This window comes from Strongylocentrotus purpuratus, unplaced genomic scaffold (genome assembly GCF_000002235.5).
Source record: "Strongylocentrotus purpuratus isolate Spur 01 unplaced genomic scaffold, Spur_5.0 spur5_scaffold_14, whole genome shotgun sequence".
Taxonomy (NCBI): domain Eukaryota; kingdom Metazoa; phylum Echinodermata; class Echinoidea; order Camarodonta; family Strongylocentrotidae; genus Strongylocentrotus; species Strongylocentrotus purpuratus.
The window spans coordinates 35,233,638-35,294,585 of record NW_022145599.1 but is presented as its reverse complement, the minus strand read 5'-3'; the positions used below and the strand labels follow the sequence as shown (position 1 = coordinate 35,294,585).

General features: G+C 39.5%; 2 protein-coding genes and 1 long non-coding RNA gene across 8 annotated transcripts; 1 reads left to right on the top strand and 2 right to left on the bottom strand.

Moving 5' to 3' along the window:
- Positions 1–14,782: 14,782 nt before the first annotated feature.
- LOC115923670 lies at positions 14,783–27,009 on the bottom strand. Of its 6 annotated transcripts, none has more exons than XM_030984834.1 (6): positions 20,515–26,419; positions 18,744–19,989; positions 18,358–18,557; positions 17,888–18,053; positions 17,207–17,325; positions 14,783–16,496 (listed from the first exon to the last, which is right to left on the bottom strand). In XM_030984834.1, the coding sequence occupies exons 3-6, from the start codon at positions 18,511–18,513 to the stop codon at positions 16,182–16,184; spliced, it is 756 nt and encodes a 251-aa protein (XP_030840694.1). In that variant the 5' UTR covers positions 18,514–18,557; positions 18,744–19,989; positions 20,515–26,419; the 3' UTR covers positions 14,783–16,181. The 6 variants fall into 6 exon arrangements, 3 of the variants coding, with proteins under 3 accessions (XP_030840694.1, XP_030840693.1, XP_030840692.1); XM_030984833.1 differs by having other exon boundaries at positions 18,358–19,989; positions 20,515–20,742; positions 24,062–26,419; XM_030984832.1 differs by having other exon boundaries at positions 18,358–19,989.
- A 15,628-nt stretch (positions 27,010–42,637) lies between these two features.
- LOC115923866 lies at positions 42,638–43,420 on the bottom strand. Its single transcript, XM_030985255.1, has 2 exons — positions 43,357–43,420; positions 42,638–43,194 (listed from the first exon to the last, which is right to left on the bottom strand). The coding sequence occupies exons 1-2, from the start codon at positions 43,418–43,420 to the stop codon at positions 42,638–42,640; spliced, it is 621 nt and encodes a 206-aa protein (XP_030841115.1).
- A 10-nt stretch (positions 43,421–43,430) lies between these two features.
- Positions 43,431–44,928, top strand: LOC115923669. The gene is made up of 2 exons (XR_004064040.1): positions 43,431–43,634; positions 44,525–44,928. It is a non-coding gene; the product is annotated as an uncharacterized LOC115923669 (long non-coding RNA).
- Positions 44,929–60,948: the final 16,020 nt, after the last annotated feature.

Sequence of the window (60,948 nt, the reverse complement as noted above, 5' to 3'; positions counted from 1 at the left end):
CCGAAACATTCCAGCCTAACCGCAGGCGGAGATCGGCCCTGTATAAGGGAGTTTACAGATAGCACATGGTACAAATATCCACAGATCTTTTACACATGGAGAAGTTCCACTTTGAGCATATAAGAATAATAACTGCCAAAGTCCTAGATGTGCTTCATGAATACCTTTTGTTTGCCCTCTTGAAAAGAATACTTCCACCTGCGTACCATAGAATGTACCGATGGTGCATAAATGAATAATGTTACATAACTTTCGGAGCGAATATCCAGTATTCATCTCTGTGGGTTTTACCTTTTTGGTACAAAATGACCTTTATCTGCCTATGCGCAGATTGTATCTGTAAACTCCCTTATTGTAAAGGGGATTTCATTCATAAGGTCCTCTAGCGTTCAAAAGTGGAAAGTCTTGTTGTTGTTTAATAGTTGAATATGCACGTCGTGTATTAAGTTCAAGTTCAAGTTCAAGTTTATTTGTCTTTCTTCCAACATGAATGTTATACGATTTAACAAATTTATAACATGTATATATATAAATGGAACAGTTATATGAGGATCAAGTTCATATAATGCATTTAATTGAGAGAAAAAACGAAGAAAAGACGAGGAGACATAATTAAAGCTCAGCTTGTAGAGATCAGGTCCCTCAAAATTAACATATACAAAAAAAAACAAAAACAAAACATGCCTGGTTATATAATAGATTAATACAAGAAATTTTCGCCAAAGCGCGCTAAAGTACTAAAAACAAATAACTATTAACTATAACCATATGATTATAAACAAGGCTAAACTAAGTAATAAAAAGGGTGGGGAGAAGATATGTACAAAAGGGGGCGATAAGAGTGATAATAGCGTGGGATATAGAAATGGAGAGAGAGGGCTGGAGAGGGAGAGAGAGCCTGAGAGCTCGAGAGATGGGGGGGGGGGGGAGAGAAAGAAAAATAGACACACTTTCACTGTAAGCTGAAAGCTGGCTACAGGCGAGAAAAGGGAAGTCAGCAGTTGCTATAATATTGAGAAATGGATTAAGATCAAATATAAATCACAACAGCATTATATATTAAGAATCAACTAAGTAATTATTCAATAAGTACAACTTCAGTTTACGTTCGAAGGCAGATATACTGACAGAATGGCTAATGCTTAAGTCAAGAGTGTTCCAAAACCTTGGTCCAGTGCAAACTAAAGTGTTGAGAGTAAACTTTGTCCTTGCATGGTATAAGTGGAATGCAGAAGCACCTCTCGTAGCTAATTGTGGATTTAATTGATTGTTTTCTTGAAAATCTTGGTTAATGCCAGTGGCGGTACACCCGAGTTCAGATCATGCATTAAGGAACCCAATCGCATATAATAAATATCTTCTACCTTTAAAGTCCTATGATAAAAAGAGGATTTGCATGAGCACGAAAGTCAGCATTACATATTGTTCTTATTACCCTCTTTGGAGCCAAGAATAGTTTATCTAATTGTGTTCTTAAAGATTTGCCCCAAGCAAGCACACCATAATTAATATAAGGTAGAATTAAAGTTGAATACAAGATAAGTAATAGATGCTGCTTGTAAGTATCGGCTTGCATGGTGATAGATATACAGTAGGCTTGCGGGTGCACCATAATATGTGAGAGAGAGAGAGGGAGGATTGAGGAGTCCTGAAAAGGACTCTTGGTAATCTTTCTTGAGGGTATATAGTCCTGAAAAGGACTGTTGGTTATATCTTTCTTAGCTTGTAGTTCTAAGGAGAACTATAGCGCTTGGAGAGGATGGGTGGCGGGAGGCACATATTTTTTTGTACACAACAGTGTTTAGCCAGTTCAGTCAAATATACTGTACGTGCAAACGACTAGAGACAGAGTCTAATATTACCCTTAGCAGTATTTTTGGATTGCTGGAGCTGTACATGTGTACATATACATACTCGTTATGTCTTTGTTTCTCGTTAAATCTATCCTCTTCTCTTTTGTTATGTATTTCTTTGTTTCCCCTTCAATCTATCCTCTTCTCTTTCGTCATGTATTTCTTTGTTTTTTCCTTCAATCTATCCTTTTCTCCTTCGGTATATATTTCTTCGTTTTTCCTTCAATCCATTCTTTTCTCCTTCTTTATGTATTTCCGTGTTTTTTCTTAGTCTAAACCCGAATCTATAATTCTATTAGCTGTTCCGTTATGTATTTTTATGTTCTTCCTTTGACTTATCCTCTTCTCTTTCCTTATGTATTTCCTTGTGTTTCCTTGTATCCTTGTTTTCCCTGTTCTATCATCTTCCCTTCCCTAGGTGTACGTGTTTGCACATGACGACTTAGACTCTTTTCATCTTTTCATGACCGGGGGGGGGGGACGAAATGCTAGGGACGGGGAGCAGTGTAGGGGGGGGGGATCCGCATCACCCCCACTTTCACATGGTACATGCAGGCCCCGCGGAACGTTTTTCAAAGGGGTGGGGGCTAATATGTTTTCGGTCAGGTAGAGCAAAGCGTAAGTGGAGCGTAAATTGGCTTGAGGTCAAGGGGCAAAGCCCCGGCGGGGGTCATATGGGGCGGGGTTTTAGGCATTTAATAACGGATAGATGAGCATCTGGGGCCCGCCTTAGGGCCTCTGTAGGGGTCCAGGGGGCAGAGCCCCCGGAAGCTCAGGGTTTTCAGGCATATAATAACGGTCAGATAAGCAACCAGGGGCTCGCCTCACATGCAGGGCCCCTGGTGGGGTCAAGGGGGCGGAGGCTCAGGGTTTTTAGGCATTTCATTACGGCAGGCGCGTACGCAGGGGGGGGGGGGGTGGGGGTTGAACCTCCCCTTTTGGTATTTTGTATGATTTTTTTTTTAGGAAACCCCCCCCCCCTTTGATTTTTTTTTAAAGGTGAAATTCAAAGAAGATCACAAATATGTCAACTAATGTATCACTAGAAACTGGTAAGCTCACAGATGGCCATCGTACAAGTTTTAGGTCAACTACATATCGGGTGATTTATAAAAATACACATACAACCACCTCAATAGCAGCTGGGATATACGAGAGATTCGCCAGAAAAATAACGATGTTTTAATGACGTCACTATATGGACCAACACTGCCGAAGCAGACGACATCCCATAGAGATTGAACATAATTGCAAAGCTATTATTTCTCAAATTATAATGAGTTTAGTGTATATCAATGTAATGGCATGTCAAACCATTCAAAAGGGGATATGACCCGATTCTGATAACTAAAATCTTTTGCTTGTAAATACACAGGATAGGGGTTAATTAACAATCAAAGAACCAGACTTTCAAATTGAAACCCCCCCCCCCCCGGAATGATATTAAGGACGGCAATTGTTCCCTCTTGAAACGCCGAACATACCCCGGCGTGTGCAGCTGAATATACAATGGCGTCTTATTTTGTTTACAAGCGACAGATTCCTTTATTTTTGTATCGCTGCATTTGTCATCAAAATAAAACCATGCGCGGGGTTTAGAGTGAGGCAATAGATTATACATTTAGCCTACGGTAGTGAAGTAAGAGAAAGATCTCAAGAGAAGATGAAAACACGTACAGGCACTGAAAATGTGTGAGATGTCATGGGACATCGTCTGCTTGTGCAAGTCATGTCCATATTTTCTGTCATCAGTGGCGTAATGAGCAAAAACGTTTTTTTTTTTTTTTTTTTGGGGGGGGGGGGGGGGGGGTGCTGAACGTTTGTCAAAGTGAGGTCTAGGGGTAAAGCCCCGGCGGGGGTCAAGGGGCGGAGCCCCGAAGCTTAAGGGGTATGGGAAAACAGTGGCGGTTCCAGGAATTTCTTACCGGGGAGGGGGCACAAAATGGCATGGGGTTAAATATATATATAACGACAAAGCGACAGAGCGAGGCTTTAGCGGCGAGGGAGCGGAGCGACCAAGCGGGGGTTGGTCTCGGAGGGGGTTCTGACCCCCTCCCTGAGTAGGAAGCATTTGCAATTTTAGAACCACATTAGACGCATTTTTAGGCACTTCCTGGAGTAATATGACGTAAAATTGCTTTCTCCTACCCCTACCCCTCCAAGAGATCTTTTGCAATTTGAGAACCATATTTGGCGCATAAATGTCCACCTGCACTTCCTGGAAAAAAGAGGCCTTCTGATTAGTTAGACGTTCAGGGGGGGGGGTTGTAGAGGCCACCGCTAACTGACAAAACTAGCCACCAATTACCGACAAATATATTAACACCAATGCCCCAATGTCTACTAATTTAAGCCTATAAACCCGGGGCCAGGAACTAAGTTATTTTTCAGTTTTTCCCCTCCCGCGCGAAGCGCGGAAGCTGTGACACTTCATTAAATTATTAGAGGAAGGAGACGATCGGTTATACCGTTCTCGACTCTTAATCCTTGCCTGAATTCAGTTCGCCCCCTCCCGCGCGAAACGTGGAAGCTTTGACGTTTCAATAAATTATTACTCTTAATCCTTGTCTGAATTCAATTTCGCTCATCCCGCGGGAAGCGCGGAATCTTTCACGTTTCATTAAATTATTATAGAAAGATGACGATTCGTTGTATCGTGCCCTTGTCTGAATTCAGTTCCCCCAACCCCCTACCGCGCGAAGCGCGGAAGCTTTGACGTTATTCTTAATCCTTGTCTGAATTTATTTTCGCCCATCCCGCGCGAAGCGCGGAAGCTATCACGTTTCATTAAATTATTAGAGAAAGATGGCGATTCGTTGTACCGTGGCCTTGTCTGAGTTCAGCCCCCCCCCCGTCCCCCGTTGACGTTTCATTTAAATATTACTCTTAATCCTTGTCTAAAATCATTTTCGCTCATATCGCGGAAGCCTTTACGTTTTATTTAATTATTACTCTTAATCCTTGTCTAAAATCGTTTTCGCTCATACCGCGCGTAGCGCGGAAGCTTTCACGTTTCATTAAATTATTAGAGAAAAAAGACGATTCATTGTATCGTGTCCTTGTCTGAATTCAGTTCCCCCCCCCCCCGCCCTTCCGCGCGAAAGCTTTGATGTTTCATTTAATTATTACTCAAATCATTTTCGCTCATACCGCGCGTAGCGCGGAAGCTTTGACGTTTCATTAAATTATTAGAGAAAGAAGGCGATTCGTTGGAACCGTTAATCCTTGTCTGGATTCAGTTTCCCCACTGAGCCTGACGATGTACATGTATGTATATGGAACGATCGTTCGCAAATCTGTGCATGCACAGCCCGAGTGGTGGGTAGCATGTTATCTCCCGGCAGTGTATGTTGCAGTATAGCTTCTGGAAAGGTTTCTACTAGTGTTACTGTTAGTATAGTATTAATGACTGCTTTGAGAGAAATAGTTGTTTTATTACGCTCAAGGGAAGGTTAGAATTGTGCTATTCCCCGAGGCTTGCCGAGGGGAATAGCCCAATTGTAACCTTCCCGAGAGCGTATGAAAACAACTATTTCTCGAATATTAAAGCAGTCATTAATACTTTTATATGCCGAAAAAAAATAGACTAAAAAATGAAAAATGGAAAATATTTATCATTTTTGTCGAAGACGGGATTCGAACTCTTGCGTACAACAAGAGGTGTACCGAAAACCAACGCTTAGACCACTCGGCTATGGCCCGCCGTTAACATGCTTGGCAGTTTTCTCCAATATATACATTAAAATGGATTGAAACCGGCTTCGCGTGTGATGAATGCTTCGCAAAAGCTCCATATACGGACTCTTCTTTTACTTTTGCAATGCATATTGGCACGAACTTAGATCAAGATCTATCGGCAGATGTTGTTTTTTTTGTTTTTGGAAGTTTATTTTCGTCTTCATGTCAACAATGCAAGATAAAATTGTCGGTAAGATCGATCGAGATTCAATTGTATTGAAATTACCGACCAATCCTTCGCACACATACGGCATCCTCCATCGCTCAAACCATTTTTTAACATGTAAACCTATGGGGTAACCATGGAGGCTGACCAACTATTTTTAATAACCATGGTTATTAAAAATATTGAAATGTTTTAAGCATGGTTACCGAGAATTTTACAGGAACAGTTGAAGTTTATGAATGCAATTCGACCAATCAGATGGCTGGATTTCTTAAGTGAGGTATATAATGGCCACTAATGCCCATTAGTGCCCCCCTCCCCCCAATCCGAGAACGGATGGCCCCATGCGTGTTACAAAAATTTCCTTTTCGCAACAAAAGAAAAAGGTCGACCCATATTGACTTTACACACCGGACTTTTGCTGAAAAGGGGGGGGGGGGGGGTCGCTTGGAACACGCATATGCGTACCCTAAATAACACTGAGTGGGGGGGGGGGGCAGGCATTAGTAACTATTAAAAACATTGCTCTTCCTGGCTATTTGCAAATATGTCAGTTTGCAACAGAAATGGAAAAACGCACATTTTGTTAAAAATTATGTTATTATCACGAACATTTATAAATCACCTGTATGGAATTAAAAATAAGTCATGGTTTCATTTTATTTGGGGGGGGGGGAGCTGGCGCCCCCCTAGCCCCCCCCCCCCCCCCACCAGTACGCCAGTGCATACTGTGATCTCACACATCTCAGCAGCGTTCGGAGAGCTCTTCATGTGCTATGCCGGGGCTGTATTTAAGCGTTTTGTAATTTATAATAATCATTAATTCGAATGTTTCCAAGCATTGAATTTTGATAACCTTGTCGAATCAAAGTTTCAACTTTGCAATAATGAAAATAAAGTTAGTTTTCTAAAATCAATGAATATCTACTTTAATAAAAAAAAATAAAAAAAATATATAAATATATATATACCAATGGCTGACCTAAAAAAGTTGACCTTACCCCCCCCCCCCCCCCCAACGAAAGCAAAATGTAAAAAAATTCAAATTTCAAGACAAAAAAAAAAATAGTGTCCTCTTACCTTTATTTGTCTAAACGTTGCACTCTTGGTCCTTCCATGCAGAGCCTTATAGTTTGTTGCAGTCTTTAGTCAGTATTTCCTATACACTTATTATTTTGCACTTTTTCAAATTTTCAGATCCCCCCCTAAAAAAAATAGAGGGGGGGGGGGACGTGTCCCCCCCCCCCCCCCGTCCCCCGGGATCGCCGCCCCTGTTCACCAGAGCACTTCTAGGATTTTTTTTTTTTGCGAAAATGGCTCAACAGTTGTGTAAAAAAAATATGCGTTGGCGGGAGTGGCTCTGAGAAAGAGTAGACTTCAACCTTCGAATAACACCAGTATTCCTTGACAATATTTTGCATAGATTATTTACATGAGTTTTCCACTTCAATTGTTCATCGATATAAAGACCTAGGAATTTAGTTGATGTTACCCTTTCTATCAGAACACTGTTGAAAATAATGCCACCGGGCAAGGCATCTTGAGCGAATTGCTATATATCATATAGTTGGTTTTTGTAAAATTTATTCGCATGAATCCATGTAATTATATTGCGCAACTCTGAATTAACTGTTTTCAAAAGGACTTGTGCATCTTTGTGTGAAAAAATATGCTTGAATCATGCAAACAAAATAAAGGATAATACATCAGAAGAATATTGAAAATCGTTTATATAAAGGATAAATAAAAGAGGACCAAGAAGTGATCCGTGTGGGACTACACAGCTTACAAGCTGTCTGTCAGCTAAATAGCTCACCTGAACCAATCCAGGGCAGCACCCCTGACCCCGTAATAGGATAATTTACGTAACAACATTTTATGATCTACTGTATCAAATGCCTTAAAGTAATCCAAGAATATTCCAAGTGTGTGCATGTGGTTGTCCATAGCATTTGAAACTTTATTGATAAAGTGTATAGCATATAGTATGTTTCTCACGGAAGCAAAATTGAAAGTTGGAAAAAATGACTTGTATTGAAAAACTTTACAGTTCTCACGTAGATAAGTTTTTCAAGAATTTTAGAGAAAGATGTTAATAGGGAAATGGGCCGGTAGTTCGTCAATAGTTTTGGGTCACCAGGCTTCTTAAAAATTGGGACAACCTTTGCAACTTTCATGTTCCTGGGTACAGTGCCATTTGTCATTGATAGATAACAATATGCGCTAATGGCTGTACGATTTCTGCTGCTACGTTTTTAACTAGACTGTTGGAGATATTATCACAACCTGCTTTTTCCAATCTTCAAAAAATGAACTGAGTACTTCTAATTCATTTGCTGGGAGCGGTTGGTTAGGTTCTTTTAAGAAGTCATGGAATGATTTATCACAATTTGGAATACCCTCAAACAAATTCAGACCAATACTACAAAAATAATTATTGAACTTTTCAACAATAGAATTTGTATCGTCTACTAATTCTCCATCACTTTGCAAAGATCTTATGCTGGATGTTTTACTGTTGCTTTTGATTACCTTCCATGTTCCTTTTACATCATTCAAGGTTGCCTGAAACTGAGTGGTATAGTAATTTTTCTATGAAGCACGTAATGGTGTTCCGATATCATAGTTCGAGCGTGACTGTTCTGATTTAGTTGTCTTGTATTTATAATATAGCTTTTGTTTCTTTTTGATCGATTTCAATAGCGATATTGTAATCCATGGAATTCGGGGGATCTTCCTGTGATTTCCGTTTTACTTTTTACATATAGATATATATTCTCATCATATTTTAGCTCAAGTAAAACATCACTCCAGTCAGTTGCAATTAGGGCTTCTTTAAGCTTTGCAATATTTTCGGGATTGCTCATACGGACATGTTTATTTTGCCAAGTAATAAAAGAGGGTTTGCTTAATGGCATCTTGGTATAAATAGAAAAATGGTCAGATAGATAAGAAATTATGATGCCATAGCATCTGGAAAGGGTTGCAAATTATAGTGAATATTATTGGCAATGAGAGTAGAAGAATTATCAGACACTCTTGTAGGTTTAGTGATTGAAGGCATCAAGGAAAAGGACAAATAAACAAGCAGAACTTTGTTATTCCTAGTTCATTTTTCCTGATTGAGGTGTCATAGGAAAGGGCAAATACTCAACTTTCTAGAAATGGGATTTTCTCTTTGAAATACAGGGTGCGTTCAATCGACACTTTTTCACCCTAGAATCACGATTTTTAAAGACGTTTAGTTTAAAACACGTTTCGTTCAAGCGATTTTTTTTTCGTCGGTCGTAAAAATACCCCCCCCCCTTCTTATCCCCTTCTCTATGTTATTCTTTGTTTTAATCATTCTATCTGTAGTGATAAATACATGTAGTTTAACAGAGTCTGCAAATACAGACTAGCAAGTATAACTTAATATAGAATGACCTGCAACCCATGACTCATGCCAGGTCATGTTATGAAACAATGAATACTTGTACAGGAGATGCTACAAAGATGTCTGACTGACACAGAGCCTCAATAAAGCTATACAACTTATTAGTTCAATCAAAGCTCTCCAACTGGTCTTTTATAAGAACATAATATGGTGTCAGAACTTAGCAGCCAGTGTTTGTGCTGAGCAACCCAGCCTACAGTATATGGAGGAATCATTGAAATCAGGCCAGTTCAATCCAATTCTTTGTGATGTGAGAGATGATGAGAGCTAGAGGGCTTAGAGTCTAAGTGTATGTCCAGTGAATGTAGTTATGTCCATAATAGTTAGCGCTGTCGTTGTATGGATTGGAGTGCATAGTTCTGTGCCGGGCCAGTTCCAGTATAACGGGCAGTAAGCGTGACATATATGGGACATGAACGTACAGAATAACTCAGTGAAAGTTAATAGTTGAGCTTAAAGTAATTGTTGCAAAGATACAAAAAGAAAAAGCTAATTGTTATGCTGTTCATGTGAGTGACTACACTAGGCTGTAAGAAACAAAAAGAAACAAAATGGCAAATCTCAGTCAACCTCCTCCACTCGACTTAAAGGGAAATATGTCCGAGAACTGGAGAAGATTTAAACAGAAATTCACTATACAATGTTGCCTCAGGAATGTCTGAAAAAGATGAAAAGTTACAAACATCAATGCTTCTACACGTGATTGGCGATGCTGCCTTGGAATTGTATAATACGTTTGTATTTGCTGAGGGTGAGAGCATGAAGCTTGAGAAAGTGTTGAACAAATATGAGGAATATTGCATGCCGAAACGTAATCTAACGTATGAGAGACATAGATTTTTCACAAGATCTCAGTTAGTGCATGAGAGTGTTGATCAGTACGCAACAGAATTGCGGAGTCGTGCTCAGTCATGTGAGTTTTCCATGTTGAAAGAGAGTCTTATCCAGGACAGAATTATCTGTGGTATTTTAGACGATGGTCTAAGAGAACGTTTGTTGAGGCAAGATGATCTTACATTGGTTAAAACGTTGCAAGTATGTCGTGCGGCTGAACAAACTCGAACGCAGGCACAAGCGTTGAGTTCCGCAGGGGATACGAAAACGCCTCAATTCCGGTAGATTCTTTCAGCAAGACTAAGAAGAAATTTCCTGGTTCAAAGTCAAAACGGTCAGAACCTCAAGGTCGTACTAAAAGTGATGCATGTAGCAGGTGCGGAAACCGACATAGCAAAGACAAATGTCCCGCACAAGGTCAAACATGCAAAAAGTGCGGTAAGCAGAATCATTTTGCTAAATGTTTTAAAACCCCAGTAGCCAAGGTCAATGAACTGCAGCACTTGGAGGTAGATTCAGAAGGTTTCATGATTTGCTCTGTTGAATCAAAAGAATCCAAGGATGAATGGATAGTTAATCTACTAGTCAATAACCAGCCGGTTGACTTCAAGGTTGATACTGGTGCTCAGGCGAATCTTCTTCCTGAGACAGTATTTCACAAATTGAAACCAAAACCAAAGCTACAAAAAGCCAAAGTGATGTTGACAGGTTATTATGAGACAGATATCCCGGTCAAAGGTCGTTGTTACAAGTTGAGTACAAAGGGATCAAACGCAATGTGCCGTGTCTAGTCATTCCTGGAAATCGTCAGCCTTTGTTAGGATTACGGACGAGTGAAGACTTGTATCTGGTGAAACGGGTGTATCATGTTGAGAAACAAACTGAACACGGAACGGGTAAAAGTGTAGTTCAAGACTATCAAGATGTGTTTGTAGGTCTAGGTTGTCTTCCTGGTAAACACCACATCACATTGAGAGAGGACGCACATCCTGTTCAGCATGCATGTCGCAAAGTTCCATTTCCACTTCAAGATAAACTCAAAGACGAGTTAGATAAGATGGAACGAATGGACGTAATCACACGAGTTGATGAGCCAACTGATTGGGTTTCTTCTCTCGTGGTGGTGATGAAAAAGAACGGTCAGCTCAGGGTCTGTCTAGATCCAAGAGACCTGAACCGAGCAATCAAAAGAGAACACTATCAATTGCCATCAAGAGCTGAAATAACTGCACATTTTGCAGGAGCCAAATACTTCAGCAAGTTAGATGCATATAGTGGTTTTTGGCAGATCCAACTAGATGACGAAAGCTCCAATCTTTGTACGTTTATCACGCCATACGGAAGGTACAAGTTCTTGAGACTACCTTTTGGTATTTGTAGTGCTCCGGAAGTCTATCACAAGATAGTGCACCAACTGTTTGCACACATTCCGGGAGTTAACACAATGATGGATGATGTGATTGTATGGGGAACTACCCAACAGGAGCATGATGACAGGTTGAGAGAGGTTCTCAGCATTGTGAGAAAAATGAATCTCAAGTTGAACAAAGACAAATGCGAGTTCATTGTCAAGAAGCTCACATTTATTGGTGACTTGATCAGTGATCAAGGAGTTCAACCTGATCCAAAGAAAGTGTCTGCTATCTTGAACATTGAGAGACCGAAATGTCGGAAAGATGTCCAACGGTTCTTGGGTATGATCAATTACCAAGGGAAGTTCATTCCAGATCTGTCGACCAAGTCAGCAGCACTGAGACATCTACTAGACAAAAAGAATGTATGGACATGGGATCATGCACAAGAGGATGCATGGAATCAGCTGAAACAAGCTCTGATACAAGAGCCAGTCCTACATTTCTATGACAGCAAGAAACCAACCAAGCTGTCAGCAGACGCATCAAAGGATGGTATTGGTGCAGTGCTACTACAGCAATATGATCAAGATTGGGTTCCGATCGCATATGCATCTAGATCAATGACTGATGCAGAGACTAGATATGCACAGATCGAGAAAAAATTGCTGGCAATCACATACGCATGTGAAAGATTCCATCAATACATCTATGGACAACAAGTAGAAGTGGAGACTGATCACAAGCCACTTATTCCACTGTTTGTAAAGTCACTGGGTGACTGTCCCCTACGCATTCAAAGGTTACTCATCAGGGTACAGAGATATGATCTCAAGGTCTTGTACACGCCTGGAAAGTACATGTATACTGCTGATACATTGTCCAGAGCAGTAGATCCAAAGGCTGAGTTGAATGCTGAAACTGAGGAAGATATCAGAGTCTACGTAGATGCTATTGTCAAGAGCATGCCAGTTACATCGAACAAACGAAATCAGATTGTCGAAGAGACAAAGAACGATGATCAACTGCAAGAGCTGTTAGGCATCATCAGAAATGGTTGGCCGGAAACGAAGCAGCAATGTTCAGTTAGAGTCAGGGAATACTGGAACATCAGGAGTGAACTCTCTGAAGCAGATGGAATCATCTTCAAAGGCAGCAAAATAGTGATTCGATCCCACTACTATGAGAAGGTTCATGCTAAACAAAATCCATGAAGGACACTTAGGCATCGAGAAGTGTAAGAAACGTGCTAGAGAAATCATCTATTGGCCCAGAATCAACACAGACATCACTGAAATGGTCCAAAGTTGTACTTCATGCCTAATGTACAGACCTAAACAGCAAGCTGAAAGTCTACATCCTCATGACGTGCCAAACCGCCCGTGGGAAAAAGTTGCTGTTGATTTGTTCACGCTGAACAATAGAGAGTACATGGTCATCGTCGACTACTATTCACAGTTCATTGAAGTATGTACTATGACTTCTACTAGTAGCAAGGCCGTGATCAACCACATGAAAGCAGTATTTGCCCGCCATGGAACGCCATGTGAGCTGATGTCGGATAATGGTCCTCAATTTGCAAGCCAAGAGTTCCAGAGCTTTGCAAAAGAATGGGATTTTCACCATTCTACATCGAGTCCATATTATCCGCAATCCAATGGCCTCGCAGAGAATGCTGTGAAGATTGTGAAAAACTCATATTGAAGTCACAGCACAGTGGACAGGATATCCACAGAGCTCTACAAGTCTATCGCAGTTCACCACTAGCATGCGGAAAGTCTCCGGCAGAACTCCTCTACAATCGTCGACTTCGATCAAATCTCCCCATGCTTGACAGTTTACTCGACAATCAACAGGTCAATACTCGATCAGTGAGGGGAAGAAAGGAGGATCATAAGGTGAAGCAAAAAGAGCGATTCGACAAACATGCTCGAGACTTGTCAAAGCTAAAGCCTGGAGATCATGTCATACTCCAAGACATGAAAACCAACACCTGGTCGAAACGTGGTATTGTCAGGTCTGTCCAGGATCGAAACAGATCATACCAGATCGAGACAGAAACAGGAGAGATGCGTCGCAGAAACAGACGTCACCTCAGGCCAGTCCCACGTCAACAACAAGCCGAGTCTATTCCACTATCAACACAGGATGACTTCGAGCTAGATGACACTGCAGAAGCTACAGAGCAACCAGCATCTGAAGAAAGCTCAACTACGTCATCAACCAGAACCAGAAGCGGACGAGTTATTAAACCGCCAGATCGCTTGAACTTGTAAATAAAATGAAAGCGAACTACAGAGAAAGACTTTCGCGTTTTGTAAATAGTTTATAGTTACACACTTAAAATAGTTGGGCAAAAAAATGCCCAACTTTTAACCAACACTGAGCAACATACGGTCCACACAACTATTGGTTAAAATCTGCCCAACTGATGTTGGGTAATCAGTTTGCTATGTGGTTGGGCAAATTGAATTGCCCATCAGTTGGTGACCCATCATATTTTACCCAACTCTACAATTGCCTAACAGTTGGTTATATTTTCAGTTGGGTAATTTCTTGCCCAACCAATTTTACCCAGTTAGATATTGCCCAACCTTCTATTTGCCCAACTTTTGAGTAAGTTTAATGTTGGTTAATTAAATGCCCAACCAGTTTTTACCCAACTCCCAGTCTGCCCAACTATCAAAACACCCATCTATTGGGTAATAATTGCTCAACAATTTCTCTGCAACATCCATTTGCCCAACTCTCAAAACACCCATCTATTGAGTAATAATTGCTCAACAATTTCTCCACAATATCCATTTGCCCAACTATCAAAACACCCATCTATTGGGTAATAATTGCTCAACTATTTCTCCACAATATCCATTTGCCCAACTATCAAAACACCCATCTATTGGGTAATAATTGCTCAACTATTTCTCCACAATATCCATTTGCCCAACTCCCAAAACACCCATCTATTGGGTAATAATTGCTCAACAATTTCTTCGCAATATCCAGTTGCCCAACTCTCAAAACACCCATCTATTGGGTAATAATTGCTCAACAATTTCTCCGCAATATCCATTTGCCCAACTCTCAAAACACCCATCTATTGGGTAATAATTGCTCAACAATTTCTCCGCAATATCCATTTGCCCAACTCTCAAAACACCCATCTATTGGGTAATAATTGCTCAACTATTTCTCCACAATATCCATTTGCCCAACTCTCAAAACACCCATCTATTGGGTAATAATTGCTCAACTATTTCTCCACAATATCCATTTGCCCAACTATCAAAACACCCATCTATTGGGTAATAATTGCTCAACTATTTCTCCACAATATCCATTTGCCCAACTATCAAAACAACCATCTATTGGGTAATAATTGCTCAACTATTTCTCCACAATATCCATTTGCCCAACTCTTTAATTCGTCTGTTGGATAATCATTGCTCAACATTTTTTCCATAACATCTATTGGCTCAACTCTTTTTCTCATCTAAAGGGTAATAATTGCTTAACTGAAACACAAATAACATACACAGTAAACACATGTTGTTGTTTTCATCAGAAACGTAAAAACAAAACTTGTTAACATCAACTACAACATTACAATTTTTGGTGAAAAAAATACAACCTTTTAAAAAAAGTAAATGCAAATATAGCCCCTGTTTGGTGCAGCATGACAACTTTGATGTACACTGTATGTATTCCATGTACTCTGATTTCATACATGAATATGTGCATCATATATATTTTGTGGGTGTGGCATAGTGTTCATTTATCCTGACACACCAATACTCTGCCTTAGAGTGTTACACATGAACACATTTTTTTGAAGTAAAAAAAAAGAGGAAATAAATTCAAATCCCTCTAGATTATTTGACATGTGCAGAAGTACCACATGAAAGTTTGGCTATCTGTGATGGTGAACAGGTACTGATCAAATAACAAGGATACACACTGCCTACTATAACTTTTTGATTAGATTAAAGACAACAAAAATCAATTGACCCTACCTGCTATACTCAGTTTGATTGATTTTATTGATATTATCAATAATATCAATACAATTTTGCAAAATGTAGATAAAAATGTTGACTTCTCTACTTCTGCTTTGCGCGATGTAAATTAATGCATGCAGTCCATTCAGCAGAGAGTTCAGCGTAGGGTCAATGGACGATACACATTACATGAAAATTAATGGTATATGTAATTTACAATCATATACCCCACTTGCTTTTTTAAACGCAGAAAATATCATAGCTCATGTTTTATGAAGAAATATATCATTTTGATGTACGAGTTATGAAACAGTACTCTTGGGATTAAGACCAAACACGATAAGCATTTGTATACGCCAGTGCAAAAGATTTATAGCCAATAATATGTTTTGTATTTATACTTGGCATATATTCATTTGTTTTCTTAAACTTTCAAGGTGGGGATGTTAAGCAATGATTGGGATAAAACAATTAGGCCTTTATCATTTTTAAAATGTACACAAAGACTTCTGCTGTGTATAAATTCACTCTTTTTTTTAATATTATTCAGCGATCCTCACCCCACCCTCAAATCTTCAGTCTTACACAAACATGTCTAAATTATGTAAAATAATGTGCTGAATCCAACTCATAACAGTTTGTCTTTAAGGTTATTTTGTCCAAAATAATACTTTTTTCCAGTTTTTTTTCTCCCAAAATAAACTGGTTCAAGTAGCCAAAATGTGCTAAACGATGATGTGTCAGTTTCATCTGTAGGAAATATATCACCAGTAATCATCCTTGGCGTGAACACATCATGATGGCTTATGGCATGTTCATGAAGGCTCGGACCTCCCGCAGCTTTGGTGTAAGATGCTCCCCATCGGTAAACTGGAACACCACAATCTGGAGAAATTTCCAAACAGAACAGCTTTGCGGCTGATATTCGATATCCATCACATAAAGTGCCTTAAAGCACAAGTCGACTGCTTTAAGCAGTGTTGCGGCAGGAAGTATCCTCCTCTCTACTACGACGTACGCCTGTATTGGTGTGAGAATGTTCCCACGCACAACAACAAATGGCTGTGACCTGACTGCTTCATCAATGTTATCAACATAAGTCTGGATGTCGAGAACCTCCTGTAGTCCAAAGAGAAATCAAGAAGAAATCATTTGTAATTATATGGATTGATATATATATATTTGATGCTTGTCGAATGCTTCTGCTTATGAATCCACAATCACCTACAGGACACCCAAATTTGTTTATGCATGTTCATCCCTGTCCCATCAAAACATTACTGGGTATTCTTAAATATCCCTGCGGCAAAGGTCAACTGTACCCAAACTGGTCACGTTCAGAGCATTACATCAACTAAGCTGGAAGGCATATACAGCCTGTTAATATAAGCATGCATTTTTCACATGTCATTTGCAGGTTAAAGGACTTGCTTGCATTCATGAGTGAAATGCGATGTGATGACAAATCTGAGGCCATTTGTAGTTGTACCACAGATAATGACGAACTGACTTATTAAGATTAAAGCGCCTAGTGTTGCCCCTGCAGGGCCTCCTTGGGGACCAGCGTGCCCATTACTAGGAACTTGAAAATGGTTGCTTTTCAAGTTTTACACAAATAAAATGTTATGGCAATGCCTTATCTGGTAAGAACATAGGTATTGCATTTCAACCTCAATTTCATCAGTTGTCCTAGGTTTGAAACTCTTAACAAATTAACTATTGAATTTGTTTGTAATGAAATATGATTACTATGGCAAGATTTTAAACGCAAACCAAAATATATGCCTTACATGTCATTACTTTACCACCTCCCCAGCACATATACTTACTGGTTGAACGTCAATGAAGGACGACAATGTTTCTGCAGTGGTGTACGTTCCTCTCTTGGAATCTTTCCTTCCTCGGAACAAGACTGGGAGCATGTAGAATCCAAGATTGCTCTTTTCCTCTAAAAAGAGGGAAACAATGAAAGAGTTAAGTAATTAAGTCCCAATTACATATGAAGAAAAGGTGCAACAGCAAACAGGTCAATTATGGAACATCTTACAAAATGTACAGTTATATACAGCAAATTAAAAATAACGGTCGAATACAACAATTATTTTCTACAAATATGGGTAAAATCACTCAACGTAAATGTCAGTCAGTAATTTGGAGCTCAGCTTTCTGAGTAAAGAAAATCAAAATTGCACAAACTTCAGCATAGCCTTCCCAATGAGCTTTAAACCACCATCCCCACCCCAAAAAGCAAACAAACAAAACAAGCAAGTAAAAGTATGCTAAACCTTTGTCATGGAATCATGTTTTTATCATATGTTGTACATGTATTATATGTTTCAGAGCACTTTTATTTATTTCAGTTCAATTCCTTACAGGGGGGATATTAGACTCAATGTTTGGTCCTGGCCACAAAAATAAACATCATATAGTGTAATTGAAATAAATTCTTTTGACTTTCTCTCAAGTCATTTTCACTAATACTGTCAAATGTGTGTTCTGACACCACATACCAAGACTGAGTTTCCCAGGGTCATGAATGTTTTCGAATTCGGCTCTTGCACTTCTCCAGTTGCCAGTTTTCTCGGTGAAGTCCACTACTTTGTTACAGAATGTGGGCCACTTCTGGTACAGTGCGTTTGCTTTCTCTGGGAACAATTCTGCAAAATCTCCTTCAATCTGTAATTGTTAGGATAGTTATAGAAGCCAGATGAAAGGTAGGATATCTTTCATTTGCATCTTCTCTTTACCATTTTGCAAGGATTTGAATGGTACACACTAACAATTATCGGTTCAATAGGGATGCACGATTTCTGTAGGACCGTGTATCTCAGATTGTTAAACGATCCCTTTAAGGAGACTGCTAAAGTAAACCTGCCCATGCAACCAAAAAACAAAAAAGTTACTTCTCAAAACATGCGACTCTAGTTTAATTTAATGTCCTTTCTTGTCACATGCAGAAGAAAAATCAAGGTCCACATACCATTCCAGCATCGAGAAGTCTGGGATATGTGGTAAGAATGTTCTTCACACAACAGTCACTTCTCTTGATCCAGTCATGTCTTTTTGTTGCTGTTTGTTTCATGTAGTCCTTCACCATGTCCTCTGGCTCCTTGTTGTTACGCAGCCATTCTTCCATTGTCGTGATGTTATCATCGTTCACAGACTCAAGATCGGTATCTCCTGGATATAATGCAACAGAACAATCAACAATTAGCATGTATCAACAAGTTTTTGATGATTGTATTGGAAGGGGGGTTTTAGTTGGCATTGCTCATGCCCCACCAGTTTGTTATGGCACAGCATGACTTCATCAGACGGATCTGAATAACTCAAAACTTTAACTATATGAAAAAGTAGCCAGAATACCTTGCTTTTGAGACTCTGCCTCGTCTTCAGCTACTGGTACCCTCAGGGACTTCTCCTTTTTTCTGACATACCTCAGATGCTCCTCCAGGTAGCCTGTTGCTGGCCGTCCCTTGGCCCCCACGCAGTACCAGGCCTCCTGCTCAAATAAATTAAAATTCCTTCATAATTCAACTTCAAAAACAGTAATGCTCAACAACATTTGTTAAACATTAATAATAATCAAATAAAAGCACAATAAAATTCCAGTGTAAACTGTACATTTACATATTTTGTTACATATGTCAGTGTTTGCAATAACAAGGTTTGTCCTCTTAAGTACCTATTTCTAACTGCACACTGTTATATTCCAGCAATGTCATCAAGTCATTGCAAAAACAAAGTGAATGATGGATAATTCTGTGAATATCCATTACTCAATGGCATGCAGACAAAAGTCTAAATATTAAGAGATGTGTCATTACTGGATAATATAACTTATAAACAAGTGGTAAAAATAAACAAAAATATTGCACGATTTAGTGATTGATGCCATATTAGCTTTTCATTATTTGTAAGCTTTTCAGGCCTGTCTACTGTCAAATTTACTATTGCCAGAGATGCTCTTACAATGCTTGTGATAATGTGATACAACATGCAATTGATTGAGCATCTCCAATATAATAAATACAAGAATAACAAAATTGAGGAAGCTTCATAGCAAGTTACACAAAATAATATGATCCAGTATTCCAAAAGTTATTGCATAAACACATAATTTATTTGATTTAGACCTTAAAGTAGCTTATTGCTTCTGGCTCAAACAGAAACTTCTCATAAAATTTCACTTTCTTGTAAATGGGGTCTGTGGGGTAGGGACAGATGGAGGTATGGATGGACAACCTAAGAATTAAGGCACCTCCAAGTAATAAATGCCCGCTGTGGTAAGAATCAATCCATAAATCAGTCCAGAAAAAAGTGGTGATCTGAGCCATACCTGAGGTCACATTAAGGAAAGCAATTCATGGACAGGACTTACATTGCCAAGTGGAGATTCTGGATCTTTTAAGAAAGGAAAGCTTGTCACAATGGCATGGGCCATTGATGCCTTCACAAATGAGCTTGGCTTGGTACCATACTCCCGTATCAGGTACTGAGTCAACATATCCACAACAGTATGCCGGTCCCTTTTGCTGCAGAGATTTGTAGCATTGATGTTCCTTAATGCTGCTCTTCCCATGGTGGTCTCTCTCAATATACAAGCAATGTTCTGCAACAGATAAAGGATTTTTTGTTTAAAGATCAGTAAATTCAGAATAAACAAGTGAAATGTGACAGCATGCAGTCGGTGGGTATATCTCTGGCTGTCCGACCTCCTACAATAAGCCCATCATAAATCACTCACTGGGCATTCCTTGCAAACTTTGTTCTGATAAAAAATTTCAATGAAACCTTGAAACTGACCTTAGACTAGCTTAAAACCCATAACCCCAACCAAACATTTTCCATAACATTCCTTTATTCATTCATACCAAAATGTACCTACCAAATCATATCACTAGCCATTCTGCAGATGTAGAAATAAAATGGTATTTTTAGTAAAAACTTGAATAACCTTTGAACTGACCTTTCACCTTTGAGCCCTGCTGCTTGTCAGAAATACTGACAGACAGATAACTCCAAGACATAATGCCTCTGGCACCCTTATGTGTTGGAGGCATAAAAACTGATGAATGATGGTGACTCGACATGCCCACGCTTCAATTGTATCAGCCCACTATATACATAAACTTACGAAATGCACTTTCTTGACCCGTTTCAGGGGAGGATGTTGATCAGGACTCTTGGATTCTGGGGAGTCGTAAAGTGGCGTATCCAAACTGGGCTGGGAAGGGCTTTGTCTGGGACTCCACTCACTTCCTGTTACACAAGAGAGATCTGAGCAGTCATCTAAGGAGAACACTGATGGGCTTCTTGTCGACGTTGATGCTTGTTCCATGCTTTGTTGATTTGCAGCATGATACTACAATAAATAAATGAAAAATAATTGAACTTTCAATGTACATGTAAATGACTGATTATTCTTTACATTATTAATGACACAAACAGCCCCAGGTTAGACTTTAGTATCAAGTTTATTCCTTGAAGGGGAAAATCATTCTCACTGTTTCTGTACCCTTGTCCTATTTAAAGCAAACCCATAATTGAAAAGTGGTCACTCATGAGCCGAAGCTTCTTCAGTACATCTATAATATAATAATATCCAGTTAGGAACTTTCACTTTAGGCAGGAACATGCATTGGTAAAAAATAGCACATTTCCGGGGCCTCAATGAAGTACATATGCTAGAAAAACTTGGCATGAGTCATGGTACATTTAAGAAATTACAACATAATATGAATGAATGCAAATATAACAGACACATTTTCAGATACAGAAACAATGAAGTTAATAACGAGTTAAAAAATTCAAACCAGATATTTACTGTAAAAATTGTCATTGGAATAATCAAATTTGTTAGCAAGTCAGTACAGATCGATCAAGGTTAGCTTCTTAGCTATTTTTTCAATCAAAATGTGTAGAATGATACACTAAGAACTGATTCATAGATATAATTGTAATTGGAATAACAGTTTCTTTCTTTTGCTTTGTTTTGGTTCTGTTCTCTAAGACAAAATTTGCAAGTGCACCTGTAATGTCTAGTTGTAAAAATATATCACTTGCTTGCAACGGGTTGCCTACACGTACCTTCTTGTTCCTAGATGAATGAATGGTGCACCACAATATACAAGCAGCGCCCTCTTCCACTATAGGACTGGACAGCATTGACTGGCCTGTGATCAAACAGGTCACACCATTCAACAGCAGCTTGTGATTCCTCTCTGCCCACCTGTACTGCAAATGCTTCAACATGTCTGTTGAAGTACAAGGTCTGATACAGCCGAAGGAGCAGATACAACTTTTCTTGCACCACTACAATATGCTGAACACGTCCAAACGTGGGTCCATCATCATCAGTCCAATATAGAAGTACATCAACACCTGCCCGGAACTCATATCCATGAATGTCCACTTTCCCAGCAACTGTAACTTCGGTTCCCCTTCCACAGTTAATTTTTTTGCAAAGTGCCTCATCATCAAGTAGATCACCAAGCATTGCTGCAGCTTGCTGTGACACATTGATATCTTGGCTATCCAGTGACTGATTTGATACTGACCTGTAGCACCGTGCCATTTGGTATCTGTTAGCCAATGTTTTGACAATGTTTTGGTAGTTGCAAGATACACTGGCAATCTGCTTGAAAGGTCTGTGCATTGCTTCAAAACGCAATGCTGAATACTGGGTCAGTGGCCCAAGGTGTTTCAGTGCACGTGGGTAATGCACAAGAAAGTGCTGCTTCGGAGTTAGACTAGCTTCAGGGAAGAGCTGCATGAAGAGCCTGTGGTGATCATCAATCATTGCCTTCAGGACATAGATGGCAGACTTACTGATACTGGGACTCATAATGATTTTGAAGATGTCAATGATTGACAGTAAGAGTTCCCACTCATCACACATCTCATCAATCTTGTCTCCTAACATGAGAGGGATGTTGTATGCAAGGCACGTCATCTGTGCTGATGTCTGTCCACTGGCAGAATATGGATTCTTCAGTGATGCCTGCCTGATTGGGCTTGGTCTGTTTTTGCGGTCCACAAAGCCAAAATTGAATGAGGATATTCTACTGTTCACCTCATCCAGTGTTATGAAACCCTTCTGAACAAGTTTACTCAAAACAAGGTGCATTTCCAGGGGCAAGACTCCCTCTGTAAAATCATGCATTACATCTGGACATAAGTTTTGGGTGGAATGGTAGTAAGGCAATTCATTCAAAACTGTTGCATGCTTCAAGCCAGATTCTGACAAGGGCTTTTGAAGATCTGTATCATAGTTTATTTCATCACGGAGATATTGGGCATCCTCTTTTGGCTGTTTCTGAAGCAACGAGCGATGGCCTCTACAGAATCTACAGTAATAGTTGGCACGGAAACAGGTTGTACATCCCAGCATGGCATGAATGCCAAGATTGTCCCCTACAACTTGGAATAAGTAGGGTTTGACCCTACCCTCAAACTCTTTGCACTTGATAGTGAGTCCATCAGTCCACATCTGCTGCAGATCATCCTTGATTACCTTCAAAACTTCTGAGATGCCATATTTACTCAAAAGCGGAGATGTGATCATAGCTGTGAGCATGATATTTTCTAGCCTAGCCTGGTATTTCCTGGGAAGGGATAACACACTTGTATAAAAGGCACTTACCTTGTGTTTGCCGCGTTTTGACCCAAGCGGATTGGCTGTCTCAAACTCATCATTGTACAACAACAGAGGCACTAAGAATTCACAGTCTTGTCTAGCAGTAGCTTCCTGCCTTTTATAATAGTGACCATCTTTGAATGAATACAAAACATCATTATCTTTTGATCCTTTTTGAGACAGTATGGCGTTCATTACTCCTGGTCGCTCTAAGTATTGTTTAATAGTGTCAGCTAGTGGTATATATTGAAAGGTTTCTTTTTGTGTGCTTTGCAGTGGATCACCTGTCTTTTGATCAATTTTTGGTTTTAAGCAAGTTCCCAACAACACCTCACAAGGCTGAATGAAATCACCTTTCTCAGAGAAATATTTTTTCTGTTGAGTATCTGACATGAGCTCTGAAAATGGATTCTTTGAATTCTCGAATACATCTTGTATATCAGATCTCAGCTCACTGTTAGCTGCATATTGTGGCTCACTTAAGATATCCATCACATCCTGTTGCACAGTTTGTAACACAGAAATAACCAAATCTTGTGCGGTTTGAATGACCTTGTTGGTGTGTGAAGCAGGCACATTAGTCCTTGCCCTGAGTTCTGCTACAAACTTTGCTGCAATATCAGGTAGTCTCTCTGTTTGCGTTTCAAAAGAGACATCTTCCTGCTCACTGCTTTCTCCAACAAACAATGCCTTTTCCTGGTGCAGTTGTTCCAAATTCCCTTCAGTGTTGTTATTCTTTCCTAGAACAGATCCTTCATAACAGGTTTCACTTTGGTGATCTGGAACTGCTTTTGTAGTTGTGCTTGACGTCTTTATCCGTGCAGCGTGCTTTGAAATGAGATGTTTTCTATATCCCGATAATGTACGAAATGTTAGTCTACATGCCCCTTGCATGCATGTTATACTTACATTTTTCCCCCTGGTTGTTGTATGTGTGTATTTTAAATGATGGAATAGGCAAGAAATATCCCCCCTAATTAAATCAAGACACTGAAAGCATCTGTAACTATCCATAGTGAGATATTGTGCCACATCTAGGGCCTACCTCTGCACGCCACCCAGCGAGAAACTTCAATCGAGGTCCAATCTTGGGTATGAAGGATGTGATTATACTTTCACTTAGAAGGGGAAGGGTTTCCACATCAACTTCATTTTCTGGAGAAGAAGAGGGAGAGATTGATAAATAAGGCTTAGTGCAGCATAAACTGATTGTTTTCATATAATACCACAAACACACGTATGGTTGCGCAAATTAAACAAAAGTATATGTTTTAGATAATGATAAGCTGTAAACATTTGCTCATGTTCCAGCTAAAATATCTTCCATTTTGAATAAATCGCATAATCAATGTTTTTTGTTATTCCACAAGAGTCTATGAAAATCTGAATTTTCAAATGCGATTTTCTCGAAAATTTGGTCTTCGTATAGAAAACTTACTTTTAGATCATACTAGCGAATTGTATCAACTAATTGCTATTTATTTTCAGGTGATGTTACTAACATCCACACAATCAAATTAAGAATGGAAACCTTTTCTAAAGTCATACTAGTAATCACCTTAGTTTAGTCAAATTGTGCCTAATTTTTAACAATGTAGGGGCCTATTTAAAGTATAAAGATTAGTTGCATCAGCAATGAATTTGATTTCAAAGAAAGTCATTCAACTTACCAAATGAATCAGAATGATTTGAGAGTTAGCATAGCGGTCAATATATGCTGATTGGTTAATTAACATTACTAATTCATTGATAATCATATGTGTCTTCTCCATGTGCACTGTCATGCCTATTACTTCAACTTTAAACTGCCATACCGGTAATTGTTTTGTTCAACCTTTTGCGGCTGCCATGATATTGTCTGCATTAGTAGCCATGTTTCTCAGCTTTAGTATGACAAATAACCTAGCTTTATCTGACCAGGGTTTCTCAAAAAGTCTAGCACTCAAGCCTTTCACAGGCCACTTACAGTACCATACAACCATATATAAATTATAGTGTGTTACCTTGAATAGAGGCAACTGACAATTGTTTATCCTAGAAAAGATAATTTGTGGTGTTTAATAATTCTTTTGTACAGCTTATTGTTCAGTGGTGTGAAACATTAAAAAAAATGCATGTGCTGGAACATTTCACTGATATGAAGCAAAATAGGACAGTTAATCCTGTACTAACGAATGTCCTTCCTCCATGTGCACCTCCATCCCAAAATCGAATCAGTTCGTTGGCTTTGCAACTTGCAAGATACATGTACATGTCCCAAGTTTGGATGGTAATCCGTCCATCGGTTCTAATGATTTCATTGAAATCTGGACATGTAGTAAAATAGTGTACAATTTTGTGGGCATAATTTGGTGGCTTAAGCATCTGTAATTTTTCCATATTTAAAAATTATTTTCAGAAAAAGATTTTTTTAAATGAGAAAAAATGTACCCATGTTAAAAATTGTGCCCATTCGTGTACTACAGCGAGGTCACTGCAATTTCGAAAACCACCACAGCCTCTTGGTTTTGAATTAGGCTATTAATATGGGCTAAAATGTGGGTCAACTGCCTTTTAGTTATGACAAGGAATATCGCAATAGCACATAATTAATAGCCCCATTTAAAACCAAGAGGATGTAGAGTCTATGCTCTGTAAAACAAAGTTAGGCAGATGTTACTGGGCAAATCAAAGTTTGGCGCGTTTTTGTCAAATAATTTCTCCCAACCATTTACTGTATGAAGTTACCTAATAAAAGGTCAGAAATAAGTTGGGTAGGTGTTACTTGGTAAAACTGATGTTGGGCAAATTTTGTCCAACAATTGGGTTATTTTCTACCAACCATGTAGTTACCGATGAAATAATTGGGTAATATTTTTGGGCAAATTAAAGTTGGTCATTTTTGTCCAATAATTGGGTTATTTTCTACCAACCATGTTACTGATGAAATAATTTGCCCAACTAGTGTCGAATATACTACACATTATGGTGAGAATTGGGTGAATTTCCTATTGGGGTAAATTTTGTTGGTTAAAAGTTGGGTATTTTCTTTTCATCCAACACTGGGTAAATCATGCAAAATCTTTAATTTACCCAATAGTTAGTCGGACACATAAGTGCCCTCATGTTGGGTAAAAATTGGGCACTTGCCCAACATTTTTTTAGAGTGTTTGAATTTCAAAGTCCTGTAGAAAATGAAAGGGCAAAATCCTTAACATGGCAATGGGCAAGACAAATTGTCTCACTTTTTGAAATCTAGACTTCTAGATCTACAGGAAAATGAAAGATGATCTTCCACAAAATAATGTTCATAAAATTGTACATTATTTGACAACTTCAATTTTCTGATGAATCATTCAGTTCAGTGTTGATTATTAAATATAAGTAGGCCTAGATCTAGATCTAGACCTAGACTAGATCTAGTATAGTAATACCAATTTCAGATAACAGAGATATAGACCCTAATTGTTCAAAATTACACCAGTCCCACGTACTGTATTACTATCTGGGTACACACCTACAAGTATGTGGTCCAATGTATTGGACCCACAGAACTCTTAAATACGTATTAAAGAGTTCTGTGATTGGACCCCATACAACCCATGATCCATAGAAAATGGAGGGTATTGTGTTATGTATGTATTGTAGCAGGTTTTGGCCTTTGGGTTTTGTAAAATCTTGAACAAAATATTTTTAAATATTCATTTGTGATCTAAAATTCATGGAAACAGTACAATTTGAATTTGATATCTAGACCTATATCAATCAAATATTAGTTTGGATTAGTAACACATGCATTAAAAGAGCAAATTTGAGGCAAAGTTTAATAGACCAATTGAATTGAAGCGTATTCATTAACCATTGCTGAGGCATATAGAACTAGTCTACATGTTGCTCATGTGTTATGGATATGGGAACAAGTCTACAGCAAGTACCTGTTGATCATGTTCTAAACTTCTAATCTCAATAAGATGTGAACGTACCTTCTAGTATCTTTAACACTGACGGACATCCATCCCCACCTTTGAACGATTTTGGTGAGAGGGTCTATGAACCCATCTTCACTTGAACTATCTCCGCAGCAGTTGTCGAGCTCCATTTTTAGACCCTCAGGCTCTAGCATGCAAGACTCCGATATGATGCGTATATACGTACGTACGTACGTACAGTACAGGCTGCTAGTTACGTTGGTGCATCATATAGCTCGAGCTCCCGGGCCGGGACGGCCGCGCCGGCTATACCGAGTAAATAGAAATAGTACTGCGCATGGCATGCTGATCGCGAGCGACCAGGCCATGTGCGCGCTACCCCAAGACCAATACCAGGCAAACTTTACCCAAGTCTGGTTAAACGTAAGTCTAGTCCCCATCGAAGGTTTCCACTGCCATTTACGCATGCGCGTAATTGACGATGATAGCGTGTACGTTCCATGATCATTACTTACGTAGATTATGTAACTCTATAGGCCTACATGGTTAAGATGGCTCAGTTTTCACAAAAGATAAATCTTGGACTCTTTCAGCATCAAACTCGCACAAATTCATCGTCGCTTCAACACTCTGTTATTATAATTTTAAAATAGTCTAGAAGTAAATGGTTACAATTACAGGAGAGATAATTTCAATTTTTCATAGCAATATTTACACAGCATATTGTGAGCTAAAGAAAATTGAGCTAAATATATTTGGTAAAAGGCGGTGGTCAATTACTACCCTATATAAGCAAACAAAAAAAGGCGCAAAGTGAAATTGGGTAAGTGGTGATGGGTAATTATTACTCAGCATATGAGCAAACACAAATATGGGCAAAATAAATTGGGTAAGGGGCGGTGGTCAAATAGTACTCAATGTATGAGCAAACAAAAATTGAGCAAAGTAAAATTCGGTAAGTGGTGATGGGTAATTATTACTCAGCATATGAGCAAACACAAATATGGGCAAAATAAATTGGGTAAGGGGCGGTGGTCAATTATTACCCAATTATGAGCAAACAAAAATTTGAGCAAAGTAAAATCGGGTAAGTGGTGATGGGTAATTATTACTCAGCATATGAGCAAACAAAAATTTGGGCAAAGTAAAATTGGGTAAGAGGCGGTGGTCATTTATTACCCAATATATGAGCAAACAAAAATTTGAGCAAAGTAAAATTGGGTAAGTGGTGATGGGTAAATATTACTCAGCATATGAGCAAACACAAATTTGAGCAAAGTAAAATTGGGTAAGAGGCGGTGGTCAATTATTACCCAATTATGCGCAAACACAATTTGAGCAAAGTAAAATTGGGTAAGTGGTGATGGGTAATTATTACTCAGCATATGAGCAAACAAAAATTTGGGCAAAGTAAAATTGGGTAAGAGGCGGTGGTCATTTATTACCCAATATATGAGCAAACAAAAATTTGAGCAAAGTAAAATCGGGTAAGTGGTGATGGGTAATTATTACTCAGCATAAGAGCAAACACAAATATGGGCAAAGTAAAATTGGGTAAGAGGCGGTGGTCATTTATTACCCAATATATGAGCAAACAAAAATTTGAGCAAAGTAAAATTGGGTAAGTGGTGATGGGTAATTATTACTCAGCATAATTATGAGCAAACAAAAATTTGAGCAAAGTAAAATTGGGTAAGAGGCGGTGGTCAATTATTACCCAATATATGAGCAAACAAAAATTTGAGCAAAGTAAAATTGGATAAGAGGCGGTGGTCATTTATTACCCAATATATGAGCAAACAAAAATTTGAGCAAAGTAAAATTGGGTAAGAGGCGGTGGTCAATTATTACCCAAATATGAGCAAACAAAATTTGAGCAAAGTCAAATTGGGTAAGTGGTGATGAGTAATATTCCTCAGCATCTAACAATTACCCAACTACTTGGTAAATTGCTCTCAACTCCTTGGAACGATGTTGTTGCTAAATGTATAATAATTGGGTAAATATAATGCCCTGAAACAGATTGGGATAAAAATTACCCAACTTTGGAAACGATTTCTCGACCAACCATCAGTTGCCCAACGAAATTTACCCAACTCGCAGTGGGAATGTGCCAAAATTACACAACTACAGGCAAAAATTACTCAATCCTAATTTGCAAAATAATGTTGGTAAATTTCTAGGCGAATTTCTACCCAACCATCAGTTGCCCAACAAAATTTACCCAACTCGCAAAGGAAATGTGGCAAAATTACACAACTACGGGGCAACTGGTTCCCAACCCTCATTTACCAATACTGTTGGTAAATATCCGCCCAATAATTAAGTAAAAATAATTGCCCAATATTGGTTAAAACACTTAAATGCTTAAATGGGTAATAATAGCCCAGAATAACGAATTTTTTTAACCAACCAACAATTACCCAACTAAATTTACCCAACATTTTAAGAGTGTACAGAGTTCAACTTGGACTTTAAAACATAACTGCAGGATTGCATGAGCATGATATATATATTTGCATGTTATAGTTTAAAAATATAACCGGATTCAATTAGTCACTTTGATTACAAAAATCAACAGATATCACTCAACCTCAACGGAGAATTCCAGTATAGCGAATCGCAACCTTGAAAGATATGAACTGTCGCGTAATAAGTTATATATTTGAAAGCGACAGTACTCCAGCTTTAAGGGACAGAATAATGCCCTAGTACAGTCGCGAGTGTACAGATAGTCCACCCTGTCACTCTGTATACAGTTTAAGAAGTTTTATATATGTATATGTAAACCTCTTTTAAAGAAGGGAGGTGTAGTGATAGCTACATGTAGTTTAACAGAGTCTGCAAATACAGACTAGCAAGTATAACTTAATATAGAATGACCTGCAACCCATGACTCATGCCAGGTCATGTTATGAAACAATGAGTACTTGTACAGGAGATGCTACAAAGATGTCTGACTGACACAGAGTCTCAATAAAGCTATACAACTTATTAGTTCAATCAAAGCTCTCCAACTGGTCTTTTATAAGAACATAATACTATCGACTTTCTCTTTCTGTCTTTCCTTGTGATATTCCTTGTTTCTTCCTTCTATCACTTTCTCTTTTGTTATTCCTTGTTTTAGCTATCGACTTTCTCTTTCTGTCTTTCCTTGTGGTATTCCTTGTTTCTTTTTGCACAGAAATAAAAAACAAATTAGGAATTATAGTGATTACCATGATCATCATCAATATCATAATCATTATCTAACTACTAGGCCGCTGCGCTAAGCTATGTGCACACAATATCATACTTGCCAACCCTTACGAATAATTCGGACTCTATTCCTGGATTTCTTAGGACATGAATATCCGGAATAGATCTATTCAGACGCGCGACGCCTTCTCTATGTATACGCGAGGGCTTTGATGACTACAGAGTGTTGATTGATTGATTGATTTTTATTCGACAAGCTTCCAACATACAACAATATACAATAATAACTGATCAAAAATAAGTCAGCTTGAACAGGATAACCCACGAAAGCTCAATAGCTTATTTCCAGTGGGGTCCCTTACAGACATGTATAAAATTAATAAGTTAAAATAGTAATATTTACAGACAGATAAGAAAATTAAAAGAACTACTCATGAAAGATAATAATAATAATAATAACAACATTAAACTGATGACAGAAATGATATTAAGTACAAGAAGAAAAAGAAGAAGGAGAAGAAGAAAAAGAGGAGAAGGAAGAAGAGGAAAATAATGATGAATTTATAGAATTTCTATAACGTACGAAAACATAAGTATATACAACATGAAAAAGTATGAACCGACAGAAGAATAAAATTTCGATCATATAACATGTCATTCACTTCTCTTCTCTGACTGTCAAGTATTAGGTATTCCTTTAATTTCCTCTTAAAATGATCATAGTTTCCTATTTCTTTTACACCATTGGGAAGGGAATTCCAATGTTTTATGGCATTGTAATAAAACGAATTTCCAATACTACCTACTCTTTCTGGTAAGTTAAAGTTGAATCGGCTATTTCTTGTATTATAACCATGTACGTCAGTAACAAGATCGAAGTTGGATCGAATATAATGATTCGACCTAGTATGATATATTTTATGCACGTGATGCAATACGAGTTGTTTTGATCTTTGGTCGACTTCAAGAAAACCAGCTTTAGAAAGTTCGCTGTAGCCAACATGATTTCTTGGACCAGAACAGTTGATAAATCTCACCATTTTGTTCTGTATAATCTTCAACTTCTTTTGATCTGACTTGTTTATGTTACTATACCATGCAGGGTTAGCATAGTCAAATAAACATTGAATAAGAGCAAAACAGAGTGTACGTCTTGCTTTTAAATCCATACAACTTTGATATCTGTACAAAAATTTCAGACGAGAATTTGCTTTTTTTTACAACTGATTCTACTAAAGATGAAAATGAAATTTCGCTAGCCAACTCAATGCCTAAATACTTCACAGACTCTTTTCTCTTGATTGCTTGATTATTGTGTGTCACTTTGAATTCAAATGACTTTTTAGAACTACTTTTAGAACAAAATAAAATGCTTTCTGTTTTTCCCAAGTGTAAAGAAAGCTTATTATCAGTCATCCAATCGACACACGTAGACAGCTGTTCACTGAGCTTTTCCTCAATAAATTTAGGATCAGGATTTGAATAGAGTAGTGTACGCTGTCATCTGCGTACAATAATAGTTTGAAGTCTTTTATACAAATATACATATCATTTATATAACTTGAAAATAGAATTGGGCCTAAAATGCTTCCCTGAGGAACACCGCATGTTATAGGCATTAGTTTGGAACGAATATCATGAATGGCCACTACTTGGTTTCGATTAGATAAGTAGGATCTGAACCAATCTAAACTTGCCTTATCAAAGCCCATTAGTTGTAACTTCTTCAATAAGACGCAATGATTAACTGTATCAAAAGCTTTTTGCAGATCAAGGAGCACCATACCAACAAAGCGCCCTTGGGAAGTTTCTCTCCTCAAATAATCAGTCAAATGAATTAGACATGTTTCAGTCGAATAATCATGTCGAAAACCAGATTGAAATTCATAAATTATATCATTTTCTTTGAAGTATCTTTCAATTTGAACACAGACCGATTTTTCTAGAATCTTTGATGCTACGCTTAAAACACTAATAGGTCTATAGTTGCTAACATCAGTTTTATCTTTCTTTTTATAAAGTGGAGTCACTTTTGCTATTTTCATATCCTCTGGAAAAGTACTCGTCAAGATATAGATAGGTTCATTAAGTAACTTAGAGGCTTAAATAAAACCTTCGCGCCATCTTTTAGAAATTTAGCTGGAATCAAGTCTAACCCAGTACTTTTTGATACATTCAACTTACGTAACTCTTTGAAAACAAATTGTTCACTGACTGGTAATAACTCGAAGCTGTTTTCACGTACACCTTTTCTTTCGTAAAACTCACGAATACAATCATTGTCTGCGCTGAAAAAGTCTTTGGAAGGGGGGAGGTTGTCTACTAATTTGGCAGCCACATTTGTGAAATGAGAATTGAATTCATCAGCGATAGCCATCTTATCATGAGATAATTCCCCATCAATTTTAATGACAGATTCTTGTTCTTTTCGCTTCTTATTTTTCAATCCTAAGCTTTTTAGATTCTGCCAAAGTTTTTTCGAATCTTGTTTATAATTCTATCTTATTTTGTAAGTAATCGAGTTTAGCCTTTTTCACCTCTCTTTGGACCATATTTCTTAATACTCTGTATCTTTTATAGAGCGTCTCATCTTTTGCTCTTTTCCTCAATTTTTTGTGTACTATATTTCTCTCTTGAATTAGGGAAAGAATATCTTTAGTCACCCAAGTTTCTGATCTTTGTTTTATTCTTATCCGTTTCAGTGGCGCTATCACATTCAAATTTGAGATAAAAACATGTTGAAATATTGACCATGCCTCATTTACATCTGTACAGTCAGTTATTCGTGACCAATCAACAACAGATAGTTGAAGATTGAAAGACTAGCTCTTCTGTATATTTTTTCATGGATCTGATATCGATCATTAGTCCTGTGATGACCTATAGCCAGTCTAATATTTTTCCGTGTACAGAAAGTAAAAGAATGGTCGCTAATACCTAGATCAATGACACCACTTTGACTTATTATCCATAATATTAAATGCAATATCATTTCTGATATAGAAACATACACCACCTCCAGAGCCAGAGGATCGATCATGGCGTATGATTTTATATCCGTCTATTTCAATTTCTTCATCATTAATGGAATTGTTTAACCATGTTTCAGTGAAAGCAATAATAGACAGCCTTTTTCTTTTAAAAAGAATTCTAAGTTCCGATATCTTGTTTAGAATAGACCTCACATTAAGGTGTAAAAAATGAAGACCTTTAACTTTAAACTTTTCTTCAAATTCTTGATAAAGAGAAGTGTTTTCATCTCTGAGGTTTGGCTGATTTTTTTTTGCTATCGCTTGCTTTTCAGGTGTAACGCGCGTTACCTTAAAATAGTTTTCTTTTAGTCTATCCTCGTTTTGGCTTTCTTTCTCTAAAAAATCGTCAGTAAATAATGATTCACAAAAAGATGGCAGACAACATGTTAAACAATTCCACTTCTCATCAGGGCATTCATAATATAACCTGCGGTACTCTGAAAAACTGATAGCTTGACAGCCATGATGGCGGTGGTGCATGGTGCTAGACATCGATGAATGTTAATCATAATGTGAACCAGGCGCGTACGCAGGGGGGGGGGGGGGGGGGGGGGGGGGGGGGGGGGGGGGGGGGGGGGTTGGGGGTTGAACCCCCTCCTTTGGTATATTTATGTGTGTAAACACCCCTAAACCCCCCCCCCCCCACCCCCTTTAGGATTTTTTTTATTTTTTTATTTTTTTTGTAATTATTAAAAAAAAAAAAAAAAAAAAAAAAAAAAAAATTATGCCCATGGCTGACCTAAAAAAAAGGTGACCTTACCCCCCCCCCCCCAACAAAGAAAAATGTCAAATTTTCAAATTTCGAGACTAAAAAAAAATAAAAAATAGTGGCCTCTCACCCCCCGTTGCGATTTTTTGGATACTACCCAAAAAAAAATGTCCTCTTACCCCCCCCCCCCCCCCCCCCCCCCCCACTGAGCGACTTTTTGACCGGCGCGATTTTAGAGCAAAATAATAAAGCTGAGTCGTTGCGAAAATTTTGGCCCGATTTTAAACCCCCCCCCCCCCCCCCTTGAAAAAATCCTGCGTACGCCCCTGATGTGAACATCATATTAACAAACAAAAATTCGGCTAAAGTTGATATTCCAAGCAAATATAGGCTACACTTGGCGGCATGTGACTCATAAGTTGTTCATTTACATAGTATCATACATTGATTTTATGGAAACCCTAGATCTCCACTTATATAGCTTTGACGTATGATTGATAATTCACTTCATATTTTTATTTGCCAAATTACAGCTAGTTTTCCTGCCTATAAGGCAGGCCAAATAGGCCTAAGTCAAGGGAGCCAACAAAATAGGTTTTCACCTACAATATTTTCTCAATGTCACTAAGAGCTTTAATTTGATATATTGATCACTAAAATCGGACCTTTGACTATAGGCCACAACAAACCTGCAGTTAATTCAGAGAATCTGAAATTATACATTTGCAACGTCGTCTGCTATCAATGTGGCGACCACATTTAAACAGCGTCACGTGACACGAACATAAAGCACATGTATAGAACACACGTACGTATAGTGCACCCAACGAACTCAAACCCCGAGTGCACCCTAGTCTGCAGGCACAGACCCTAATTTGACACTTAATCTAAACATCATTGTGCCTTGAGAGAAGTCTAGCCCAGCTACCTACTGGTTGTGTCAATATAGTCAATATTGTGTCAGGAGCAGCTACAGTACATGGCCTATGGTAGTCTTATAGTGCAGACTCACTTTTACGACTGACCAGGGTCTGTGCTTGCAGCCTAAGTGCACCCCTTCCTCATACACACACACAGAGTGAAGTACGATTTCGAGCGTGACAATCGCGTTCCGCCACTCCCTTTTGCTTCGTTGCCAAAATTATGCTTATTAACAAATTTCAAAATAAAAAAAAATTTCAAAATAAAATACTTGTAGAAGTTAAAAAAAAAAACGTATCGAAAAGTATTTATTGTTCGATACATTCCAAAGTAAAAATTTCAATCTTAAAATTTACATGTCGATATCGACCAAGCGTGCTAGAGATCTCTGCTATTCACACAGATGACGCCCCCCGGCCGCGAACTCGTTGCACCCAACGTGGTTGCACCAAAACAATAGATGCGTAGATCCTAGACAACCGGCCCAGAGACAGCTCAACCCTGGACAACTAGCCCTGGACAACTTGCTGAGTCGTCCAGGGTGGAGTTTTGTTTGTTTTTTTTTCTTTCTTTTTCCCTTCCACAGGGATCCTTTATTAAATAATATCGTTCACATTATTATGTATACAAGAATTAGTTTTTACACGCAGAAATTCAAAATAATATTCCTGGCCATTCAAAATATGATAAGAAAATACATTTACAGATACCGGTATCAGTTACAAATTGAAGTTCACTATTTAAAATAAATATCACAGATTTAGTTGGCAAAATGATTTTAGAAGAAATAAACAATCAGAAACACTTTGCAAAAAGTAACCACTTTTTCACAAATTTCTGTTCTTTCAGATTTGTTTTACATAAATACTTTTCCATGTTATAATAACACTTTATCGCTGATATTATGTTTTCAAAAACTGGCAAACACTGTTTACATTTGGCTGCAAAAATTTCTTTCCTGACTATAATCATAATTCAGTTGAGGGCACTGTTATTATTACCGTGAAACCCAAACAACTTATTTTTATTTCTAAACTTAATAAGTACATTATTACGAGACATCAATACTCGAGTTTAGACCATATTTCGGTTGTATGAATACAGTAACAAAATATATGTATAATCGTTTCTACACTGTTATTACAGGGTGGAGTTGCTTCGGCGGAGAGCTCGATCCACTTTTCCCCCTCATGATTTAATGATCTAATAATTCATTTTATAAACACAGTCATGCAGGTAACATGGAAATTGAGAGCATTTTGAGAGCCGGTTCTAAAGAATAAAGATGATTTTCCTAATTGCAACGTCACCATCCGAAAGACAGTTGATCGTGACTCAGTTTCGAACCTGCAGGCGTCTCCGAGGCAGAATCAGTTTGTAATTACTTCCATTGTTAGCTGGATTAGGCGCACGTACGCCACAATTAACGCCCAGTTACTACATTTTATTATACATGCAACTCACTCCTAGATCCTAATCAAATAATTGGTCATGCGCGGTCACGTGTGATTCATTTACTGAGACTATAGAACTCGATCACTCACCCAGATCCTAATCAAACTAGAAATATCACAATTTGTATTGCCGCACAATGCGAATGTTTCCCCCGGCAGTGGCAGCGATTTTGTGTCATCCTTATGTTCGAAGGAGGGACAAAGATCCCCTCCCCCCCCCCCCCCCCTCTGAAACAAAAGGATGACATAGATCGCCAATTGTGGCTCAGACTAGTCTATTGTCAAGACTAGGAGCAGCATCACCAAAACAATATAATATGTGTAGATTAGAGTATAATGCATCTCTGTAGAAAATTTGAAAGAAATCTGTCAATAAATGTGGCAGTTAGAGCGCATAAAAGACATATATGACCTATGACCATATAAAAGACGGAACAATGAGGGCAGCATTGCCCTAAAGTGTAGGTGTGTAGATTATACCAAGATATACACCTGTGTTAAAAATTTGGGCAAAATCCCTTGAAAAATGAGGCCTATAAAGCACAAGCACAAACCATCCAAAAGAATATGGCCTTTTAAAGGGAAAGTTGAGTTCTGTTGCAGAGGGCTCTACACAAAATAATTTTTTGTGAGACAATGAAAAACTGAGTGTCAAATTTGAAAAAAACATAATATTTAAATGACAAAACCATCTTTGTTTGATCAAAATCGGTCCAGAGACGGCTGAAATATAACGATTTCTAATACTTGTGTACCACCACAAATAAAAGGTATTTTGAAAAATTTGAAAAAACCATTGAAAAAACAAAATAAGGCTTTTACGTCGTATTTCAGCCAATGCCGATGTTGGCTTTTTTGTTGGCATTTGTGTGTTGCTTATATTACGCACAACCAGCCGGCCCATGTATTGTTATTTTTAAATAAATAATTAATTAACGGTCACCATGTTTTTTTGAAAGTGGAGCTGAATTGGTATGCTCGAATTGGCAAAATTTCACACATTTTGGGGTCTAAAATTACCTTCATAGCAATTTTAGGTTCTAATTAAAGGGCCTGAGGAATGTCATAGATAAGAATAAAAGCAATAACCATGCACTTTGAAGGCATTTGCGGTCTGAAAACAGAACTCAACTATCCCTTCAACCTATAGAAGACGGAACACTGAGGGCAGCATCACTAGTTGTGTAGATTATACCAAGATACATCTCCATACAAAATTTGAAAAAAAATCTGTTAAGTAATGATGCAATTAGACCGCAAACTAGAGTGCAACAAAGACATCTATCAGAATATGACCTTTGACCCTATAAAAGATGGAACACTGGAGGCAGCATCACCAAAATCTATAGGCTTGTAGATTATACCAAGATACACCTTCGTTCAAAATTTCAACGAAAAGGCCTTGAAAAATGTGGCCTATAGAGCGTACCATCCACCAAAATATGTCCTTTTACCCTATAAAAGACGGAACACTGGGGGCAGCATCACCAAAAGTTATAGGGGTTGATATTATACCACGATACACCTCAATACAAAATTTGAAAGAAATCCGTCAAGGAATGTGGCAGTTAGAGCGCACACAAGAATATGACGCGGCGGCGCGTAACGCTGCTGAATCTAAAGTACCCTACCGGCATACTGCCGGGGGATACAATGATTAGTGATGCGCGGTCACGCGTATTGCACGTTTTTTTTAGCGCAACATGATGCGCAGTAGTGCGCGTAGAGAGCGCTAATTATGTGTGTGCATCCCACCCCCCCCCCCCCCCCCACTCAGTGTAATTTAGGGTACGCATATGCGTTTTTCCCTCCTTTTGAAAACACCCCCCTAAGTCCGGAGCCAGATTTTTGTGTATATATTACAAGCAGGACTTTGGTGCGTGAAAAGTACCCCTTTACCGACATTTTGGGAACACGGCCGGATGCGGTCCCTCCGCCACCGGAGTGAGGGGCCGGGGTGCATGGGCCTATTCTTGCGCAGCACTATGCGGAAATAGGTAAAGAGGTAATTAAGTGCTCTTATTATATCTATGTGTGCGCACTAAATCATGCTTATTAAATTTGAGATTTATTTGTCACATATTATATGGAAAAGTGGTGTCTTTTGGCGAGTCTTGAATGTATGCTCGCGCGCATGTAATATAACCAATGGGCACAAGCTTCAAAAACCGTTCTTACGTCACAGATATTGGTGTAACTTTGCAATGCTGCAAAATACAAGGCTGGCGCGAACGGTATTCTATTGTCTATATTTTTTTCTTGTATTTTCCAGAATATGAGAAAATAATTTTAAGTATTTGTGTCGGAATAGGCCTCGAAAGAAATATTTTTAAGAGAATTTTGGCACCAACCCTTCCATAGCAATGCACGTACTTGCACAATTCGAAGCAGGAAACATAATCGATAACCCCGTGTTCGAGATCGGCTCTGTTTTCCAGCAACGGATTACCCTACGCATACAGCGTTTTCACTTAGTGCGGAATTATCCCTCTCTGTCATATATCGAAATCAAGCTGATTGGTCTAGAAAATTCGTCGGAAACCTTGAAAAAAGTAAGAAGATTAATCTTTTCCATCCAATCACATTTGGCGACAGTTCGAGCTCATTAGCATAGAGAGTTATGACGTCATATCATGCCATGACTCACCTTTTCGTGGCTGTGTGTGTAGGGTCATGAATTATTCATGAGACGCACCTGTGCGCGCTGAGCAAAGAAAGACGCGTACAGATCCACTTTAGGGGAATTTCGGTCTGAAACTTTTCCATATGCCATATTATACTGTCACGAAACAATCTTGAGTGAAATCTTTTTACATCAAATAATACTAGGATCTATAGGAGTTTCGTAGTATCAAACAAAATGATGCATGTTTTCATTAGGCGTTCGATCTATCCGTCCTCGTTGATGATGTTGGTATATATCGCGATAAGCCAACGATAGATATATATACAGCCTCAACTCGAGTGCGGATAGATCGTATAATGAACTCATGCGCATGCATCATATGCAAAACGTGCATGAGACTTGGTAGGTCTGGGTCGCGGTATCGTGCATGGGCATCCACCTTGATCTACTGCAGATCTAAAGATCGGCAATCATTGCGCAGGCGGCGGCCGGTAGTCTCGCCAATGGGCATTATTACCCCTTTTTTGTTTTCTCGAGTCGGTCTGGCCCTCAGGGCTAGAAAATTAACCCTAAACTCGTATACCGGCAAGCAGTGGCGTAGACAGGTCCGTACACCTGGGGGGAGGGGATGACTCAGGGGCGGATCTAGCTTTTTGCTAAGGGGGGGGGGGGGGGGTTGACCAATAATGACGATACGGAGCATCGTCCACGAGCCGCGAAGCGGCGAACCGATTTTTTTTGGGGTGTTTATTTGAACCCCGTAAGTGATGTTTTCCTGGCATCTATTAACACAATGGAGAACATAAAAAGCAGTGCATATAATAACGTCTTTTTAAATCAAGTAACAGTTAAATACACAGTTATATCCAGAGTTATCATGTGTTTGGTTAAGTTACCAGATGAGTTGAATATCTTCTCACAATATTTGCACTTGAAAGGGTTTCTCTCCAGCGTGCGTTCTTTTTTCTTTCTTTTTTTCTTTTTTTTTTCTTTTTTCCCCCTTTTTTTTTTTTTTTTTTTTTTTTGGGCCGCCCAAGGGGGGGGGGGGGGGGTTTAAACCCCCTTAACCCCCCCCCCGTAGATCCGCGCCTGTTTAATCTTGTGGTTATCTTGTGGTTTCCAAACCACAATATAACCACAAAAAACTTGTAAGATTTTCTTTTTTTATACCGCCTGAATTGGCTTTGACCGTGTGAATGCGGCTAATAATAAACACAATTACAATAATGATGAGGATTATTATTATCATCATCATAATTATTATTATTATTATAATTGTTATCATTATTATTATTACTATTATTATCATCATTACAAGCGCGTAGCCAGGATTTCATTTTAGGGGGGGGGGCGGTAGTGAGCACGCGAAGCGTGCGAATCACTTAAAGAGCGCGCAAAGCGCGCTCCCTAGGGGGGGGTGGGTGCAGGGAGGGGGGAGTTTCCCCCCTCCCGCGCGAAGCGCGAAAGCTTTGAAAGAAGACGATTCGTTGTACCTTTCTCGACTCATAATCCTTGTCTGAATTCAGTCCCTCCCCTCTCTGGCGCGAAGCTTTGACGTTTCATTAAATTATTAGAGAAAGAAGACGATTCGTTGTACCTCTCTCGACTCTTAATCCTTTATCTGTATTCAGTCCCCCTTCCGCGCGAAGCGCGGAAGCTTTGAAAGAAGACTATTTGTTGTACCTTTCTCGACTCATAATCCTTATCTGAATTCAGTCCCTCCTCTCTCACGCAAAGCTTAGACGTTTCATTAAATTATTAGAGAAAGAAGACGATTCGTTGTATACCTTTCTCGACTCTTAATCCTTGTCTGAATTCTGTTTCCCCCCCCCCCCCCCTCTCACGCGAAGCTTTGGCGTTTCATTAAATTATTAGAGAAAGACGATTCGTTGTACCTTTCCCGACTCATATTTCTTAATTTGAACTCAGTTTCCCCCTTCCCGCGCGAAGCGCGGAAGCTTTGACGATTCGTTATACCGTTCTCGACTCCTTTTCCCTTTTTCTTCCTATACGTCCTCTTTCTTTTTTTTTCTTCTCTTTCTCTTTTTTTTTTTTTTTGCCGGCGTTTTTTTGGGGGGGCGACCGCCCCCACCGCCCCCCCCCCTGGCTACGCGCCTGCATCATTATGACTTATTAAGTAAGCAAATATCATTCCCCAAAACCTGGGGGGGGATGATTGTACATGCCATCCCCCCACCTTGTGAGGTGGGGGGGGGGGGGGGGGATGCATCCCCCTCATCCCACCCCCCCCCCCCCCCGTTGTCTACGCCCCTGCCGGCAAGTACAGCAGGATTTTGAAACTATAGTACCCTTTTTTTGTAAATAGCCCAAAATGGACGTTTTGAACCCCTAAATGCGCGCGCACCACGCGGACCGCGTCCAATCTAAAAAAAGCTCCCCTTTATACGCGTTTTCTTGGTCACGCATGATTACGGTATCTATAGTTGACGACCCCCCCCCCCCCCCGGCCCCACGGGGGGGGGGGGCGTTATTTTTTTTCGGTGGCACAGATTGGGGTTAGGTGCGTGTTGAGCCTATGGGAAAGTTTAGGGTTAGGGTTAGGGTTAAATCAAGACCCCTTGGATCTTGGATCTTGGATTTATTTTCCTCCGAAGAAGAGTTTTGACTGGAGGTGGTGGAGGGTGGACGATTACATTTTGGAAAAAAGTTCTTTAGTAACTGCATTTTTAAATGAGAGCGGGGAGGTTTGGTCGATGGTTGCTTGTTGTAGGTTATTCCATGTCTTTACAGTCCTTGGGAAATATGAGTTGGCATAGACGTCCGAGTTGGTGTGGCGAATTTCAAATTGGTTGGAGTGTCCTCGTCTACGTCTGTCTGGCTTAGGGTTGGTGTGAGATTGGTAGTCGGTGTCGAGTTGTCCCTTGATCATTTTGAAGAGGCAGGTAAGGCGGTGTGCTTCCCTTCTGTCTTTAAGAGATCCCCAGTTGAGTTGGTTGAGTAGCTTGGTAACACTGGTGTCCCATCCGTAATTATTGGTGACAAAACGTGCAGCCTGACGTTGAACTTTCTCGACAGCATAGATGTTTTTGGCTGTATAAGGGTCCCATGCTGCAGTGGCGTAGTCAAGGTGTGGACGAACAAGAGTAAGATACAACTTTTCTTTAACATTAGATGAGCAGTGATGGAAGTTGCGCCTTAGGAAGTTAAGGACCCTTGAGGCTTTGCCGGTTGTGTAATGAGTCTGGCTATTCCAGCGTAGGTCTTTCTGGATATTGATGCCAAGGTATAGAGTCTGGTTCGTTTCCTCCAGGGTAACATCAAGGATTTTGTAGGATTTAGTACCCGGTGTTCTCTTTCTTGAAACACGCATCGTTTTGCATTTAGAGGGATTGAAATGCATGCCCCAAGTCTTGGACCACTGGACCATAGTATCTAGGTCTTGTTGAAGAGCTTTCTCATCTTCAGCAGTTTTAATGGGACGGTAAAGTAAACAATCATCAGCAAAAAGTCGTGTTGTACTGGTAACCTTTTCATGAATGTCATTGATGTGGAGTAGAAAAAGGTGAGGGCCTAATACTGTGCCCTGTGGAGTGCCACTGAGGACTGGTAACCACTCGGAACATTGACCATTTACACAAACACGTTGCAGTCTCTTTGTCAGGAAACTAGATATCCATCTCTTATTATTTGCTCGAATACCATAATAGTCTAATTTCATGAGGAGACGCTGGTGCGGGATGACATCAAAAGCCTTTGAAAAATCAAGCACTGCCATGTCTGTGGTGATATTTTTGTCTAAGTTCTTGGCAAGGTCATTTGTTGTAAGAAATTCCTGAAGGATGTTGATTTCCAGCCAGGATGTTATGCTTGGCCAAGTGTCGCATCAGGTTACTGTCTATGATGTGCTCTAATAACTTACAGCATGTGCACGTCAAGGAAATGGGGCGGTAGTTTGCAGGGTCAGTAGTAGCACCCTTCTTAAACAGCGGGGTGATATTCGCCTTTCTCCAATCTAGGGGGAGATCTCCGGTGTCCAATGACTGCTGAAATATAAACTGTAGTATGGGAGCAATCTCCTCTGCTGCGATCTTTAAAGCTTGATTCTGGATTTGGTCTGGTCCAATTGCTTTGGCTGTGTTTATATTGAGAAGAAGTTTGTTGACACCTTCAACGTCAACTGTGATGGGCGGCATGTCAGGGAATGTACTTGGAGGAAGATCTGGGAACGACGATGGAGATACATCCTCACGTGTGAAGACACCCTGGAATTGGCTTGCAAGGGCTTCGGCTTTATCCTTGTCATTCGTGAACAGCTTGTTGTTAGCTTTCAGCGGCTGAACTCCTGTGTTATCAGTTCTTCTTGATTTCACTCTTTAAAAAAAAACACCAATCTGTGCCGCAGAAGAAAATAACGCCCCCCGGGGAAGCAGCCCAACCTGGGCAACTCTGCATTGCCGAGTTGTTAAGGGTATAAGGCCGAGCTCGTTTGTTCAGGGTCGAGCTTGGTTTGAGTTTGGTCGAGCTCACTAACCTCTCTGTGACGTGTACTTTTGGCGACTTTGGGACGGGTTGTTGACGTGATGAATTGGAATCATAGAGATATACTTAATAACACTAGAGGGCGTACTCGCTCAAATTGCTGTGTGGACCTGGAGCTGTGGCCGCCATTACTAAGGAGGGCAGAAAAACGAACGACCCAACAAGGTACTGTGCACAACATACGTGGAAAAAATTGGAGAAGCCAGGTTCGTGCGTTGCATTTGGATGTTCGAACCGAAGAAAGAAAGGGAACTGCATAATATTTCACAAGTAAGTTCTTATTAATGTTATGTTGATTAATAAGGAGATTTTAGAGCTAAAAATGTAGTTTATGCAGTGACTGTAGCTAGTATGTACCCGGGTTGTCTCATGACAAGCCACCGCAGCTCCTGCAGCAGCGGAGCGCGCCAGTCCACGCCCGCCGGGCTGGGGCAGGCATGGGTTAAGGTTCTGGGGATGGTGATGGGAAAATTCTGCTGCGCTGGAGTCGCTCGCAACTCCAAGAGCCAGAGAGTCCAACTCGGAAATATAACTCCATGAGCTTGATTCTATTAAAGAAAAGTCTAGAATAAAACGATACAATTAATTTTATCTTATCTAATTTCAAGATAAAAATCAAATGTCAACTTCTTTAGATCTATATTTTAACTAGACTAGGGTCTAGACTAGACTCTAGATCTAAGTTAGATCTAGACTCTAGATCTAAACTCTACTCTCTAATTTCTAAAGCCCGAAAGGCAAAGCCAGGTTAGACGGATATAACCATCTGATATGGGTCATTTCTTTAATAAAACTGACATTTGTTGACATTTCCCATAATATAATCAGAGGTCTAGTGGAGCCAGACGCAGTCTCAGTAGAACAACGGACGATATAGAGAGACTGAAGCTTTTGGTCTAAGCCAGGCTAGCCTGCCAAATTTCACATCACAGGAGTTATCCAACTAGGCTAGGCTAGCCTAAAAATCCCACCGCACACTACACTATTTCTATCAAATTTGCTTATGACTTGCTGACATCATTATTATTTTATTTATTTGGCTGGAAGCTGCTTTCAGTTTCAGTCTTAAAAATCACATGAAATAGCATGAATAGTAGAACAATTGTCATGTTATGAGAAAAAACTCATTATTGTTTCCATTTGCTTTTATTGTAATGCAGGAATACACCCAAGGGAGGAAAGGATGTTACACACCACATCTCATTCTTAGAGCTGTGCCAACTGTCTTTCCTGGACATCCTCCCTATAAACAGACCCATGGCTCAAGACTCCCAGCAAAACCATGTACAACATCCAAAAGTGTTCCCGTGCCTCCAAAGAAACCCTATGACATTACAAAAGAACATGACTATTCTTTTTCTGTCTGAGTTGATTAGAAACTGAATATAACCAGACAGCAAGTGCAAGATGCCAAGAAACAGCTTAAAGTGGTGAAACAAGGTAAACAGGAGAGATGGAAAAACCAGGACTCTCTTGCAGGAAGTCCACGAAAGCAAGCTCATTAGCCAGGATCAGCTTGACCTACTTCAACACAACTTTGGAGAGAACGCATTTTCAGGAAAAACAAAACTACAAAGACAGATCGGTCTTTTATATTTTGCCTCTTGTCTGCATAGCTTATCCACTGGATGATTGACTGTGAAGCCGTTTTAAAACTGGAGAGAGCTTTCAATAATCTTTTAAAAAAACAGAACAATCTGAGACTTTTGTTCTGTGTAATAAAATAAAATTTTGGGGACACATTGTGACAGTTGCACAACCTAACCATAATTTTCTGTTTGTTAACTTTACACGAAGGCAAACTAAAGTGGAACTTAGAAGAATTGATTACATTAGGGGTTAAACAAAATGTACTTGAATTTTGAGTTGTTGTGAGGTACACTGTATTTGAATATTTACTCTATAAGCTTCATGATTGTACCTGCTGTATCTGATTCAGTTGCTATAATTCGTCCCTATTTTCAGGAAGTGACGGTAGTGAGGAAAATCGTAACGCAAAGTGAATGCATTTTTTTTCACTACCGTCACTTCGTGAAAACAGCGACAAATTTTTGCAAATTATTTGCACTCTACATGTGCTTTGATTCTGCAGGTACAGTATGGATAACCTGAGATAAACATGTAGACCTTTTTTTATAACATTGTCTGGATTGCTCTCAACCAAGTGATTTACATCATTAAAGATGAAAAGCAAGAAATTCACATCAAGTGAGCCCATTTTTAATAAACGAGAAGAATTCACAGATGTGTGGCAATTGAAAAGCCTGTGTAATGCACACCATATACACACCCATAGATCGTTTTGTACATAGGTTTGAATTTTGTTCCAAAATGGAAAACTGCTTTTGAAGAGATTTGATAACAGAAAAATTATATGGAATAATGTCACTAGATGTAAACCCATAAGATTGTGCACTCTTTGGCTTGTTGTATCTACTGTGTACATTTGAGGGTAATCAGTTTCAAATTTATTATTACACCTGATGAATAATGATGTCAAAAGACCATGTTACTATGAGGTTTCACTGAATAGTGTAGTTCAGTATCCTGAGATGTAAGTCTCTTCAATTATAGTTCTTCATAGCAATACAGGTGACTTGGAATATATATGCTCAATTACTATTTCTGGTTTGCATTTATTACTCGATGTATTATTTGTAAATGTGACGCGCCTGCGTGCGCTTGGAGCCAAGACTAGTTAATAAAGTGTTCGTTATCGCTGACATCTTGACACATAGACATTGGCCTCCTGACATTTATGTTTTGGGAGTTATTGTGGTGGTTTTGGGATGTGTAATGCTTGTCTTTGGTGGCGAATCAATTTGTTGTGGTTGTGTTGCCTATGATCCGTGACAGTATATTTGGGGCTAAAATCTGAGGTGTTGTTTTTGCAATGTTTGTCTTTTCAATTGTGATGTATTATTGCAGTATATATGTCCTATAAAATGTCAAAACTTAAATGCCTATGCTGTAGAATATCAACACACGTGTGCCGTGTGGTAATAAAAGGTTCATTTATTCATTTTTTTCTTCAAATTTAATTATAAGTTTATTCTCTAAAACTGGTTGATGAAGAAAATAAGAAATACACTGTATCAAGGAGAATATTATTTATGGAGAAAAAAAAGTGGTGTGAATAAATAATTATTACATCAATGATCAGCTGTTTTTAAAGAATATTCATATATATTTATAGTGAACTGTAAAAAATTGAATTACTCTTTCAGACAAAAATAGAGATTTTATAGAGAATGGGTGAAAGACATAAGGTGTGAATTTGATATAAAATGAGTGAGAGAAGAAGAAAAAGAATGTTTGGATGGATGGATGAATGATTGGATGAGTAAATAACATAATTTTTTAAAATTAATGTGTAGGTCTATAATTCTTTCCTTCCCCCTCTTCCTATCTTCAGTATCGTCCTTTATCTGCATTGCCATTATCTACCTATCCTTCTATATTATATCTATCTATCCATCTATTTATGTGTCTAGCTATCTACATACCCATCTCTATCCCAAATCTATAAGTATCAATCTGTTTATAATAGTCATAAACATAAAATGAATATATTACCTTTAAAGCATTTTAAATCAATAAACCCTGGCTCTCATAATAACTGAATTAGAAAGACATTGGCCCCCGGCATTGGCCCTGTAGCATAAAACTTTGTTTAATATCATGACATAAATATCAAATACAAGTCCCAAATGCTTGATTCTAATTGGTTGAAAGCCAAGTAATATTTAATGTCATAATATCGCAGTTTTATATTGACAAAGAGGAAGAAAAATTGAAGATATACTGAAATATAAATAGCTTTTTGTGTCCCTTTTACCTCACCATAACATCCGTAATTAATCTTGACCTACACCAGATACCATGACTGAGGCATGAGTAGGGTTCATGCATTATGCAAAATACCACAATTATAACGTTTCATACTCGAAAACCGATAAATCAACCCGAAAAATGAAGCTTCACATTGCATATCAGTAACACAGTTTCGAAGGGAACATCCGGGTATTTCTCGAAGTTGTGCCCTCCTTAGTAATGGCGGACCGCGCCCCATGCGCGCACAGAGCTTTGAACGGGCGCGTATGACGAGTCCGCACTCTAGCCTTATTAAGTATATATCTCTATGATTGGAATAGATCGTGCGTGATACTCCTAACTTATGACCGGGCCCCCGCAGGCGCAAGGCGCGTTGGAGCTTCCCCGAGTTAGGCCCGGAGCAGAATTAGGGGAAATTCGATTGGAGCTAGCTGCGCTCTAGTGTAGCAAGGTATCCAAAATATAGCCTACTAAAACAGACCCCAAATTTTGTGGTCATCATTACCCTAACCCTAACCCTAACCCTAACCCTAACCCTAACCCTAACCCTAGAACCCTAACCCTAACCCTAACCCTAACCCTAACCCTAACCCTAACCCTAACCCTAACCCTAACCCTAGAGATAATGATAAACACGAAATTTGGGGTCTAAAATTTGAGGTCTGTTTTAGTAGGCTATATTTTGGATACCTTGCTACACTAGCGCCGCCTAGCCTGCATGTTACTTTTCACGTCACGTCGTCTTCGGCTCTTGGATCTTGAATTTATTTCCTCCTTAATCCTCCGAAGAAATTTGTGATAGTAGATCTACAAATATTATGTGTAAAACGTAAGTAATTTGGGCTTTATCTTCTTCTTCTTCTTCTTCCTCCGCTCTATATCAGAGATCAGCAGCTACCAGGCAGTAGACTAACAAAGTTAGACTCTACTGCAGTTTGTCATAGCAAGTATGTTCATGGTCGGTCATGTCAGGTATAATGTGTATTGGCGATTGCATTAGCACGAGCAGAGTGGATATTGTATAAAAATGACAGTGATGCGTTAATAAGAAGGTTCTTTTGGTTAGCATGGTTAGGGCAGTCAGTTAGAACATTGGGAAGTAGGACTGCCTGCGTGAAGGTCTCGGGGAGTCGGGGTCATCTGGTCTGAATAGATACAGTATACTAGTCTATAATTATAATAGAGCGAGTGTCGACTGCTGTACGCCCTTGTGGTGGAGATTGTCGACCAGCTTCTGGCGATGATTCCCGAGTGGTATGCACTTGGCTATGAAGTGTGTGATGTCCTCCTCTTCCGCTTTGCACACTTGGCAGAATCGGATCGTACCCTTCTTGATTTTACATAGCCGGGATTGAGTTAGGTACGTCTGAGAGAGAAGTTGCGAGGGTACAATGACTGAATGAGTGATTTCAAGTACGGTGTTCGGTGTTGGTGTTGGTGTTGAAAGCGTGGAAAGGCTGCTGAACTGAGCTCCAACACCGATGGTCAGTTTAGAAGGACGATACCGATCACGCGTGCGCGTTCTCAATGGCTCATGCAACACCAGCCTCAACGCCGAGTGACGTCCTACTCTACACGTGAAAAGTCTTGCGATAAAATCATAATCCATTCAGAAAATCGAATAAATTACATCATTTTGAGTATCAAATGTAAAGTTATATTAAAAAATCAATATATAAAATATCATTTCTCTTGAAAAACATATATACATGTAGCTCCCATGATTTACAGCTGTTTCTACTGTACAGTGGATTTTTACCTTGGCATGATCGTGAGATTCGTGCCAGATGTCCGCATAGTTACCTGCGGTATACTGCAACACCAACACCGAACTTGAAATCATGAATTTCCCAATCCCTAGGGGCTGGTGTTGGTGAATGGGAAAATAACACGTAAATCGTCAACACCAACCGCGATACTCGGTTCAGCAGACGACATTCAACACCAGCCCTCAACACAGACTAGCTGAAATACGTCATATTTACCGAGGTCAATCCCAACACCAGCCTGATTTCAAGTTCGGTGTTGTGGCTGGTGTTGGTGTTCTCACAACACCAACACCAGCTTTCAACACCGAACTTCAAATCACTCATTGATGGCTTCACGTAGAAAACTTAAGGAGATGGACCTTGGGGTAAAGGTCATGGGGGGAACTAGCAGGCGCGGATCCAGGGGGGGGGGGGGGGGGCCGAGCGGGCCTTGGCCCCCCCCCCCAATCAAAAAAATAAGAGAAGGAAGGAAAGGGAAAGAAATGACATAATTTCTGAGATTTTTCCTCACTTTTTAGTAAATTTACGTTTGTATGTGTTTGTTGGAGAATGACAAATTACTAAATTTAGAGCCAGGCAAGAAATATTTTTCTTGAGATTCCTACATGTCAGGCCCGAGGTGGGGCGGGGATTGGGAGCCTCGAGCTCCCCCCCCCCCCCCCACTTTTTTGAAAAAGTATATTAAAGAGAAATAAAATAGAATGAGAGCAAGAAAGAAAGAATAGTTAACTGCCAGTGTTAACAATTAATGAGGCATCTAAATATGCTCATCTGACCGTGATTAAATGCCTAAAACCCCTAAGCTCCTGGGGGCTCTGCCCCTGGATTCCACCTAGGACCCTACGGCGGGCCCTTAGATGCTCATCTGACGGTAATTTAATGCCTAAAACCCCTGATTTTTGGGGGCTCCGTCCCCTGGAACCCACGCCAAATAGTGACCTGCCAGTGTCATAAAATAATAAGGTATAAACAAAAATGCTCATCTGACCTTAATTAAACGCCTAAAACCCCTGAGCTTCCGGTGCCGGCTCAGCCGCCTCGACCCCACCAGGGGCCCTAAGGCGGGCCCCTGAATGCTTTATGACCGCAATTTATTGCCTTAAACCCCTGAGCTTGCGGGGTTGGACAAGGTATCAAAATGTGTTTATCTGACCGCAGGCGCGTAGCCAGGGGGGGGGGGGGGGGAGCGGTCCCCCCAAATCGGAAGAGGACGTAGGAAGAAAAAGGAGCAAACAAAGAACACCTTTGAAAAAAGGATTAAGAGTATAGAGAACGGTACAACGCATCGTCTTCTTTCTCTAATAATTTAATGAAACGTCAAAGCTTCGCTCAGGAGGGGAGGGGGGGGGGAACTGAATTCAGACAAGGATTAAGAATCGAGAATGGTACAGCGAATCGTCTTCTTTCTCTCACAATCTTGTGAAACGTCAAAGCTTCCGCGCGAAGCGCGAGAGTGGGGAACCTGAATTCAGACGAGGATTCAGAGGCGAGAACGGTGATACGAATCTTTAATGATTTAATGAAACGTAAAAGCTTCCGCGCTTCGCGCAGGATGGAGGGGAACCTAAATTCCGACGAGGATTATTTTCGAGAACAGTACAACAAATCGTCTTCTTTCTCTAATGATTTAATGAAAATTAAAACTTCCGCGCTTCGCGCGGCAGGGGGGAACCTGAATTCAGACGAGGATTAAGAGTCGAGAACTGTACAGCCAATCGTCTTCTTTCTCTCATGACATTATGAAACTTAAAAGCTTCTGCGCTTCGCGCGGGAAGGGGGGGGGGGACCTGAATTCGGACGAGGATTAAGAGTCGAGAACTGTACAACGAATCGTCTTCTTTCGAATGATTTATTGAAACGTAAAAGCTTGGGAGGGGGGGGGGGGGAACTGAATTCAGACGAGGATTAAGAGTCGAGAACTGTACAGCCAATCGTCTTCTTTCTCTCATAACATTATGAAACTTAAAAGCTTCTGTGCTTCGCGCGGGAAGGCGGGGGGGGGGACGACCTGAATTCGGATGAAGATTAAGAGTCGAAAACTGTACAACGAATCGTCTTCTTTCGAATAATTTATTGAAATGTAAAAGCTTCCGGCTTAGCGTGGGAAGGGGGGGGGGGGACTGAATTCAGACGAGGAATAAGAGTTGAGAACTGTACAGCCAATCGTCTTCTTTCTTTCATAATCTTATGAAACTTAAAAGCATCAGCGCTTCGCGCGGGAAGGGGGGGGGGGAACCTGAATTCGGACGAGGATTAAGAGTCAAGAACTCTACAACGAATCGGTCTTCTTTCGAATGATTTAATGAAACATAAAAGCTTCCGCGGGAGGGGGGGGGGGGGACTGAATTCAGACAAGGATTAAGAGTCGAGAACGGTTCAACGAATCGTGTTCTTTCTCTAATGATTTAATGAAACGTAAAAGCTTCGGCGCTTCGCGCGAGAGGGGGAGGGGGGGGGAACTGAATTCAGACGAGGATTCAGAGGCGTAAACGGTAATACGAATCTTCAATGATTTAATGTTACCTTCCGCGCTTCGCGCGGGATGTAGGGGGAAAACTGATTTCAGACGAGGATTAGTGTCGAAAACGGTACAACGAATCGTCTTCTTTCTCTAATGATTAAAGGAAACTTAAAAAGCTTCCGCGCGAAGCGCGGGAGGGGGGGAACCTGAATTCAGACGAGGATTAAGAGTCGAGAACTCTCCAAAGAATCGTAATAATTTAATAAATCGTAAAATTTTTCGCGCTTCGCGCGGGAGGGGAAAAACTAAATTCAGACGAGAATTATTTTTGAGAACAGTACAACGGATCGTCTTCTTTCTCTAATAATTTAATGAAACGTCAAAACTTCCGCGTTCGCGGAGGAGGGAAGGGGAAACTCGCCCCTCCCTGCACCGACCCCCCCCGCATTACGTCACTGTTGGTCACCATTACGTACCAATATTTGGCTCGCATAATTTCAAATTTGGGCCCCCCCCCTAAGAAATCCTGGATCCGCGCCTGGGAACTAGTGTTATTCTTGAAGAAGGAGAGAGATGGTTTTGCATTGATGGCCTCATGACTTCCAGGTAATGTAGGGAACGGGCTTGGAGAGGAGGGAGTGAAGGTTGGGGAGCTCATAACTTCTCAGAGTTCTTTCCCAGGTCCTCGCCAAGGGGGTGAAGTTGGTGATAGCATGATGTAGTGCGGGTACTTCATATCTTGAGTGTGGCAGATTGATGAGTTGACCTATGATAAGGAGAGTTTCTTGGTCGACTCGCATGTTCAGGGGAATGAGGCCTGTGAGAAGATAGACAGCATCATCTGCAGCACTGTTGGGGAGCCGAGGATCTTCTTGAAGAGCTGGTATTGTGATCGTCATCGAAGTCCCCTCTCATTCACAGTGTACACACACGTTTGCGGGCTAAGGCTTTTCATGAGTCCCCCGCACGCAGACGCAATAAAGCTAGCTGTTTAGAGAAATGAGAGGGGACTCGGATCACGATAATGCCGTAATTTTCCATTTTTACAAACTCTATCAGTTGGAATATGGTGCTGTGAATTGTGAATAATCTGCTGTGTGCTGGTCGCAAGAGATAGATATTAGAAGTTAATGTAGATCTAGAGATCTAGAACTTAGTTAGAAGGGGTGACCAAAGTTCGCAGACATTTTAGAACAAAGGGTCTAGACTAGACTAGTCTAGTAGTACAAAATATGATATTTATTTATTTCAATTATTACCAAATGTATGGCAATTTTTTTTACTACAGATTGGTTCAACTAGAAAATTTATCGTCGAAGGATTTCAGAGATATCGATGTCCGATCGTGCGTGCCCGCTGCATCTAAAAAAGGCATACAAACAACTAGACCAAAAGCTTCAGTCTCTCTATATCGTCGGTTGTTACACTGAGACTACGTCTGGCTCCACTAGACCTCTCAAGCGCGTAGCCAGGGGGGGGGGGGGGGGGGGAACTGAATTCAGACAAGGATTTAAAGTCGATCGAGAATGGTACAACGAATCGTCTTCTTTCTTTAATAATCTAATGTTCCTTCAAAGCTTCGCGCGGGAGGGGGGGGGGGACTTGATTCAAACAAGGATTAAGAGTCAAGGACGGTACAACGAATCGTCTTCTTTCTCTAATAAAAAGTCAAAAGCAACTGAATTTAGATAAGGATAAAGAGTTGAGAACTGTCCAACGAATCGTCTTCTTTCTTTAATAATCTAATGAAACGTCAAAGCTTCAAAGGGGAAACTCCCCCCTCTCTGCACCACCCCCCCCCTCCCTGCACCCCCCCTCCTAGGCGCGCTCTGTAAGTTATGCTCACTACCGCCCCCCCCCTGAAATGAAATCCTGGCTACGCGCTTGAGACCTCCGATTATGGAGACTGAAGTTTGTCCTATGGGGACTGTACGGAACAAATGGTTCGGTTCGGCCAAACCGCGATTAATGAGATATGCAACAAGATTTTTTTCTCTTTACATCCTCATAAATGCTGCAATATTACAATAATTATATTAAAAAAAATAAAAAATAACATATATAGGTCTAGACCCCTAAAGCTAATTTGACTTACGATTGCTTGCTCATTTATATCCTAAATTAATGATTAATCCAAGAAGTCTCGTAGTCGGCATGATTCGTTGTCATCCGTCTTGGTTTAAGTTGATGAATATTCATTTTTTCTTTTCGAACGTCCAATAGCTACGTACAAGTCAGCCCGGCTTGACCCAGTGATATATGAATCTTCGTAAATCCAATACGAAACGAGTGCTCTGATTGGCCATTCATTGGCTATGTTTTGGTAGGTTGACCCGGAGATATATCGGCCGCCGGGTCATAGTTCGAATGCATGAACGTACTGTTTCACGGTTCTGAGATAAAAATTGGATAACTCATATAAGTAAGTCTGTAAATTTCGCATTTTATAATGGGTTATCAAATTTTGATAACTGTAATTAGGAGAAAAATATACTAACCTATTTGATTTATGAATCAGAAAATTAGATCTAAATAAAGAAAATCAGGGGAGAAAATGTCGGGAGCCAAAATTACAAAAAGATGTTCCGAATTGGCTCAATCTATGACCCATATCAGACCGGTTATTTCTGTCTAACAAACAACGAGACCTAACTTCACGCACAGGTTTACAGTTGATAATTTTTTCGGAACAGACACAAATGATTGCATAATTTGCTGATCTTTTGTCAATATTTTCACAATTTGAAGACTTGAAGGTATTACAAAGTTTTGGTAATATTTGAAAATTGGCTGGATATTGATTCTTTACAGTGTTGATATATTTGGATGCCCCTATGGATGTATTATAACTATAAGCACTAAAAAAATTGGCCCCTAAAACACTTCTGCTTTCGAGAAAAATGGTATATAAAAATTTACTGGTGCTCCCGGTAAATTTTGATAAATTTCAAATAGCGCCTACGGCCATACGATGGTAGCTGTGACCATGAAAATCTCAGAATATGCAGTTGTGCTATATATATTCCAATGGTAATAGCAAATTGGTTGATTTTAGTCAAATAACATTGTTTTATAGCTAAATCAATATCTTGACCTTGAGAGGGCGCTATACAACATAAAGAGTTTATTATTTACAACTTCATCACTTTAGACTAGATTTCATACCAAAACTTTGTATTACCTTTAAACTTACTTGATATACTTAACCTTGTAAGGATGCTGAAAAATCGTAACAAATAGAGGGTAAATTTTACTGAAATATCATAATTTGGGTATGGAATGAAATAGATAATCGCAAGCTTGCTCCTCGCACAAATATCTTATAACATTGACTGAATGAAAGCCAGCAATAGCCAATAAGAAGGGCCCTTGTCGGCGCCAATTTAGTAAAATGAGACTGCGTTATCTTTCTTACTTGTTTTGTGTCAATTATCTATCTGTTTTGGAGTATTTTCCCTTAAAACGAAGACATTAGTATGCATGCACTTTCTCACAGGTTTCACAGCAAGTGCTGCACAATACAAGTGCATACCCTACCGACTATGTGGTGCGTGTGTGCGCGCGTGCGTGAAGTTATCGTCCGTAATGATGATCATCAATTCATAATATGAATTACGGTACTTGCATGAATTTAATGAGGATCTGAGATTACAGTCGCTTACTTGTACTTGTATTGTGCAACGGTTTGCCGTGGAACCTGTGAGAAAGTGCATGCATTTTGTCTTCGTTTTTAGGAAAAATACTCCAGAAATATAAGAAAATTGACACGAAACAGATAAGAAAGATCAAAACTTTTAAATCATGACCATTATTCGAACAATTGTTGAAAATTTAGTCGATTTTTGGTATGTTATAGAACTTAGAGTAGGGTATCTCCATTCAAGTGCTATGTTTTGTTGAGTATAATGCCGATGTTGTCTCCCGCAGTGACGTCATATGCTATTGCGCAATACACCTCCAAAACTGTGTTTTTTTTTGCTGAGCGTTCTGAGTCGTCATTTTTAAAGCTAGATTCCAGAATTATTGATGATTTCTAAGAAAAATTGTCATGTTCGGAATCTCACTCAAAAATTATTCCACACGTCTTGTTTTCATTTTTTAGCCCGTTTTTTTTTAGAGTGGCCCTTAAGCCCATCATCAGTCACACTCCGTCACACTCAGTCACAGTTCACAACTAAAAAAAGATACAGGATTCTTAGGAAGGTCTAGTCTATTTGCCATTATTTGGGGATAAAAAAGCATTGGCTTCTTCTTTGCTTGGCTTCCTCCAGTTTGGAGGACTGCAGGTGTTGTTAGTTATACAAATAACGCAAGGCCCAGCGTGCCTTAGTGTAAATGCAAGTCAAAACCGGCAAAAATCCAAGGCAAAAGTAAACAAAATCAAATTTACAGCCAAGTTTGAACGCATTTACAGTGGAGTTTGATGGATGCAAAAATTAATTGTAATTGTTAACGTTGCATCCATGGAAATGCCAATGCCTAATTGAAAATTTATGTTAACGGATGCTTTGTTGTTGATGATGGATGCAACGCTTTCAAATTTACGCACAAGTTTTTTTCTGTGTTGGTAGGTGTCTACTTGCTCGATGATGTCTGGGCTAAATTGCCAGAGCAGTATCGGTGCTAGAGATAATGGCGCTCTTCAAGTACTTGTGAGTTATGTTAAGCATGATTTGTGCCGTCAAGGGCTACATCGTCATCTAGCACTAAAACACCTGTGAATTCCCGGCGCAGGTGGCATCCTGTGCCTGCAGATCTCAAAGCTTTGATGAGGCCGTTGATGTACACCAGGTATAAGGAGGGAGAGAAGAACCCCACCTTGTTGTTTCCCTTGGTATATCTCAGCATCAAAATATATAATGTGCCAAGAATGGCCATTTGACTTGTACTTTTCGTCTTTTGTAGTTTGTTTGCCCTATTTACCTTTACTTTTACCCGAGATTCTGGGAGAATGCATTGTTCTCAGCAGTCGGGCTTCCAGTTCAAGTTCTTGTTTCTTCCTTCTCGTAGTTGGGTGTCTTGGTAAGTATTCTGGCTCAGTTCTGTGTCGAGTATTCTACTCAAATGGGGAGCAGAACCGCTTGTCTGCCCATACCCAATCCAGTCTGGCTTTAAGAGCCTTTATAGGTATTCATTAACCCTTACTGTACTGGGGGGGGGGGGGGCCTGGGAGGCCCCCCCTCGACATTTTCGGAGATTGCGCCGCAACCGCTTGGAATTTTGAATTGTCATTTCATGACCTTTTCCCCTCAAGTCTTACGCACATTTTGATACCATTTTCGTCGAAATCGGATATACCTGTAAGGCGTTACATAACAATTAGTATGCGCATGTCATAAAAAAATAAAAATAAAAATCGCATCAAAATTTGCATAAATTATCATTATTAATTACATTAAAATAACTTTTTTGTGTTAAAAAAGAAGTTTTATATGAATAATGAGTTTCCACATTCAAAAAGTGGAGTTTGACACATTTTCTGTAAAATGCATAAAATTAGCGCATTTTATTTATTTATTTATTTATTTATTTATTTATTTATTTATTTATGCATGTTCACAATTTCACAATTCATTGAAGTTAACATCACATGAACAATTAATATAATACTAGAATTTAATTCGTCACGAAGACGAATAAGGTGGTCTGTCTAAGTCTTATGATAGATTTGAGAATGGGAGAAGTTATATAGACATGTAAACAATCATGATGATCATGATGAACATGATGATGATCATGATAGTAAAGGTGATGATGATGATGATAATGATAATGTTATATGACGATAAAAACGATAATGTTAATGATGATGATGATAATGATCATGATCATGATGATGTTGATGATGATCATCTTCAGACCATGATGATGATGATGATGGTGACATTGATGATGATGATGATGATGATGATGATATTGATGATGATGATGATGATGATGAGCATGAGCATGATCCTGTCATCTGATTGAAAAAATGAGGAAATATTTAGATAGCAAATAGTCTCAGCTACAACATACTAAAATTTGGGAGAAAACTGTTGAATAATAACCGAGATACTGGTCAAAACACATTGTCATGCAGATTCATGTTTTGAAAAAAGTGACTTCCCATAGACATAACACGCAAATATGACAAATTATGCGTTGTCGCCTTTAATCGAATATTTAATATGATGACGTCATCCAAATGAAAAATAAATGGCATATTTCTGATAGAGAATTATCTCAGCTACAACATATCAAAATCTGGGAGAAAATCGATCACCGATAAGTGAGATAATCTCAATTAAACAAAGACAAAAATGACGTCATCAACAAAATACATTTGTTTGAGTTTAGATGCCAATATGATGACTTTGTTTCACTTTGTACGAGTCAGGGTGGTATGAAATCATATCTCCAACTCATGCTTTCTCCAACCATGATATAAAAATTGGGGGTCGATGGACTATCTGAAGAGCTATTTGGATTTTTAAAATGTCATGTTTTTGATTAAATTTGCATTATATTGCCCATAGCAGCACGCGCGGATTTTGAACTTTGACGCACGCTCACGGCCTTATGAAATATGAAGAGTGACTGAAATTGATGTAAATTGTCAATTACGTTAAGAGGAATCCAAATTATGTAAACATTTTTAATTTGACCTTTTCCGCGCGCTGCGAGCGCGCACACCGCGCGCGGGGACACATACGGACGGAAAATTTTGAAATGCTTCAAATGACCTGATTCGTACTCTCGTTTAATAGTTAAGTGATTTTGAGCAATTTTAAATGTTGACGCGCGCGTTTGTGCGTGTCATGACCTTTATTTGACCTTTGATGACACGACCTGTTGACCCTCAACCTGAAGTATATGTGATATGAATATGAATAAACTTTGAGTACGCATCATGAAGATATGATGGATAATGTGATTTCACAAAATGGCGCCTGGAGGACGTCACGATAATTTGATGACCTTAAAAATGTTCCTGTCACGTCTCATGATGATTACCTATGACTGTGTCAAAATTGAGGGAAATTGGGTGGATGGATATTGAGAAATCGGTTACACAAAAAAGTGGAGAAATAAATAAAAATAAATAATAAATAATAAATAAATAATAAAGAAAGAAAATTCTTACGAAATCAATAGGTGGTCTGTTGACAACAGACCACCTAATAACAAATCATTTTCAATTTTACATGGATCATGGATGAATAGGTGTAGAAAAAGAATATAACATTGTTTTATCAAAGACAAGTTGCAACTTATATACAGTTTGAAGAATGAACACACAAAGGTGATGAAACATAAGCAAATAGAGCTTGAATCATTAAAACACCTAATAATTAATGCATAATTAATTAGGCTAACGACAAAAATTTGCATATTTGGAAAAAACTAATTATACCATCTTGTTCCTTACGTACATGTAGATATATACAAACATGCAAATTTTCGTGTTCATCGGATAATCGACGGCCGAGATCATGGGGGGGGGGGGCCTCCCAGGCCCCCCCCCCCCCCAGTCAGTGGGTGCTCAAAATAGCCCAGTACAGTAAGGGTTAAGGGAGCAATTTAACAAGCAGGGAGCAGTGAGCCTGTGAGCCTGTGACTACCTCTTAAGGAAGTGCGTTCCAGACAGTCATTGATGACTCGCTGGCTGAATGCATCTTGCCTAATCTTCGTTGAGCATCAGTGTTTTGAGAGCTTCAGACTGTGGCCTCTTGTATTGCTAGTCGAGTGTTCGAAGAAGGTATCAATTCGAATGCGTTCAAGTCCATGGATGATTTTGAAAATCTGAATCATGTCGCCTCACCGTCTGCTATATTCGAGGGAGGGAAGGCTGAGTGCCCAAAGTCTCTCAAATCAACAACCCTTGTTAAATTGCTTCCATCCTGGGCTCTTCATTCTCTTACATAAATGTAGATCCTTTTGGTGTTTTTTTTCACGCACAAAAAAAAGTAGTACTCATTTATCATAATAATAGTGAAATTATTAGAGAGAGAAAATCAAGTTTAGTTCAATCAGTTCTAGCCTACAATACTGAGCCTGACAGCACAGCCAATTCAATGCTTACATGTACTATTAATATGAAAAGAGCAATTTGTTTAGTATAGAAAGGCGCAGGAAGTGTAGCTTAACCTTGTTGAAGGAATCAAAAATGAAACGAATGACTGGGCTCTGTGTACCTTCGGCATGACGCTGTGTACAGTCGAATGGCCATGCAATTTACATGGTCAAAGCATTGACCTCTAACCTGTCGTGCTGTGGGAGTGCGCAGTGTAGCACTTATCTGAGATGCTATGATGTGGGATGCTAAATTTTAGTGGCATAATGAGTAATGAGTATGGAAAGGACCACTAGAAAAGTGAAGGCTAGTCAGGATGGCCCTTGAAGAGGAAAACCAAAAGCAAATATTAGGTAAATAAAGAGTCAAATCATTTTCATTTTAGTCACTCCATTTTCATCACAGACTATGATTTCATCATGTGTTGTGTTTCTTTGTATCAGGTAATTATGCTCAGCTTTGTGAGGAGGTCACCAAGTGTTTGGAGTTATTGAGGAAGAATGCAGCGTACCTTGATACAGTGTTAGAGACCCTGGATCCACAGCTTCATTCTATAGTGGTGAGTTTGACAGTGATTGAGTTGGGAAACATTTTTACCGACGGCACCATGCCAGCGGCAGGCGCTCTCGCTGGCACGGGTAAGCGTCGGCCTGGACAGTGCCAGGTGACCGGGAATTATTTTTTTTTGCGGCTGAATATTCGAGTACGAGAAATTGTACTTGAGTAGTTGTCAACAGTGCGAGTACTCGAGTATTCGACTACACGTCGCAGCCCTAACAACTACATGTATGTCTCGAAAATTAAAGCAGTCATTATTACTTTAACATGTATATTTATATACTGAAAAAAAAGTCAACTTATGACACCACCTTGGCTTTTTTCTCTAGTTCATCTGCACGGTTGTTTTTTATGAGTTTATCTTTGAGAGTTGGGGGGGGGGGGGGGGGGGGGTAAGAGCACATTTATTTGTTGTTTTTTTTTTTGGGGGGGGGGGGGGGTATACGGTACGATTTGGCGGGAGGTTCTACATCGTTGCGGGAGAGCGGAAGAAGGCGTGGTGTTTTGGGGCCGCGGGAGAATAAGCGTGGTGGCGTGAGACTCCCTCAAAATGCGGGAGGGTTGACAGCCCTGATTTCAGCAAGATTGAACTATTTTCCCGGTAACTGGAATTTTGCCAGGATTTTAATGATTTACTCTAGAACTATTACATAGGTTTGGCATTTTTCGTTTATTTACGAGAATGGCTTAAATCAGGACTGCAATTTCGACCAATCAGATGGCTGGATAAATTTTGAGGAATTTTAAAACGATAATTAATCAGAAAAGAGTTGATTTTCATGATTAAACCCTTCTTTATCTACATGTAGCAACCTTGGAACCTCTTTCAGTCTTCAAGAATTTTGAAGCGCAAATGAATCAAAGGTGAGTTGAGTTTCATGACTAAACCCTTCCTATCTAGCGAAC

What these genes read in the sequence shown, in the direction of transcription:
- LOC115923866 (XM_030985255.1), bottom strand. Translation starts at nt 43,420, where the DNA reads ATGATTCCAATTCATCACGTCAACAACCCGTCCCAAAGTCGCCAAAAG. An exon ending in AAAGTACACGTCACAGAGAG is followed by an intron (nt 43,195 to 43,356) that starts GTTAGTGAGCTC and finishes TTTTTTAAAGAG; the next exon opens with TGAAATCAAGAAGAACTGAT.
- LOC115923670 (XM_030984832.1), bottom strand. Translation starts at nt 18,594, where the DNA reads ATGCTAATTGTTGATTGTTCTGTTGCATTATATCCAGGAGATACCGAT. An exon ending in GACTTCTCGATGCTGGAATG is followed by an intron (nt 18,054 to 18,357) that starts GTATGTGGACCT and finishes TAACAATTACAG; the next exon opens with ATTGAAGGAGATTTTGCAGA. An exon ending in CCTTCATTGACGTTCAACCA is followed by an intron (nt 16,497 to 17,206) that starts GTAAGTATATGT and finishes TTTGGACTACAG; the next exon opens with GAGGTTCTCGACATCCAGAC.